This window comes from Magnolia sinica, chromosome 18 (genome assembly GCF_029962835.1).
Source record: "Magnolia sinica isolate HGM2019 chromosome 18, MsV1, whole genome shotgun sequence".
NCBI lineage: Eukaryota > Viridiplantae > Streptophyta > Magnoliopsida > Magnoliales > Magnoliaceae > Magnolia > Magnolia sinica.
The window spans coordinates 70,804,066-70,876,154 of NC_080590.1; the positions used below are offsets into that span (position 1 = coordinate 70,804,066).

At 41.7% G+C, this 72,089-nt stretch overlaps 1 protein-coding gene across 1 annotated transcript; it reads right to left on the reverse strand.

Annotated features, from left to right (window-relative positions):
* Window positions 1–6,184: 6,184 nt before the first annotated feature.
* On the reverse strand, window positions 6,185–34,936 carry LOC131234002 (protein MET1, chloroplastic). Its single transcript, XM_058230946.1, has 7 exons — window positions 34,388–34,936; window positions 14,031–14,137; window positions 13,353–13,447; window positions 12,199–12,275; window positions 7,627–7,747; window positions 7,149–7,208; window positions 6,185–6,598 (listed from the first exon to the last, which is right to left on the reverse strand). Exons 1-7 carry the CDS (start codon window positions 34,795–34,797, stop codon window positions 6,455–6,457), a joined length of 1,014 nt encoding a protein of 337 aa, XP_058086929.1. The 5' UTR covers window positions 34,798–34,936; the 3' UTR covers window positions 6,185–6,454.
* Between the last annotated feature and the right edge of the window lie 37,153 nt (window positions 34,937–72,089).

Sequence of the window (72,089 nt, forward strand, 5' to 3'; positions counted from 1 at the left end):
GTATTGCCTTATCATTACTGCTTGACTGAATTGATAACATGTTAACATTTGCTTTATTATTCCACTGAGTTGATCACTTACTCCCACGTTTCGGGACGGTGTTGTGCACACCAACCAGACTCTGTCTTATATGCAGATGGAGACCCGACTGATGAGGCGGAGGCGGATTTCATAGATGATGAGGATGCCTTCTCCTATATGCAGTATTCTGGCGGGTTTACATAGACCGTTCTGATCGGCGGGGCTTCAGGGTTATATTTGTAGTGGACTGTTACATTTTGACATTTTGTAATTTGAATCAATACATGTAATTATTGACCTGGCAATGCATACATACTTTGGGGACCTAAACTGGTTTATAAAGTTATGCATACTCGTTTCAGTCTTCCGCTTGCGTATTACAACTGTCCCTGGATTATGTATTGCTGATTTGGCTTAATCTTATTCATGTTTTATGCACTAATACAGACAACATTTAATCATCATTAAATATGTTGCATAAGTGATGCGTTGGAACTCGGGAGTTGGACTTCTACTCGGCCCCCAATTTTCAGGGCGTTACACTCATAATTCATGATATTTCCTATGTCATCGAACTAGCTTCGATGGCATCAAGTATCTCTTTGATGGGATCGAAGCATCATTCAATGGGATCGAGAATTACACCCATATGTTGAACAATTTTTAACTTGATTTTCTCTAATGGGATCGAGCCTCCTTCGATGGCATCAAACACTTACTTCAATGGCATTGAAGTTGTTTTCGATGTCATCGAACTGTCAAGTTTAGCAGCTTCATATTTTTACACTTTATAATCTCGAATTTCTTCCTTCTTCACTTAGTTTTCTTGGATCTTGGACTCTTGAAATCTTCAATCCTGACCTCCAAAGATTCATTCTCCATCTTGGTAATCTTTGAGCATCAAAACCATGCTTTTAGTATCATTTTCACCTTAAGCTCTCAAAATCACCTCGTAAGAGAGAATATGTATAAATAGATCAATTAAACGCTTTCATGTTCTTAAAACTAAGGAATAACAAGGGAGAAATATGTAATATTTCACACTCAACAACAAATGTAAACCATCTCCCAATAGCTCACTACGTTATTAGTGAGGAATAAACCGTTGACTCAAGAAGATAATGCTAATGAGTTGCGTGTGAGTGACATTAACCTGTTTTATTGTAAAGATCCATTTGTTGAGCCATGATGAGTAGGAAGGAGGGCTTATTATATGCAAAATAGGGAGTTGAAAGTTGATGTAAAAATCTGGTCTACCCTTTTTAGACTTTTGAGTACCTGCATAGGAAGAAAACAAAGGATACCCTGGCGAGAGTAGGGGACCCTCTGATGCCAAAGTCAGGCTAGGAATCTAGGTCTAGAAGAACGTAAGGTTTTTGGGTGAGAGATTCTGCATACCTTTCACTATTAGAGATGCTCCTATTTATAGTTGTGGAGAGGTGATGACATAGAAGAGATCTCCCTATTTAGTAGGGACGTACTGTAGAGGGAATCGAGTCCCGAATATATCGGGATGATCTCTTAAGATCCTCAGCGAAGATCTGGGGTGATCCGTATTCCGAGAGTGTCGGCATTGTCCTCGTGATCTTCGGCGGAGATCTTGGGCTAGTCTTTTGGATAAGACCTGATTAGTAAGAACTGGGGGCGGTGTGCAATAGGAGGCCGAGGCTGACCTAACCAGGGGGGTAGTATGCCAAGCTGGACTCTCTGGCAAGCCCTGACCCTTCTCTCTGTGCCGTGTAGATTGTTGACCTACCGACATACTCCATACTTCATGTTAGGGCAATGAGGTCGAGCTCCTTTCTTTAGTAAAATTTGGATGAAATATGTTGTAGGGGGTTGAGGTTAAGAGTCCGAGGTGGTCTTGACTAACCTAGATATTCGGATGAGCTTTGAGCCTCCCCTTATCATTGGGTAGATGGTCGACCTGCCGACCTGCCTTGGCCATTGAGGAGCTCATTGGTCATAACCGGCACTATCCAACCTCGTGTCCCGCGGAGATGTCCGAGCTGACCTCTTCTCTTTAGCCAGTACATTTCTACCTATAACAGAAGTGAATGTGGAAATTCCTTAATATCATGATAGTATGCATGGGGATGATGTTTTTAGGTTAGATTAATGTAGTGGAAATGATATTTGATTACGAAGATGCGTACGAAATAGAAAGGTGAAAATAATTGTCATGACATTAAAAGGTAGAGCTTCAACATGGTGCAAATGGGTTATGGTTACTTGAGAAACATACGTAAAGTCCAAGATAAAATCGTGGAAGAAGACGAAGTCTCTTATAAAGAAACCTATCTACCCATAAACTATGTACAATTTAATTTTTTAGCGATTACAACATGTTCGACAAGTGGACATGATTGTATTAAGAGTACACAAAAGATTTCCATCATCTGGTAGCTTAAAATAATTTATTCAATACCAAATAACAGTTGGTCACTCTTTTTATGAATGGGTTTTCGGCTTACTATTGCAGATCAGTTGAGGATTCAGCCTACGTTTACTATTGCAGAAGCATGCAAGCAAGCTCTTTTGGTTGAAAAGAGGAATAACGCTGGGCATCATTGCATGAAAGCTTCTAATCAATTTAGTGGTATTCAGAGTAGTAGTGGTAAGCCTACATGGGGATTCAGGCTAAGCCAAAAAAGTCACTCCAACACTCGAGTCCCCAGTTCAGAACAATGGGGTAGTTGGATGATAGGTCAGAAAAAATTTGGGGCTACAAGTTCAATAAAGTTAGGATATTTTCTTTGAATGTAGGAAGTAAGAAGTTAATTTGATTAGTAGTTGCAAAGTATTTATGAAAGAACAATTGGTTGACGATGAGGGTAAGACCCCATAGGGAACGCATGATGCGGATTATGATATTGATGATGAAGAATATATAGTAATGTTTTGGAGACGTTAGTGATCAGAAAGGCTCTTATTGTACCCAAGACACCTAAAGAAGATTGATTGCAAACTAATATCTTCTACACGACCTATATAGTGAATGGCAAGGTCTATGGAGTGATCTTTCAATGGGGACAGTTGTGAAAACATCATCTTAGAAGAGGTCATAAAAAGGCTCTAGTTAAAGACCACAAGGCATCTAGATCCATGCTAACTTTCTTGGTTTAAGAAAAATAATGAAGTAAAGGTTTTTTGTTGCTGTTTAATTGCATTCATCATTAGTGCGATGTAGTCCATGGGATGGATGTGCACCATATTGTTAGGCAAACCATGGTAGTACGATTAGTGGACCATTCACGGTGGTTGGGAAAATATATGCACTTTTTTGAAAAATAATCAAAAGTAGTTTTGAAACTCATGAGAAAGGATTTAGGTGAACCCACAACCATGGAAGACATCAACCTTCTGTTTTATATAAGGTTTATAGAGGAGATTAAGAGTCATGATGTGGTTTATACGTTGATATGAAAAAATGCTAGTGTTGCCACTCCTATGAGTAAACCAATGCAAATCCTAGTTAGTGAATACAAAATTCTATTCTCGTATGCGTTACCTTTGGGATTATTGCCAATGAAGAATATTCAACATTACATTGACTTCATGTTGGTGTTGAGTTTACCCAATCGGGCAACCTACAAGATGAGCCTAAAAGAGCATGATGAATTGAAATCACAGGTTAATGATTTAATAGAAAATGAATACATTAGGAAGAATATAAGCCCATGTTCAATCTCAACTCTACTAGCTCCTTAAAAGGATGGAACATGAAGGGTGTGCATCGATAGCAAGGCCATCAATAAGAATACCACAAAATATCGATTTTCAATACCTCAACTGGATGATACATTGGATATACCTTTGAAGGTGAAAATATTTTCTAAAACAAATAGAGTGGATATCATCATATTTGGATATGCCTGCATGATGAGTGGAAGACCATATTTGAGACATTGGAGTGGTTGGTGATGTGATTTAATCTCTCTAACACATTAAGCACATTCGTGAGGGTAATGAACCTAGTGTTACGGCCCCACATTGGAAAATTCGTAGTGGTATATTTTGATGACATCTTAATTTATAGTCTAGATATGTGCACCCATACGAATTGTCTAGTAGGGAAATAGGAGCAATTACATGCTAACACAAAAGAACAATGTAGTTCGAGGATGAATTGGGTTGTGTTCCTTGACTATGTGGTGAATGCAGATGGTATTAGTGAGGGTCAGGAGAAGATGTGCAGAGTTCTTTAGGATTGGCTACTTTAGTACATTTGTTGTTCCTTTGGTAGATTGCTTGAAGAAATTGAAGATGTGAATAATAAGTTGACAGAAGAACCTATTTTAGCTTTGCTAGACTTTAATAAGGCGCTCTAGGTGACCTTTCAAAAGTGGGCCCAAAGTCCTCGATGGCATAACTCACGTTGCTTGCATAGTCAACACCACGTGACTTCAGTAAACAGACTGAATCTCTCACATTGCACCTTGAATACAAGTCATCTTGGGCTTGTTGGAAAGGTAATTCGATTTGCTTTCTAATGAGCTATAGACCACCTCAATCAAGAATCGTTTACTGTCATTTTCTAACTCGAAGTGTACCTTGTGTAACATTAACCACCAAATGAAGATCTTCTAAGAGAAGCCCTTTCACAGGTGGAAGCATGAAAGATTGTTGAAAAAAGTATTCTTGAAGCATGAAAGATTGTCGGAGAATAGCAAGAAAACGTGAAAAATCGGTGGTGAGTAGTTGGAAAGTATGAAAGATTGTTGAAGAGCACAAAAGATAAATTAAAACTTTGAAAAGGGGGTGCATTGGTACTCCTAAACGTTTTCTATTTTTAATGGCAATTACATTTTCATCCCGAAAAATATAACACCCCCCCACGGGGCGCAGTGTATTTTAAGGGTCCTATGATACCTGTGGCCATGTATATGTAAAAATCTCATTAAGAAAAGAATTTTTGGGAACACCCACCCTTAATTTTTTACATGACCCATTGTGACGTGTATGTGAGATCCACCATGACCATTAGATGTGCAATCCCACTTTAGGCTTTGGGCCAACAAATCAGGTTGACCTATGATTTAGGTGGACCACAGCAAAGGAAACAGTTGGGAGAGAGATGCCCACCCTTGTTTTTTATAAGGTCCACCATAATGCTTATATGAAATCCACTCCAAGTATTACACGTCACACCAAAACTTAGGTCTTGGTCCAAATCTCGGGCCCATCCATGATTTTGGTGGGCCACAACAAAGGAAACAAGTAGAAGGGTGAGCATATTGCCTGTATTGTTTCCAATCACATGAATCATGGATGGGGCTGATTTTTGGGCTCTAGGCCTGACATGAAGTAACACAACTAATTGTCAGGGTGGATTTCAGATAAATACCACGGTGGAGTCTACCCAAGCTGTCAACCCATTTTCCAGAAATATCTCATCTCTTTGCATATTTATTACCATTAACTAATCACTATCTAAAATGGAGAGACGTCCAATCGGTTGGACCCCAACGAAAGAGAGGGGCTAGTGTAAGCTAACCCATCAAGGCTACGGTTGACTTTACAGTTCAGGACGTTGCTTGGAATTAGGACCAAATTAATTGAGATTAAGTTTAAAGCCATAAAGAAAGCAAATCGTTTTCAGATGGGCCACATCACACGAGTGTTTCCAATAGATCAATCATGCTTGAGCGGACAACCAAACCTTAAATTGGCAGGGCATGTCATTGAAGAAATCGGATTTGCAGAGTGATTTTTCATGTTCTTATTTTAAATACGAGTGACTGGTTCAAATTCAAGAAACCAAATGATTGTCCTTTGTCCAATTTGTTTGCAAGAGCTTTAATTAAGTTATGGTGGTTTTCTTTGTTGCAATGGCTAGTATCAAAATGGATATTTGTTTATGGGTTTTCATAAACTGATGGTAATAGCTCTTGAAGTCTTGATGAATATTCGAACTCATATTCGGACCATAATACTCTCTCTCTCTCTCTCTCTCTCTCTCTCTCTCTCTTGTTGAAAGTGATGGGACCTCTCTTAAAATGTGTGGCCCACCAACTGTCTGGCAGATGGGAGTTCCTCTTAAATAAGCACTTGCAGAGAATGATGGTTATGAAGGGTAGTGTGTTAATCCCCAACTTCTTTCTTGTTCTTTAAAACGAGGAAAAAGAATACAACTGAAGAACAGGCATGCATCCAATCCAAATTAAAAAAAGGCACAGAAATGACACCTTTCTGAGCTTCTCTTCTTCGAGACTCTCTCCTAAGATTAAGCTACATTTATGGGCTTTAGTTCCCGAAAGAATCATACAGGCAATAAGTACACAACAACCCAATTGAAATCTCTTTGATGACCTCCTTTGCTTCAGAGAACCACTGTTTGAAAAAGCTCGCATCTAAGCCCTCCAATGTGTCGCAACAATGACAGATGATCCCTGAGACAGGCCTTGCTAGTACGCAATGTGGGCCCATAATGCTATTTCTTGTTGAATATTCCGAATATAGATTTGATTGCATTGACTGCATTCTCATTGATGAAGGACTCGTCAAATCTTTTCAATAGAGGCTCAAATTCTTCAGATGTTCTTAGATTGGCAAGATCAGGATCTGTCCGAATGGTCTGTGTAGGAGTGGAAAATATTCAAATAATTCCACACATTAATGCAAATGCTAACATGAACAGAGGTTGCAATCAAGAAATCCATGTCCAGGGCACGTATTGCTTGTAGGGGTTTACTAATCAGACACATGTATAAGGCATGCCATCTACATACACCCATGTGTGTCAATCAGACACGCAAGTGCAAGATCCAAGCTGTCCACCAATTGAGTACCAGCTTGCAAATGTCCCATCCCAACATTCATGCTGCTCTATTCTTGTTGACCATAACGTTTGAAATAGGGAAATTTAGAAACTTTTATTTTCTGCCCATCCATTTCTTCGTATCAGTCGATGGGCCTGATTTTGAGGAAGGGCATCTACAAGGTGGGAAACAGTTGATGGAGGGCAGGATGTGGCACCCGTGCCCCTCATCAGCAGATGCAGAGCATGTTGGGCTGCCTTTTACAATCATATGGGATTAGCCAACCTCTTGTTTGAAGGAAAACATTCTGCTAACATCAATCTTACAATTAAAAAAATGTAGATTTTGAGAAATTGGGTTGATTACCTTGAAATCTTCATATCCTGCCTCCATTGCATCTTCAAGTGCAGAAAGACCAGCTTGCACCTGCAAAAAGGGAACCCAAATAGCATGACAAGGATTTCAATACTAAGGGTAGAATTACTCTAGTGATGAAGAGTGATGGCAAAAAATAGATAGATCAATGCAGGTTAATAACTGGTACTTCTGCTAACAGGGTTTTTCTAATCCCAAATGTGTGTACAGCCCAAGCTACTTCATGCCACCACATATGGCAACTAGACATGAGTTCAAGATCCATGGCATCCATCAGGTAGGCCCCACCAGATGAGTACCTTGCCAGACCTTTTTGTCCAGGGCATCAACATGGTGGGGTGCACCAGATGGAGATCTTGTACATTGTGACACATCTGCATGCATGGCAGAGTTTCTCGACTGGGATAAGAAGACCTCTGCAAATGATGTGTAGTAACAGAAACAGCTGTATCTATTCAGATGAGAATACCTGATTGAGCATGGAATAACAGCATGCAACATTGTAACTTGCTACCGAAGCTTCTGTCAGTTCCGGTTTTGATCCCAGTACAGATTCAAACCTCTCCAATGCTTCTTCATATTTTCCGCTCCTTGTTTTCACAAACCAATGAGAAGTCAGATCATGAACAAGACGAGCAAATTGAATCAAAGCTCATTTCAGCTATCAACAGTTCCTCGAAAGAAACATACATGCAACAGGAAAAACAAAATCCATAATGTAAGGCATGAAAAAGAATTGAAATAAGATGATGCACTCTCCCCCAATAGAGTGAAAAAGAAAAGAAAAGAACAAAAAAAAAAAAAAACCCACCCTCCCTCTCATGCTTTTACTATCCGCTATATGTAGTTTTTCTTTTCTTTTCTTTCTTTTGGAAAGGTGCTATATGTAGTTTCTCTTCTTGATCATTTCAACCATCTGTAACTTAGGCACGTCTGCTGGTGTGAGACAGAACTTATGGTGACCCTACAAAACCTGATATGTTTGCATGTCCAATCATTTTTAAAAAAAAAGAATGATGAAGAAAGGTATTTAAATTCAGGAAGAACAATAAAACACCACAAAACTAAAAGATGAAAAAAGGTTTTCTTCTCCTTCCGAATAGGACCGATGTTTGTCTAACAAAGTTTCCTACATAGCCATTCCCCACAAAAGGGAGGATCCTTGTTACGAGCAGTGTTCGAAATATCGGTATCGCACTATGTATCGCACCCTTGAGATACAGATACGTATCGGTTATCGCATGGGATATATCGCTTGTATCGCATAATTTATCGCACTTTTTGGGAAACACGGGGAAACATTGAGGAAATGGTTGAAATTTTTAATGAAACTTTGAGGATTGTTAAGAAAGCCCTTAATACACACTTTTAAATCATAACATCTTTAAAAAATATATGCAGATAATAAGTTTGCTTTGTATAGGGTCCTAAGCTATGCGATGTTTAACTGAACTAATGCAACTATATTTAAATTGGATGCATGATATTTATAAATATATCATAATCATGTATGAAAACACAACTATTTGGAGGTATCATTTTAGGCCATGAGAAAAAGAATGAGTCAGATCTAAAGCTCGAGTGGACCCCACCATAGAAAACAATGGAGAGAGTGACGCCCTTCATTAAAAATTTCTAAGGGCTACAAAAGTTTTCGATCAAGCTGAAATTTGTTTTTTTCCTTCTTGCATGTCTGTCTTAACTTATAAACGGGTTGGATCTCAGATAAACATCATAGTGGACCTTAGGAAGGTTTCAACGGTGGGCGCCCCTCTCCCCACTGTTTTCTGTGGTGGGGTCCACTCCAGATTTAGATCTGACTCATTTTTTGTCTCATGCCTTAAAATGATATAGCCAAATGTATGGACGATGTAGATACAACACATACATCATGGTGGGCCCCACAAAACTTGGTGCGTCACTTCAGTAGCCAGTCTGGCTACGCAACCTATCAGTATATTCCGCATTTGGACGCGGATTGCGTACTACCCCCGCCCGTCCCTAGCTTCGAACGGGCAGTTTTGTGGGCGGGCCCACTGTGATGTATCTGTACATCCAAGCCGTCAATCCCTTTTCTCAGATTATTTCGAGGCATGAGCACAAAAATGAGGCAGATCCAACGCTCAGGTGGACCACACCAAATAATAAGCTTGGTTGCATTAAAATGCACAAAGCATTAAATGTCAGTTGCTTTAATGCTAGTGGTCGGTGCTCTGTGGGCCCCACCATAATGTATTTGTTTCATCCATTCCGTTCATCCATTTTTACGGATCATTTTAGGGATTGATACAAAAAATTATAGGGATATAAATCGTAGGTGGACCACACCACAGGAAAACAATAATGATTGTATATCCACCATTAAATTCCTCCTAAGGCCCACTGTACTGTTTATTTGACATCCAATCTGTTGATTGGGTCCTAAGTACCCAGATGAAGGGAAGAAATAAATATCAGGTTGATCCAAAGCTTTTATGGCTCTCAAAACGTTTTTAATGGTCAACGCTCATTCAACACTGTTTCCTGTAATGTGGTACACTTGAGTTGTGGATATGGTTTAATTTTGGGCTCAACAACTTGAATGATCAGTAAAAACGTATGGATGGCGTGGATGGACCACATACATTAAAGGTGGGCCCAAGTGAGTTTACTGAGTACCGTAAGAGCGTACTGAGTAACGCACCACGTACCGATTGCATTCTCGCGGAAGCGGATCGTGTACTGAGTAACTCAGCGTACTGAGTAAACTCTGTGGGGCCCACCGTCATTCATGCACTGTATCAACTCCGTAAATCAGCTTTATCATATAATTTTAGGGCTTTAAACCAAAATTTAATCATATCCAAAGTTTAAGTGGACCACACCACCTGAAATAGTGTGAATTGAAGTCTACCGTTGAAAAGTTCTCGGGGCCCACAGAAGTTTTATATCAAGATGATATTTGTGTTTTCCATTCATCCATGTCTGCATGATCTTATGAACAGTTTGGATGACAAATAAATATCACCGGGGGCCTTAGAAATGTTTCAACGGTGGAAATCAATACTTCCACTATTTCCTTTGGCATGGTCTACTTGAGCTTTTGATATACTTCAGTTTAGGGCTCAACCCCTAAAATGATCTGGAAAAACGTATGGACGGTGTGGATAAACCACGTGAATTCACAGTGGGCCCAACAGAGTTTACTCAGTACGATGAGTGTACTGAGCAACTCAGTACGCGTCCGGATTTCTTTTTTAACCCATCCACACGACCCATTTTCACCCATCCGCGCCCCTCTCCTTCACATTCCCTCTCCTTCACGAACGCATGCGTTCCGGAGCAACATTCGCGGCGAGGTTTCCTCAATCTGGCCTGATTTCTCGCCGAAATCTCGGAAAAATTCCCACAGATACTCTCCAATCAGCGAAGAAAGAGGGAAATGGAAGAAATTTGCAAGAAAAGGAGGGAAAGCGTGCTTACCTGTCGAATGGCCCACCTCCGATCACCATTCTTCGCTGCAACCTACAGGTACTCTCCGATTTCTTTTTTCTTTTTCTTTTTTTACTGATTCAATTTTTTTTCGCGCGATATCGCCAATATGTCGTGTGATATCGACGATATATCGGTCGATATCTGGATTTTGGGTTTTTTGGTATCTTCCGGGGGTTATCGCGAGGGTTTCGTCTCGCAGGGGTGCGATAACAATAATATTGGGCCGATAGTATCGATATTTCGAACACTGGTTATGAGTAGCTCTAAGCCATGGGTTTCCCAACAAGTTACTTCTATCAGCCTTGAAAATAAGGGATGGCGCACTGCAGTGCTGTCGGACATAGGACCTGCAATGGAGGATGTTAAATGGCCATGAAATTGGGACTGACCCTCAATTATACCAGCAGTGACGCTGCATGTCCACGAGCTTTCATGAATAATTGCATGCAATAGAGATTTGTGAACAATCTTGCCCACACTGTCCCCACATATGCTGGTGCAACATGTCATGTGTAGGATGGATGGGCCCCAACTCAATCACTCCAAATCTTTAGATAGGTGGGCAGGTTCTGCATGAGGAAACAAGTTCTCACTACTCAGATGATCCTGAGGGCCTGTCTGATAAAAGGCAAAAGAAGGAAAAGAAAAGAAAATGTAATAACTATCCAATGATAGGTCCCAACCAATGGCTCAGTAGCAGGTACTATGCGTTTCTTCAACACTAAGGTCATGTATTCGAGTGCCCATGTGGTGTGTGTAAGTTTGCGGGTGTGTTAAAACAAAAAATTTATCCAATGATGAATTCCATGGGCATTGTCGGAACATTGATTCCCATGGATTCCATTTTGGGGGGTTTTGTTTGAATAGCAGGTAGAAATCTCATATCTGCAGGACAATGGTCACTCGTATCTTGTGCATAAGAATGTTACTATGGAAAAGGATAATGATTGTTACGTGGAGTCTATTATTTTCTTTGCTAACCAAACTAGTGAAATGTCCCATCATTGGAAAGGTGCCTCATTTTCTTTTCTTTTCCCTCTTATCAAAGATGCAATAATATTCCAATCACGAGCTTAAAGATGGATGATCAGAGATACAGGAAGTGGTTCACATTCAGTGGCAAGCATATCTATGGTTAGGGTCCTCCTGTCAGAGCTAATTTTGAGCCATGGCAATAAAGTGTGGTGAACCTATCTAACAGGCAAAACTGATTAAGATATGAATGGATCCAAATATTCAGAAAAGGCATGCCACACTATGATATCATGTTGAGACCAAAATAGATCATCATCATCATCATCAGCTTTAGGAATCATGTTTTAAAAATCATTCTGAAGGCCCAATCTTTGGTAAGTGAATAAGCCTTTATATCCCTTCTCACCACCTCCATCCAGGTTCTTTTATGTCTTAATCTCATCCTCATTCTCCCTCCCTCCCTCTTGGTGCAAATTTTTTGAAGGGAAGTGAATGGAATGCAAAACTTTTTGAAGGGAAGTGAATGAAAAAACACATGGAAGACTAGAACAAGAACAACTGCATTTGATCGACTCCAACATTTATGACTTACTTGTAAAGCTGTAGTCCCTCACGGAGGTCTTTTTCTCTGCGTTGCTTCTGCTCCATCTTTCTCATGTAATTTTGCATCTGTAAGGAAAATGCCGAGTTTCAAACGATGAATATTAGCACTAACATAATTCTTTAAATTTTACAGGTTTTGAAGCTATCTCCACAAGAGTAGATTTAACGTTTCGAGAAAAGGCATCCATTGGGTGCATATGATTTGCTCAGAAGGATGGATGGAAAAATTACATGCAAAGAAATTGCGGGAATGAATTTCATAATAAGATTTTCTATCCAAGAGAAATGTAACACATATGATTGTCCAGTCCTGCTTAAATAACAGCTTTCAGCAGTACCACAATATCAACTGGACAGTACATCAGAATATTGAAAACTGGCGTATGATTTGGTAGCTAGATTGTGATATTCTCTGCAATGAGGACACTGTTGGCACGTGTGACCGCACACATACATAGCGGCCGATGGGCCTGTTTTTACTGATTCAGCACAAATCCCTTATTTCCCTCTCACACTTTATCTTCAGCCTGTTGAGGGATGTATCACCAATAGATTAGGGGCTGCTTCTGATTTGTAGCAACCCGAGCATGAAAGGTAATTAATACGGCCATTTGAGCCGATTGGTATGAGGTGAAATAACCTGAAAAATCCTACTGACCTATGCTCATGGAAAACCTGACAGATTTGGCAATCACCAGCTTCATGGCAACTAACCCTGATGAATGGTGATTGCTTCTCTCTGGGATTTTTCAGACGCAACAATCTTTCAATAAAAATTGTGACATTTTGATAGCTTCCCATGTACATGTGTCTGACATTCAACACATGCCTCATATGAAAGTCTATTTTTATGTTCGATTATTTTGATATGTATGTTTGGGGGACTCTTTTATATATAAATTATTGATTATTCAGATCATTACATATAAATAACTGCATTACAATATGAAAATACAATATTTTATTATTTAAATATTTAGTACAGACATGTGGGCAAATCTTACTTTCTAAAACCATATGTCCAGCACACTCCATATCTGTTTCTGATATTAACACACATATCTGTTTAACCAAGCGATCAACAAAATCAAACTTAATTCAAAGAGCGGAAAGAAGAAACTTGCCACATGATCTGCTACTCACTTGAATTTCCCTCACTCGGTTGCTAATAACACCGGAGTTCCTCTCAGCTCTGATTATCTCCTTTTCTGAAAGCTCACCAGCATCTTCTAACTTCCCTGTGGACATGTAAATGAACACATTCTCATGGTAATTGCAATATAAGAGATTTACTCAAACCACACATGCTTTTTCTCAACTCTTCTGGCTACATGTAGATAGGACTGGCATTTGCCTGGTCATGCACTAATATTAAGGGTCTGAAATGAAGGCATGGCTAATCCATATCAGTCATAAACAGCATGGATCAGATTAATGCCAACCTTCAAAAGGAACTTTCTTCAAATGATCGCCTGGCCCATCACGTTTATTAACTGGGCCTGACACATGGGACAAAGTTGAAGGCACAGCCCGCCATGTGGAAGGTTCATTCCTGAAGTCAGACGAGCCGACCAGGCCCATTGCCAGCACGAGTTGTAGATTGTTGAAAAGATAAAATCTGTGCAGTAACGGTTCTTCAACCATGAGGAGAATGGGAGCTCATGACTAAAAGCTTAGGAATTGCTTTTATTTCTTTCATACAAAGAGATTTCTGGAAGATTTGAATGGAGATGCACATGACCATTTATAGTACAGGCTAGAATTTACAACGTTTTTGGGTCCAAAAGAAAACTAAAAGGCTAATGTGGGTAGCAAACGAACCATCTCTCTTTTGCATTTTCATGAGCAATGGGCCAATCCTCTGACGGATGGTGTACATCGTCCGTCCATATTCAGCTGCGGGCCATATCTCTGTTCCAAAGACAGCACTGCATCCAATTTTAACTTCCAGGCACATATCAGACTGACGTAAACAATGGATGAAAAGGAAAAAGAGAAACTTGCACATTTTAAAACCATGATTTATAAGCAAAAAAACGAAACATAGCATTCAACGAACATATCATAGGATTCATAACAGTTCAGAATTTCATGCTCACACTTGTTCGAAGTCTCTGAAGATGGAGAGGTTGGGCCGATTACACATGGCCATCTATTTTTCCGTGAATCAAATACTGAATATGTGTTGTACTATATTGTTGCAAGTATAACACAGAAAATACTTGAAAAACCTTTTCCGTCGAGTCATGTTCCTATTGTTTATTTTGGCGGTCCTGTATTTTGTAAGATTGAAGAGATTATTTGAAGGTTTGATTACTAAAATCAGAAAAAGATTAGAGGGCTGGAAAAGTAAGTTGCTTTCAGTGGTTGGTGGACTGATCCTCATTATCCATGTTCTTAGTACTATTTCATTTCACTCAATGTTTGCTCTTTAAATTCTAAGTTCAAATGTGTCTACATTGGAACGTATGTTTGGTAACTTTTTCTGGGGTGTCTTTTAATTCAGAAAAAGGCACCATAGGCAATCTTTGCGTAGGATTTTTAGCCCGATCAATGAAGCGGGATTATACAGGGGCAATTTGTGGCATACATCCATCCTTGAACACATGTTCAAGATCAGGGCCACTCATCAGCCGGGTGCCGCCGTGCGCATACTTTGGTGCAAAAATCACCTTGTTCCCTTATACTATGGGTCACAAATGCATATTCAATATGGAATGCTGGTCATATTTTATCTAATAATCATTTTTTTCCCATGCAAGTCAAAATAACTTGCACAATGTGAGACAAAGTCCTCTATCACATTCAATGTGAGAAGAGAGATGATCCTTCTTGTATTCATAAATTTGTAAGGTGTTACAACTAATCAAGATAGAATTTCTCTATTTGTAGTATTCTATGCAGATACACAAGATTTGTTACTATGACAGAGTATGAGAGCGCATCTTGGGGGATTGCACTGATATTATCACACCAAACGACCGGTGTGGATGAGATGTAAACATGTGAATCCTTGAGAAACATAAGGATCCAGGAGTGCTCAGCGGCTGAGTGGACTAGGGACCAATACTTAGATTCTGTACTGGAACTTGCCACAGTGGGTTTTTCTTTGCACTCCACCAAACGAGATTGAGGCCCATGTATACACAATATCCACTTGTGTAGTGGCGGTCATCGGGGCTCCCAGCCCAATCTGCATCCAAATACACTTGCAACTATAGATTACAAGTGCAATGGAAAGTCCATCTGTCATGGTGCCTTTGAGAAATTGTAGAATTACGTTTGACAGCCACAAAAGGTGTGACAGTAGGGGACTGCATGAATTAGCAAACTTGGTTGACCATGATGGATATAACTGGGAGGGTCCATGTTAGGTATTGTAGGGCCCCAACTGTGCTATGATATGCAGTTGCATCTTGAAGAGGTTCCCCATCACCATGGATGAGCTTACCATTGGATATGGCAGGAGAACAATATGGCTTGGCACCTTCCATTGAGGCCCGTCGGAGTAAATCCAGGATGTTTTTAGTTTGAGAGTGAAAGAAACCATGTTCATCACAAGTCACCTCTAGGCCTATTAGAGGGCCCAAATCCTTCATGGTGAATCAAGAGCTCAATTGAGTTATAAGCATTTGTAGGTACGAGGAATTATTGCCCATAATGATGACGTCTTCAACATAGAGAAAGAGAATCATCAGATGACGACCTTGTTGATATAAAGAGAGAAGGTTCGGCATGGGCCCCAATGAAATCAAGTTCTAGTAAATAGTTTGTGAAGCATTGGATCCAGGACCAGGGTGCCCATTTAAGCCTGTAAATAAATTTGTGAAGGTGACAAATGCAGTGAGGGAATTGTGGGTCCACAAAGCTAGGGGCTATTGCATGAAGACCTCCCCCCTCAATATTCCATGCAGAAAGACATTTTGCACATCAACAGATCAAATGTCTCACCGAAAATCGACAACTAGAGATAGGACTACCCAAATCATAGTGGGTTTTGCAACTGGGCTAAAACTAAAAGTCTCAATATAGTCAATACTAGGTTGTTAATGACAGACCTTTGCCACAAGATAGTCCTTGCATCGCTAAATGGACCCATTTGCATGAGTCTAAATTTTACACACTAATGCAGGGGCATTTCACACCGGGCTCAAGTGGGATAGCCCGTGGGATGTGGGGACACACTCGGGGTGGGCGGCCCATGTGATTTGGGGCCCACGAGCCCACAAGGGGGTTCAGCCGAGGTCCTAACCCATGAGATGTGGGGCCTGAGCTATGAGATAAAGGTATTAATTCGCCATACTCTAACAGTTCGAGCTTTTAGAGCAAGTGGTTAATTGTCCTGCATCAAATTGGTATCAGAGCAGGAGGTCTCGTATTCGAGACTCCTCACCAGGGGTGATTAATGCAAGGCCATTTCACACCGGGCTCGAGTGAGGTAGCCTGTGGGATGCGGGGACACATTCGGGGTGGGTGACCAATGTCATTTGGGGCCCACGGGGGAGAGGGGCATTTCACACCGGGCTCGAGTGGGGTAACTCGTGGGATGCGGGGACACACTTGGGGTGGGCGGCCCATGTGATTTGGGGCCCACGAGAGGGGTTCGGCCGAGATCCTAACCCATAAGATATGGGGCTTGGGCTATGAGATAAAGGGATTAATTCGCCATACTCTAACAGTTCGAGCTTTTAAAGCAAGTGGTTAATTGTCCTACGTCACACACCCAGCAACATACCACGATGTGCTAGATTGAGGGGTTGGCACTAAGGACCAAGTACCATTCATTTGAAGAGCCATAAACTCAGTGACCATAGCTTCACATCATTATGGAATCTTGGAGGCTTGAGTAAAGCTTGTGGGCTTGGCAAGACCCCTTGTTAATAGCAAGAGCTACAGGCAAAGGGTGTCAACCTCCTCCCTCAATATTCCATGCGAAAAGGCATTTTTCACATCATGTTATCAAATGTCCCATAAAAAATTGACGACTAGAGCTAGGACTACCCCAATCGTAGTGCGTTTTGCAATTGGGCTAAAGGTCACAATAGAATTAATATTGGGTTGTTGATGATAGCCCTTTGGCCACAAGATAGTCCTTGTATCACTAAATGGACCCATTTGCATGAGTCTTAGTTTTACAGGTCCAACAACATCCAACAACGTGCTAGATTGAAGGGTTGGCACAAATGTTTTAAATATCGATGATATTAGCCGATATATCCCACGATATATCTTGTATCCCACCTGAACGATGCAAAATAACAGGTAGTGTCGATATATCCCACATGTTCAATGGTGAGCACTTTCAATTTCCAATCCCTTTTTTATGTTGAAATTATGTTAAATCAGTGTCAGATGGTAATAAATCCATTGGTTATTCATGTTTTACACGAAAAATCATGGAGTTGGAGCTTTGATTTCGATATCCTTTGGTTCTTCATGTTCGAAATTTTCCTACAACCAGTTGTCAATTGAGACTAATTTCAAAGTATTTAGGAGTATTTGATGAAATCATCATCACGTATATTCTAATTTCAAATTTCGAGTGTAGGTGGTCCAATTTGGTGAAAATTGGGGGAAATTCAAATTTTCCCCAATTTCTCCCAAATTGCTCGCAACGTAGCACTCCAAACATGAAATCAAGCATGCATGAGGGCTGATCTACTGATTTATTAAATCCTTGTCAACTTTCAAAAAATAAAAATTATTTTTGATAAAAAATTATTAAATTTTTTTTTTTTTTTTAAAATTTCCCTTCAACCAGTTGTCAATTGAGACTATTTTTGAAGTATTTGGGAGTGTCTGATGAAATAATCATCACATACACTCTAGATGTTATGCATTCTATTTGAATATAGTTGCATTAGTTCAGTTAGACAGCACATAGCTTAGGACCCCATACAAAGGAAACCTTTTATGTGCACTTCTTTTTCGAGATGTTATGATTTAAAAGTGTGTATTAAGGTCTTTTTTAGCAATCACTAAAGTTTCATTGAAAAATTCAACCATTTTCTCAATGTTTCCCCATGTTTCCCAAAAAGTGCGATAAATTACCCAAAACAAATGATATATCCCATGCAATAACCGATATGTACCTATACGGCTATACCCCAAGGATGCAACACATAACGCGATATTCATATTTCAAACACTGGTTGGCACTAAGGACCAAGTACCATTCTTTTAAAGGGCCATAAACTCAACGACCATAACTTCACACCATTCTAGAATCTTGGAAGCTTGAGTAAAGCCTGTGGGCTATGCAAGACCCCTTGTTAACGACAAGAGCTACATGCAAAGGGTGTCGGGTGCTGCAAAAAAAAAAAGTCACTTTTTATTGATTCCATCTTTGGACTGAGTTACCATTTGGTGAACATTTCGTTTCCAAGTGTATCCAAACGTGGAGACTGAAATCATTGAAATGGGTGCAATACTTGTGTTGGGGTGAGTGGTGGTGGGGTGGGTGTTGAGAGTGAATAATGCATATTCATTCCTTGGTTTTATGAACATGATGTTGCATAATCGATCTATTTCTACATGTTTCTCTTACGAAGTAATTTTGAGAGCTTAAGGTGAAGAGGATGTTAAAAGCATGGATTTGATGCTCAAGAATTACCAAGATAAGAGGTCAAGATTGAAGATTTCAATAGTCCAAGATCCAAGAAAAGCAAGTGAAGAAGGAAAAAAATTGATATTACAAAGTGCAAAAATCTGTGACTACTAAACTTGGCAGTTCGATGACATCAAACACAGCTTCGATGACATCAAAGTAAGTGTTCAATGCCATCGAATGAGGCTCGAGCCCATTGGAAAATCAGAGAAAATCAAATTCAGTTGCTAGACTATTGGGTGCAATTCTTGATCCCATCGAAGACCCTTTCGATCCCATTGAAGACACGTTCGATGACATCGAAATTATCATGAAATATGGGTTAACTCGCTAGACTGTTTCAGACGTTTTTTTATTCCATCGAGCACATGTTCGATGACATCAAAGCCAGTTCGATGACATCGAAGGTCGGGCAATCTCATCGAAGGACTTGCGCAGAATTCAAAAGTCGGTTGATGTCAATTTCCAAATTCAAATCAAACTCTTCGATTGAACTTCAATCCCATCGAAGTCCCATCGAAGCTCCCATCGAAGTTGCGTAAAGCTACGTAAATTGAAGTCAGTTTTGAAGTCGATCCGATCAAAGCCTATATAAAGTGGTTTTCTGAGTTCTTCTAAGCACGAATTAGGGTAGGAAGAGTAGAGCAAAGGGTGGTGCTGCTTCCAAGGAGTTCTTCCTTTTCTAGTTAGTTTTTATGTTTTTCTTTAAGAGTTTTAGTTTAATCATGTCTTTGGTTAACTAATCTCTTACCTAGAGCTAAAAGGTGAAGCTTGTAGTATATTTTAATGTCTTTCTTACTTTGATTCAAGTTTATGATCTTCATGTTGGATATTTTATATTTTATAGTTTGAATAAAGAAGTATTTTTTTAACTTACTTTGATCTATCGTTGACTCCAGGCACGGCGGATGCTTAGGAACTTCCTAAATGCTCTTTACCTTGATTTATGGTTGTTTGATATGTAAAATTCTTTGATCTACCATTGACTAAAGACATGGTAGATGCTTTGAATTCTCTACAATCAATTCAGCAAGACTGTTATATGAAGAACTATACTATGAATGTTCAGAATTTGTTTTAAACTATTTATGATGTTTTAACCGCTCTATTATCCAACTGGATAAATTAGGACTTCGATTCTAGTTGGAGTATTGATTGAGTCAAGTGAGATGGCATTAGGGTAACTGCAAGTGGATCCTCGGCGCTTTAGTTTCCATTATAATGATTCACAACAATATCCTTCAATTTTCAAATCTAGTTTACTCTCTAATTCTAATTCTTAAATACTTCACAAAATCACACACATTCAGTCCCCGTGAGTTTGACCTTGGTCTCAGCAAGATTATTATTATTTCACAACCTTGCACTTGGGGTACAAGTGAACAATGGGCCATTTAAGACAAATGGATTGGGGTGTGATGAGGTTGCGATAGAGGTAGTTGTTGTGTATAAGAGGAGATAAGCCTCTCATAAGGACAACACATGGGTAGGTAAGATTGATGAGGTGACTGAGATGGTCTAAGGATTGAAGCCATGAGTATATAGGGTCAGTAGGTGGGTCAAGTAAGACGATTGATGCACCGGATTCAGAAGAGACGAGATAGGTGGGTGGCCAATGGAGATGATAGTGGATGGGAACCGTATCGTAAGAGGGCCCAAGGCATGAGACTCAACCCATCTGGTTGAGGTAGAGTGAGAAGATGCATCCATGGTATCTGCAAAAGAAAAGTGATCCTCATAAAAAACGACATGGTGCGAGAGAGAAACGCATCCCATTGAAGTGTACAAACAATGATACCCTTTATGATGGACATCGTAACCCAAAAAATACATACTGCATAGATCAAAACTTCAATTTATGCTTGTTATAGGGTCGTAACCAAGGATAACAAGAGCAACAAAAGGTTTAATACGAGGGAAGCACCAAAGCTGGATTTGTTGTTGGTAACTCGACTAGGTGATGGGGACATCACGCGCGCATACGCACCCACACCGCCCCCAAAAGCACGTACGCAAGGAAAAGGAGGGCCCCACCGTCGATCTGGCTCGATGACGAAGTCCAGGGAGGGCCTCCCAGTTAGAAGACGGAGTTTTAGTTCAAGAGAGTGGGCCCGATAGTCAAGTAAAGCCCATCATGGGATCTCATGATCGTGGCCCACTAGGCGGATTAAGTTCATACTTTAGGTTTTACTTATTTATATTTTTAGAACATCATGAAAGCTTTAGATATCTTTGATTGGTTTTTATTTTAGTTTACTTCATCGCCAAGTAATAGGTTGCGCATATAGCACGAGTTTTGGGGTATAGGGTTTTCTTATAAATAGGCACCCCTTGTAGTTCTTTTGATTCAATGAAGATTAATAAAAATTGTTGCGTTTTCCTGCTCCTTTCCGAGTTATGAAAACCAAATTGGGTGCGAAGCCCTCCCTTCTTCGAAGGGCTAACTACCGTGGTGCAAAGCCACATCTATCCCGATTCACCCCCACCTTCTTCCATCCATATTTCTCCTCTTATAAGCATTTCATCTGCAAATCCATCAATAGTTGCAGCCATTTTTCCCTCTACAGCAGATTTCCAAAATCTGCCCTACAGGAGGGCGGAAACTTCGGTGGAGCACCACGCACAAACCGTGCATCGGATCAAGCTGAGATTTGGGGGTTTTGGAGTCCATCCCTGGCCGACCAGGGCTAAGGTGGCTTTTTTCTGAATAGTGAGCCTCACACATATGCAGCCGTGATCACACGCACGTGCGTTTGAGCCATTGTCACTGTCCGCATGTGGGAACTGTCTTCCGATCAGGTTTTCTTCTTCTTTTACCCTCTCATACCTGTTTTTCATAAACCCTAACCCTAGATTGAATTATCCTTAATTTATTTGCCCATTTTTCTCACCCAAGGGCTCCTTGAATTGAAATTGGTGAATCCCTTGGATTAAGGACTGATTACTATGCATGTGTAGCTGATTTCTATTTCCCTTTTGAGCATCGTTTGGTCCATAATTTTATTGATCCAGTCCTAGCCTGTGTAGGCCTGGACCCGTGCAGATTCCCCTTTATTTGAATGTTTGAGCTTTTCGTGTGGGATGTGGAATTATTATATGATTGTTCTGAATTAGTATAATCTAAGCCTGAAATCTTGCATATCATATTTAAATTTCATGTCCTGCATAACTAGGCATTAGGTTCATTCAATTCAATACGAGGAAAGCACCAAAGCTTGAGATAGAAGAGTCCAACTTGTTTCAAGTAAATGGCGATACTTTCATTCTTGTTAAAGTGGAAGCTTCATACTTTGGGTGGTCCTATGGACTATTGTATGTTTTCTCTTATAGTTTATTAATATAAATTGGAGAGAGGAGTAAGATGAAGACCTAATTTGAATTAGTCTTAATCATGTTTACATGGTATTAGAGCTAGGTTTTGCAAAACCCTAACCCCCCCCCCCCCTAAATTTTTTCTCCCTTTGGTCCCATTATCGTTGTTGTCGCCACTAATTCGACCACCGTCCCATATATTGCTTCCCATTGTCGGAAGATCCGACTACCACTCGCCATTGAAGAGATTTTCGACCACTGCTTACCACAGCAGACCCTCTCTCCTCTCCTCCATCCTCGTCACCCGCAACCCACCGCATGCTTGCAATATCCTCTCCTCCATCCTTCATCCTTGTCCAGAAACCCGTCACCATTGCCGTCTCCGTTCATCCGTGCACCTAGGTCTAGATACACATATCCCAGCCGTTTGTTGCAAATTTCCACCAGAACCACTAATTGTCAACGCGAGCTTCTGTTGCTTCTGACTGATTTCCTTTTTCAGATTGGTTCACTCAACTCAATTCAACAAGATTTGAAGTGGAGTCAACTCTGTGAACACTTGCTGATTTATTTTTTAAAAATCCACAATTCATTCATGACACAAAAGGATGTTATGGCTAGCACGAGCGTGTTTTTTTTTTTTTTAAGTGATTTGAAGAATGAAATTCAACAAATAACCTCTCGCTTAAATTGAAAGGGGTATCAAATTTTCTACTGTAGGTGTGATCAATCACACTCTTCTTAAAATCCAAAAGGATGCTTAAACACTTGAAAGAGGATAATCCTGACGATTCCTCGTCCTATCTTCAATGGAGTGAGGATGATGCACAAGTCATGAATTGGTTGTATGGGAGTATAGATGAGGTGGTGTATACCACTGTAATGTGCTATGAGACTGCTAAAGAAGTTTGGGAGAATCTACAATAACTATACTCAACTAGGAAGAACATTCATCGCCTTTAGGACATTTTTCAAGAGATTTGTATGATGAGACAGGGTGATAATTTCCATGAGCATTGTGCCCAGTTCAAAAGGTTATTCGATGAGTAAATTATGTGACATCCATACACCAGTGATATTGCCTAACAAAGACAATGACGATGCTCAACCACTCGTGGTCGCTGTATGACACAACACCAATTTCCATAGAGCACTACCCAATGATGGTGAATCGCAGGCCACCACTTTGATTGTGAAGAAGCCTTTGTACACGCCAAAGGTGGAGATAGATTTACAACGGTACAACATCTTTCAAACAAGGTGCACTGTAAACCAAAAAGTTTGTAATGTGATCATCATTGTCAAGAGCAGTGAGAATCTCGTGTCAAAAACAATTGTGGAAAAGCTACAACTGAGAACAAAAAGGCACCCATCTCCGTACACGATTGAATGGATCAAAGAGGTCAACAAAACAGAGGTAACCGAACAATGCACTGTCTTATTTTCAATTGGTTAAAATTATAAGGATCAAGTACTTTGTGACTTAGTCGACATGGAAGCTTGTCATATGTTACTTGGTCGACCATGGTAAAATAATATTGATGCTACGCATAGAGGTTGGGATAACATATTTATATTTATTAAAGACGGTAAAAAGATTATCCTCATCCTTATGGGAATGGAGAACCAACCCAAGACTTCTAAAGTTGAAGAACAATATCTCATACCCAAACATGATTTCGTTAAACAATCTTAGGAAACAGAAGATGTCGATGCATTAGTTGAAAAAATATATATATATGAAGCCTGTGACCATCCTAAAGGATTTGAAACCAGTATTGCAGGAGTTCAAGGCGAGTGTGCTCAATAAACTTCCTACTAAATTACCTCCCATACAAGATATACAAAACCACATTGATCTTGTCTCAGGGCAAGTCTGCCTAATTGCCCACATTATCAGGAAGAATGTGAGATCTTACAAGCACAAGTGAAGGAATTGATCCATACTAGTCAAGGAGAGCATGAGTCAAGTCAAGGAGAATGTGGGTACATGTATTCTCTCAGCTCAAGAGCCTAATGCAAACTATAAGGAAGAGGCTGATAAACATCGGCGCCAAAAATTATTTGAGTACCATGAGCGAAGTCCCTTAAGTAACTCGAGGATGGGTTTTTTCTAAGTGGAGGGGTCTAATATAGGACGTGGTACCGATACATTCCTAGCATAGTTGGACCAAAATAAGGTGAACCGTAAATTGGCCATAACTTTTAATTCAGGTATCGTTACAGGGCGCATAACCTATCGGCGACAAAAGGTGTTCGAGGTAGGCGACCAAGTTATGGTCCATCTACGTAAGGAGAGATTTTCGACCAAGACTTACAACAAATGGAAGAACAAGAAGATTGGACCAGTAACGATCCTTCAAAAGATCAATGACAACGCTTACATTGTTGATCTTCCAAATGACATGGAGATCTCGCATACTTTCAACGTCGCGGACCTGACTGAGTATCATGAACCGAAGCAGGACGAGAACCCGAGGACAAGTTCTTTTGAAGTGGAGGAGATTGATGTAGAGCAGATCGCGAACACTTTCATGTCCAAGATGAACCAGAGAAGGCCGGATCGGAGGCGGAGGTGATTCAGACCGTTAGAACCTTACAACAAGCGTATCTCGCAAACCGAAATGAGTTACTCAACGTACAATATGTGATTTTGGGGTAGAAGAAGCTACTTTAGCCAACCAAGCCGGCTATGCCGAGTTGCCCATGTTGAATTTACGAAATTCCATCAAATCGACGGTCAAAAATCCATTTTATTTTCGTTTTTACTATTTATAGTAAGTTTTAGTTTGATTATAACTCTTCGTCATTTGAGCTTTAGGAGTTGTGTCCAACATAAAATGTTCATAGAAAAATTAGGAGAATAACGTGGTTAAGCAAAATAGGACACTTACCATAAATAGTAAACTATTTATAGTAAGTTACGAATTTTAGAGAGTTTGAGTTGGAGTTTGATTCTGAAACTTCGTCCAAGGTTTAGTATCACTATTTAAAGGATTGTAAATTCATTTTTATTATCTACTAATGAAAATTTGAATTTTCTAGAGTTTATTTCTATTTTCTTATTTTCCCTCGTGGATTCGAGGTATCTCTATGAGGAGTCCAGAGAAGCTTCATGGATTTGGAGTAGTTATCCCCTTGAGGAAGACGATGATTGACCTTATCACGTCCATCCCTGCATCATTTTCCCGGTTAGATACTTCACTATTACGTTCTTTTGTTACCCTTGCTAACGGATCCTTATTTAAGGTCCAAGGTGAGGGTGTTGCCCCTAGTTCTACTTTCTCCTTATCTTTAGTTTTCTTTATATACCTGACTTGCCTCTTAATATGTTGTCTGCGAGCCAACTAACAAAAAATCTAAATTGTTCAGTGACATTTTATCATTCTCAACATTTGTTTCTGGACCTACAGAAAGGGGGGGAAATCTTGTGGACTTTATTACTTCGATCCCGGTATTTCTGGAGTAGCACTTCTTGCTAGCGCATCGCCTCTAAAATGGCACAGTCGGTTAGGTCACTCTGCTTTAGCGTCTTTAAAACTTTTTCTCCCTTGTTTGTCTTCAGTTAGTTCAATCAATTGTGAGGCATGTCAATTACTCAAACACCATCGTTCCAGGCCTACTTGGCTTCATTTGGGATTTTATACTAGATTTCGTGTGCCTACAGACCCCAACAAAATGACGTGGCTGAAAGGAAAAAATCGGCACTAATTAAAGGTGGCCAAATCTTTGCTCACCCATATACATATTCCCAAACGATTTTAGGGGTATGTTGTTTTCACTGCATGTCACCTCATTAATAGATTACCATCTATAGTGTTGTAAGGAAAAACTCATTTTTCTACCATGCTTCCTAACTTAGAGCCTTTTCCATTACCTGCTCGTGTATTTGGGTGCACTTCTTTTGTTCATCATAAGTTTGGACCTAGTAGTAATAAATATGATACTCGAGAAGTCAGGTGTATGTTTCTTGGATATTCTCGCATACAAAAAGGGTATAGGAGTTACGACCCCATTGCTCGTCATCTCTATGTAAGTGACGATGCCATGTTCTTTGAGGACTCTCCCTACTTCACCCCTGTTGATGGTAGGTGGGAGTTACCCTCTATGGATGTTCCTTCTGTTGTTCCTTGCCCAATGGCTGATCTTTCAAAACCTACCAACTCTACAACACCACAGTCAGAATCTACTGGTGAAGCGATTGGTTCTCCTTATTCCACCCTTTCATCTTCACATTTACTTGTGGGTCCATCCTCCACTCTTGTTAAACCGGAATTACCAATTGCATTCCATAAAGGTATTCAATCTTGCACCTAACATCCTATATCTGACATTGTTTCTTATCATCGATTAAGTTTGTCTTTTCATACCTCTGCTATGTCCCTGTCACATGCATCTATACCCACAAATTGCCATGATGCACTGGCACATCCTAGTTAGTATAAGGCCATGGAGGAAGAGATGGTTGCTATGAACCAAACTCATGCATGGGAGTTAATTGATTTGCTTGCTGGAAAAAGGGATATTGGGTGTAGATGGGTTTTCACCGTCAAGCATCACTCGATGGATCCATTGAGCGACTGAAAGCCTGTTCGGTTTTTAAACGGTACACACAAACCCAGGGACTTAACTATGAGGAAACATTTTCTCCTGTGGCTAACTAAACTTTGTTTTAGTATTGGTTTCTTTTAGTGCACTAATTTTTGCACCCAGTTTGTCAATCACGTGAGTCACTGTGTCATGTATTCAATTGAGCCTTTAGAAAGTGAAGACCGAAGACAAGCAAAGCTGAAGCATCAAGGAAGCAAGAACAAGTAAAACAGATGCCTTGGTGACCCTAACCCTTGACCCAAAACAACCCATAGACCTCTAGATGATCTTGACCGAATAAAAATACATAATTGATCATCCCTTAGCCTTAGGAGACCAAGAAAAACATGATAAACAAGGTTAGAAGAGGTGCGAATCTGCTGTGTAAAAGATTGCCCAAAACAGCATATTCTAAGCGATGTTCGATGGCATCGAGTTGCCATCGAACAGTCTTTGATGACATTGAAGACCTGGCCGATGACATCGATCGAGAGTCAGGGATGTCCAGCAACCAAACTGGATTTTACTCTGAAATTTTCGATGGCATCGAGGTCCCTTCGATGACATTGAAACTTATGTTTCGATGACATCGATTGAGAGTTAGAATTGTCCAACCAAGTTTTGAATTTTTCCTTTTGACTTTCTCGATGGCATCGAAGCCCCTTCGATGACATCGATAATGGTCTAGAACTGTCCAACAAGAAAATACCATATATTGTCTAGATTGTTCGATGGCATCGTGGAACCCTTTGATGACATCAAAGGTATCTTCGATGACATCGAATGACCTTCGATGACATCGACAGAGCCGTTTTCTGCCCATTTTTTAACCATTGGAGTTCGAACTTTTTACAAATGACATTCAGTTCTTGGGCATTTTGATGGGTTTTTAGATCAACCATAGGTAGGGTGATTCCATATGCATATCCTCATCCCATGCCTTTATTCCATTGAGTTTCAAGCAATCTCCCTTGAAATTTCAACTCTAACAAGGATTCCAACCTCACCATTGGAGATGTGCTTTAACTCCACCATTTTCTAGAGATTTGACTTGAGCAATCTTGGAATATCATTGTCAAAATCTTTTAGGAAGCCCATCTAGGTGAATCCCTTAGGAAAACAACTTCCCATTAGTTGAAGGAGATTCAACCAACATCTCATCACCTCGGTCACCTCAGAGGAGCATCATATGCAAAGTGATTGATCGTGGAGCTGAAGCCTTGGCAAAGCAGCGGCAACATGATTGGGGGAGCATCTGGAAGCTAATTGAAGCACATGAGAGCGGAGATCAAGCAACTCAAGACGGAGCTACAAAAGGGACTCATTCGGACAAGTGTCATGTGTAAGAGTCTAAGTTTGTGCTCCTTCCTTGTGTAGGTTAGAGTAAGAGTTTGTAATTCCCAAACTCGAACTACGTTCTTTCGTAGGACCTTGGCTTTTGTGTAGAGCCTAAATCCATGATTCTTGTGTAGGACCAAGGTTGTTGATTTAGCTTAAGGAGAAACCAACCAAAGTCTTTTGTGAGAGCCCTCGGCGGGAGAATACGTGTTGGGTTCTTGTATAGGACCTTGGCTCTTACGTAGGGCCTTGGCTCTTACGTATAGGACCTTGGCTCTTACGTAGGGCCTAAAACCTTAGGTTCTTGTGTAGGACCTTGACTCTAGTATGGAGTCTAAATTCTAGGTTCTTGTATAGGACCTTGGCTCTTGTGTAGGGCCTAAACCTTGAGTTCTTGTATAGGACCCTTGCTCTTGTGTAGAGCATAAATCTTAGAGTCCTTAAGTAGGGCTGTAACGGTTAGAAGTGAACCCGATTTAAAACCTCCGATAGTGAAATCCAGTACACTCATAGGTTGAGTGTGTTCGCCAGGAATGGAGTGGGCAAGTAACCGAACCACTATATATTATTGTGTTTGGGATTGTCATTTGCGCACTTATTTAATTATGCATGTGTTTGAATGTTTAATTATACATGCATGATTAGATGAATGCTTAGTGATTGAATAGGTAGCACATCCCACACACACATATACACTATCTTTATATACTAGTTGCTTATTTGCATATCATTTGTAATCTATGTGATTGGACCCTCTATTGGCTTGGAAGCCTTAGAGTTATATTGCCTTAGTTTAATTGTTAATTAGTTTAAGCTATGCAATTTAGATTTTAAATAGGCATAATTTTAAATAGGTCCTAATCAGCCCCCCTCTAGGACATAGCATTCGTTCCTTAACTCCGCCAAGCTTCCGCACTTAACGCATTGCGGCGAAAATTGCAATTTCAATTTCTATTGTAGCTACTAGGGACTGGCCTCTTTATTAGCTAGCTATCAATAATGCATTTCTTCATGGAGACTTAGCTGAGGAAGTCTACATGGAGCAACCTCCTAGGTTTGTTGCTCAAGGGGAGACTGGGAGAGTATGTAAACTTCGAAAAACATTACGGCTAAAGGTAATCTCTAAGAGCTTGGTTGAAAAGTTCAATAAGGTGTTACTGACTTATGGCTTTTATCAAAGGTAAGGTTGATCATTCGGTCTTCATTAAGCACGGTGATAAGGGTATGACAGCATTAGTTGTATATGTTGATGATATCACCATTATAGGGAATGACATATTTGACATCTTTAGAGGTCAAGAAACATCTTTAAAAGCATTTTCAGACTAAGGATTTGGGGTTACTCCACTACTTCCTGGGCTTTGAGATCGTCATATTTGGGTTTGAGATTAATCTTTCTTAGAGGAAGTGTGCTCTTGATTTATTAAACGAGATTGATATGTTTGGATGTAGACTAATTGATATGCCTATGGAGACTAGTGAAAAGTTATTGGATGGTCAAGGAGAGTTGTTCGAAGACCCATGTCAATACAAAAGGATGGTTGGTACACTAATATATCTTATAGTCACTTGACTAGATATTGCGTTTACCGTAAACATTGTACGTACATATATGCACTAGCCGAGAATTCCGCAATGGGAGGTAGTTCTCAGGATTTGTAAATACCTAAAGCAAGCACTTGGCCAGGTGATATAAATGTCATCTTCAGGTGGAGGCCTTCGCTGATGCTAATTGGGTAGGTTCCCTAACTGATAGGCGATCTACTTCAATTGTACTTTTGTTTGGGGCAATTTGGTCGCCTGGAAGAGTAAGAAGCAAAATGTGATGGCCCTTTCCAGTGCAAAGGCTGAGTACAGAGCGATGAGACACGTTATTTGTGAGCTGTTATGGCTCAAGTCCTTATTACAGGAGCTCCAGTTGTTTTTAGATGGTCCTATGACACTTTGTTGCGACAATCAAGCAGTAGCCCACATTGCAAATAATCCAGTCTTCCATGAAAGGACTAAGCACAAAGAAGTTTACTATCATTTCATCTGAGTGAAGATTGCTTCCAAGGAAATTACCACAACCTATTTTCAATCCAAATCACATATTGCAGATATCCTAACCAAGGCCTTGCCATATGCCAACTTTTCTTTATTATGTTCCAAACTGGGCATGACAAATATCTATGCTCCAGCTCGAGGGGGAGTGTTAAAGTGGAAGCTTTGTACTTTGGGTGGGTCCTACTATATGTTTTCTCTTATAGTTTATAAATATAAATTAGAGAGAGACTTGAGATGGAGCCCTAATCTCAACTAACCTTAATCATGTTGATACTTCTGCTATTCCATTTTGTTCGAGTGTACAAGGATAAGATAACTGATGAGAAATACCATTTAAGGCTAGGAGAAGTCTACGAATAGAGTTGTACACGAGCCAAGCTGAGCCGAACCAAGTTTGACCCAAGTTTGGTTTGGCTTGTTTATGTGACGCCCTCTATTTGAGCTTTACACGAGTCAAGCTTCGAGCCTATTCCTATTGTTTGAGCTTCGTTTGGTCCAAATTATATGAGCTTGAGCTTGAGCTTGGGTTGGTTTGGTCCAAATATCCGAGCCCAGCCAAACTGAGCCAAGTTTGGGTCAGCTTGGTTTTTTTTTTTTTTTTTTGGTTAAATAAACAATATACATGACATGAACTTTTTTATATACAAAGATAACATTACAAAATAACAATAAAAAGGACTAGTACAAAAGTGACAACACTAAAATGAGCTGGAAAAATGTATGCGCGGCGTGGATATGCATCACATACATTGAGGTGGGCCCCACCACAGGAAAACAGTATTGATCTGAAACTTTTCTCCCCCAACAATTTTGGATCCTGTGTTGTTAGGGGTGAACATCGAGTCGAACCGAGTCGAGCTGGCCTCAGCTCAACTCGGCTTGGCCACTAGCTGACCTCAACTCGAACTAGGCTCGGCTCGGTCCTCGAGCCTGACTGGCCAACTCGGGCCGAGTTCAAGCCAAGATCGAGCTGAGTTCGCCATGGAGGCATTTCCACAAACACCTAGACTGCACCTTCAAAATCCCTCTGTATGTGAAACAAAAGCAATGGTTTTATAGGTATTTTATCAAACACCTTCTAAGCAACATAAAAACCAAGAAAAACCAAGAAAAAAAGGGTATTTGTTTCATGTACATACCTTCCTTGCCACCAACCACACTTCGTTGAGTCATTTTATCAAACACTTGGTAAGCAACATCAATGGCAAAGTAACTGAGTCACCGAACTAGTTCGATCCGAGTTCGATTCGAGCTGGATTCGATCCGAGTCGAGTCGAGCTGGGGCCTGCTCGAACTCAGCTCGAACTCATTTTCAAGCTAAAAAAATCAGCTCGACTCGGCTCGAACTTAGCTTTGAACCAAGTCGAATTGAGCTTTTTCGAGTTGAGTCGAGCGAGTTAACCGAGCTAGCTCGGTCCATCCGTTTTTACATATCATTTTAAGACATGATCCAAAAGATCACGTAGAAGAAGAAGAAGAAGAAGAAGAAGAAGACCACTTGGAAGTAGAAAATATAAGAGAGAGATAAGAAGAAGAAGAAGAAGAAGAAGAAGAAGAAGAAGAGAAGAAGACCACTTGGAAGTAGGAAATATAAGAGAGAGATAAGAAGAAGAAGAAGAAGAAGAAGAAGAGAAGAAGAAGACCACTTGGAAGTAGGAAATATAAGAGAGAGATAAGAAGAAGAAGAAGAAGAAGAAGACCACTTGGAAGTAGGAAATATAAGAGAGAGATAAGACCAAGACCACTTGGAAGTAGGAAATATAAGAGAGAGATTAAGACCACTTGGAAGTAGGAAATATAAGAGAGAGAGATTAAGACCACTTGAAATTAAGAAATGTAAGAAAATAATAGAGTAAAAGAGTTTTAAAGTGAGAATATTGCAAATGGGGGAGGTTTGGAAGCCTTCTTATAGACAAAAAGTTTTTTTTTTTAACAAAAAAAGTAGTAATAATAATAATATAATGTGCCAACCGTTGGCCAAAATGCAATCGCATATTCTGTATGCAATCGCATACATTGCATATGCGATCGCATATTTTCGCATATGCAACATATGCGATTGCATATGTGCCAGATCGCATATGCCATGATCGCATATGGATATGCGCATATGGATATGCGCGCGATCCCATATGCGCATATGCGGTCGCACATGACAACAATGCTCACAGGTGGTGTTTGGGGGAGGAAATTCACCTGTAAGCCACTTACAGGAAAAACTGCCAGGAAACTTCCAGAGGTTGGGGGTGAGAAGTCACCTCCCTGTGACTTACAGGCCAATGGTCTAATTTTTAAAAGGAGGGGAAGAGGGGGGAAACGCACCTCCATTACAGTAATCTCTCTCTCTCTCTCTCTCTCTCTCTCTCTCTCTCTCTCTCTCTCCATATATACATATATATATATATATATGCAACTGGCTCCCTCTTCCTCTTCCTTTCCCTTTCCCTCTCCCTCTCTGTAATTAAGGTTGTTGTGTGCCTATCTCTCTACCATTCCATCCCTCTCTGCAGTTAGGGTTACGAGCTTTTTTTCTTTTATTTGAAGTGGGCCCCATTAGGTGAGGCTATGACAACAGGGCCCACCTGAATGTATTTTTGGTATATCCACGCCATCCATCAGTGATGCCAGTTCATTTTAGGGCTTGGTCCAAATGTTTATTGTTGTCCAACTTGTTGATAAGGTCACACGTACTTGGATGCAAGGTTAACTCAAATATAAGCTTGATCCAAAACTTTTGTAGCCTAGAAGAAGTTTTATTGGTGGGCATTCAATCACTACTAATTCTTGTGGTGTGGCCCACCTGAGACTTGGATCTGCTTCACTTTTGGGCCCAAGCTCTAAAATGAGCTAGAAAAACTGATGGACAACGTGGATCTAGAACTTGGCCTTCTTTCTTGTAGCCATTGGTTTTCCAATCTATGGATGATATGTTCAGGAGAGTATAATCAAAGGGTTGTTTACAACCATAAGCAATCAACTATGGTCCCTCCAAATGGATGTTTGGAATTTTTTTATTGTACCTATTATTTCCATAAACAATCTTTGTTGTCCATTTTTTGGCAATTGATTGGATGGTTACAATTATTTGACTGGTGTAATTTTTGCTTGGTGGTTTATTAATTGTGGGCTGAACTTGATGGAAAGGTTCGGATCAATTGATTGGACTGCATATGTGTCCCTATGCAACCTTTTGTTGTTGAAGCAATTGATCTTGTCTCCTTTTACATGGTCCTAACTAAGTGGGGCCTGCCAGATCAATAGTCTGGATTAGGGAGCCATGAATTCTAGTTATAGCATCTGATTATGTAATCCAACGCTATTGTACAATGCTTCTCCCGTTCTTGTGAGTTGCGGATACGTTGCATTAGGCCATTGCCTTGTAATTTTTTTTGTTTTGGCACATTTTAGTATTATCAGGATTTCTATATTGTAGCCATTTTGAATTTGTAGGCTCATTTTATGACCCACTTGATGATTGGTTTAGCTTAATAATCGGTTTAAATATTCATCTAGATGGGCTTAACAAAATGTCATAATTCGTGCCAAGATTTTTCTATGAGTATAATATTTTGGAATAATGTTCTACTCCAAGATCTGCGTGATGTGAATATACAGCTTTTTTCCTGCAACTAACATACGAGTAACCCAAACACAAAAACCAATTTACCTGTAACTGACTTACAGCTTACATCCAAACAAGATAACTTATAAGTAAGTCACTTACAACTTAAAAAGAACTTACAGGCATCCAAACAGGCCCTAGAAGAAGTCATCCACAGAGAATATATAATACTGCAAACCACTTATTAAATTAACAGGAGAAAGTCCCCAAATATCTGGATGAACAACTTCTAAGGTTCTACATGAAATAGTTTGTGACAAAGAGAAAGGTAATTGTCGACTTTTACCCAATTCGCATAATCCACAAAAGGGTAATTTCGAACAAACCCTTTAACGGGTAAACTAGAAAGTAAATGTTGCATCATAGGAGACGCTGAATGTCCTAAGGATGATGCTGAAGAGAGAAAAACTCAGCATGCGACTGAAATTGCAAAACCCACCAAAATTCAATACAAAAAGAAGAAAGAAAATTGCATGTATCCACAGGGATTAGTCTCACTTCAAAAAAGAGGTGGCGACACCCTGTGTCTTCAAAAAAAAAAAAAGAAGAAGAAGAAAGAAAATATCCAAAAAATTACTCGCAGAATTCACAAATGAAAAGTGCAAACTTAATGGAAGTGCTCCCAAACATATCTTAAAAGATACAAGATACGAAAAGACCTGCCTGGTGGCAATTACTTTATCTCCGACGGTGAACATTCCAGACTTGTCAGCCACTCCGCCTGGCAAGATGGCATCGATGTACGTCCCGCCATCACGGCCCTTTACAAATTTCAACCCATACGGCTTATCCAATTCTACCTCATACTGCTCCCATTCCCCTTGATCGTTGTCCGATTTCGACGGTTCGGATTCGGAAGCAGCCGCGGACGATGCTCTAATGATAGAAATTGACGGTTTTGCCAATTGGGTGGTGGAAAATCGTAGTGAAGAGTAGGGAAATGAGAAGGTCTTGGAGAAAGGGTGCTTGGAAAGGAAAGGGAGACATGGATTTTGCTTGGTGAGTGGAAGTGGTCTTTGAAGGGGAGGAGAAGAACAGAGAGGAGATGGATTGCTGATTGGAGATATAGACATGGTTGTTTCTACCAGTTTTTCTTTTTTGGGTGTTCTTGTTTTAGAGGTTAGGGATGAGGTTTTAGAAGGTAGAAAGTGAGAGGAAGAGAAGAAAACATCGCGAGAGAGGTTTGGATTACAGGGAAATAAGAACTAGTGGTTCTACTTCGCCGTGGTCAACAATTTCAAATTATATGCAGTCCACATGCCATGGAAACGTATTGGCTACTCCCCCTGCCGCTCGCCCGGTGGCTAGTGGTCGGTGTTCTGTGGGCCCCACCATGATGTATGTCTTTTATCCGTGCCGTTCGTCCATTTTTACAGATCATTTTAGGGCTTGACCCCAAAAACGAGAGGTATAAAAATCTCGGGTGGACCACACCAGAGGAAAACAACAGTGATTGGATGTCTACCATTAAAATCCTCCTAAGGCCCACTGTACTGTTTAACTCATACAGACCTGGATGAAGGGAAAGAAACAAAAATCAACTTGATCCAAAACTTTTATAGCCTCCACGTTCAATAAACATTGTTTCCTGTAATGTGGTCCACTTGAGATTGGGATACAAGTCATTTGTTGGATAATAGCGTAAAATTATCTAGAAAAATAGGTGGCCGTTGTTATGGGAGAATTTGAGCCGACCCCCATTGAAGTCGGCTCAGCTTGGCTACATCTTTGTTAAAGATGTGCTCAGCCAAACGAGTGGCGGCGTCGTATACTTCATCAAGCAAGATAGCGAAGCTACAAAGGTCCGACTAGTGACCAAGGTGTTCCTGTCTATAACTAATCTAACGTGATTCGAGCCTAGTCAGGGATAGTTGTGCTTGGCTCATCTACTCTGCCTAAGTCCAGACGATCAGTTGAAATAGTGCCTGTCTGCCAAGTTCTGTTGTAGAGCTTTCACATCAGCTTGGAACCCAGAAGAAGCTATTACACATGTTCGCCCTACCGTCAACCCCAACCAGATCCTCGTCAGCGAGCAAGTGGGCTCAGCCCACTTGTGGGCTTGGTCTGTTTTAAGTTGGACTCAGACTATAGGATCAGCCTGGACGAGAGATAATCTACAACCACGCGCAGAAACTGATTCCAGTAACATACGATAGCATTAACCGTCGTACCACGATCATAAAGTAACCAACGACATCAGCGCACACACAATTAGTGCTTAATGGCAGAGATCATGACGAGAATGACGGACGCGTTCATTTCAATCAAATGGTATAAATAAGGGACTCATTCATAGGAACAGGTACACAAAATCTCTCACCCAAAACCCTATCCACACAACTTAGACCTAGATTTCAGGCTTGACTTTGGCATCGGAGGGTCCCCTGCTCTAGCCAGCATCTCCATTGTCATTCATCTGTGCAGGTGCTCGGAGCTTGATGAGAGTGAACCGGATTTTTGCATCAACATTTTGGCGTCATCTTTGGGAAACTTACATAAAAACCACTCCCACTCTACCAAAGAAAATGGCAAGAGGGAAGAAGAAAGCACATACATTGATAATTGCGATTAATCCTGAGCCGACCAGACAACAAAACTCGACCTCTGGGCTGCAAGTGGAATTGCGCCTACGGAACCAACTCAACGATCTAGGAACCGAGGAGTCAGATACCAAGCGCTACAGAGCCAAGTGGAAATGATGGTCAATGAGATCGGCCAAATGAAACAACAGATGGCTAGACAGCACCCCACCCTTGATCAGAGGTGAATGCTCCGATGATTGCAGAACATCCCACCCCCGCGGCTTCTCGAGGAGGCATGTCACAAGGCACATCCGCTCAGGTCTAGGCATGAGCTTGGGAGACGTCGACCCGAGCCCCGACGCTTGTTTCTGAGACTTCAGCGTTAGCTCCAACCAACCTCCGCTACAAATTGGAAAGAAGGAGGCGTGGGAAGACTCCCAAACCCAATCATGCACAGGAAGCTGTGGCAAAGAATGGAAATCCTTGGGAGGCTCAGCTTGAGGAGCTATGAGGGCAGATCAGCACGATGCGTTGGGCATATCAAGCGAAGGCCCTAACCACTATCGACGCAATGATGGAGGAAACAGTGCTTCCATTCACTAGCAAGATAATAAGTGCAGCAATGCCTCCGAGGTTCCGGATGCCCCCCATCACGCCGTATTCGGGTTCTGAAGATCCAACCGAGCACATAGAATCCTATCGGTCATGGATGCAGCTTCAGTCAACTTTCGGACAGATCATGTGTCACGCTTTCTCCCTGACTCTCACGGGAATCGCGCAAAGTTGGTATAGACAGTTGAAGCCAAACTCGATCAGTTCGTTTGTTGAGCTCAATAAAGCATTCTTGACTCAGTTCATCGTCGGGAGAGTGCCAAAAGCCATTTACCCACCTACTGACTATTAAGTAAAAGTAGGGAGAAGCGCTGAAAGAGTGCATCTCCTGATTAAACAAAGAGGCAATGCAAGTCTATGACTACTTCGACAAGATGGCACTAGCTGTAATGATTGCCGGGCTTAGGGAGGGAAAGTTCCTCTTTTCCATAAGAAAGAACCCTTCGACCACGTTAGGGGAACTTATGAACCGGGCTCAAAAGTTTTTGAATGCCAAAGAGTTCTTCAGTTCTTGAAAAAATTCTCAGAGCTCGGGAAACCCCCCACGAGATAAGAAGCGCAAAGATGAAGTTCCATAGCAGTTGAACAAGAGGAGTTCGGATGAAGATACCTCACGTGGTCAGAGGCCGAGCAGAAGAGGCTGAGCAGAAGGTTGGAGAGCAAGTTCAGCTCATATACTCCCCTCAACACATTTCCAGAGCAAATTCTCTTGGAGATCAGAGACAAAAAGCTGTTGATGTGGCCAAGCTGTATGAAAATGAATGCAGGCCAGCGAGATAAGCGCAAATACTGTCGCTTCCACTGCGACCACAGGAAAACACCAGCGATTGTGTCAACCTAAAAGAAGAGATCGAGACTCTTATTTACAAGGGGCACTCGTGCGAGTATGTAAAAGAGGAAAAAAAAGGTCGGAAGGACGAGCCACCAAGCAGAGCAATGGATGAAGGCATCGAGATCCGGACAACATGCAGAGGGTCGTCGAGGGCCGGAGACTCAAACCAAGCTCGAAAGGCTCATGCTCGGAGTACTGATCCCGAGCACTACATCTACTTAGCTAACAAGCCGAGCAAGGAACTACGAATGAGTCCGTGCAGCTTGACGTTCATAGAGGATGACACATACAGAATTCAGCACCCTCATAACGATGCTCTGGTAATAATCATGACGATAGCCAATCAGAAGGTATACCGCATTCTGGTCGGTATAGGGAGCTCGGTCGACATCTTGTACTTTGAGGCATTCGACAAGATGTGTAAGGCCCATATCCTAGACCGTACTGTTTCATAGGCTTCGGCGGTGCCCTAGGTCGAATTTCAGTGACATGTGATCTGTTACCGGCATTGCGCGCGATCATGAGTCATGTCCCGTATATCGGAGTCAGCGTGACTCGAGACTTGTACCATTATGACCCCACCATTGCCGCAGTTTCAACGCCACGTCTCACGCGCTGAGGCGATACCCGAGCCAGAAGATGTAGGCCCGCGTTCAGTTCTAGTAAAACGCCGCGCGTTGCAATCCCAAGAGAAATATCTCATCAATCACCTCTCATGTCAAGTACAAAACTCCATCCCAAAGCAACCCCAAAGTCAAAGCAACCCATCCCTCACATGTCAAAGTACACATCACCCATCACTCACCTTTTCACCCATCACCCTTTTACATCACTCACACCCCCCTCTCTCTCATAGCTCTCTCTCATTTCCTCCCAAGCAACCTACATCCAAGCAAGCTCCATGAGAGAGCTTTGTGTGGCCCACTTCCTATCTCCCATCCCCACCCTCCAAAACCAATCTCAACCGTTGAAGATCGTCCCTTGGAGCTCAAGGATGCATTGATGGAAGAAGAAGTCTAAGAAGATCAAAGGTGGGTGATTTACCGTCGATTTTATGATTTGAGGGCCCACATATGGTGGGACCCATCTTGATGTATGCATTGTATTGAGGGGCCCATAGTGGCGAGGCCCCACCATCCGTTCTCTCTCTCTCTTTCTCTCTCTCTCTCTCTTGATGTGTGACCCACCAGATATTGAATGAGTTTATCCATGCCGTCAACTACATGGGATGGTGGGCCTTGATGTGGTGGTCGTTCATGTGGGACGTGGCCCACCTTGATGTGAGATCCACACTGTCCAGCAAATCTGGATGGTGAGACCCACCTGAGATGTGGATTTCATCCACGCCGTGCAGCTACTCTGTTGCAGTCGCAACAGTTGCTGCTGACATCAGCAACATGTGGGACCCACCTCTTTGGTGTGAGATCCACACGGTCCACTGCCGAGAGGACCACCGTGATATATGGTTTGATCCACACCGTCCCTAGTTGGGACGGTGGATCTCCACCATGATGTATGCATGTATTCACACCTCCCGTCCATTTCTTTGGGATGTGGGGCCACCTCACATGTGTCTCTCGTGTGAGGGTGGAGCCCACCCATATGTATGTACTTTTATCCAACACTGTCCACCTGGACGGTGCATGTGAAGACCCCACCGTGGTGTACATGCCTTACACTCAATCGTCCATTCACAGCGCGCCTTAATGTGTTGACGTCACCTAGTTATGTGAGCCACACCATGTTGTATTTGTTCCATCCACACCGTCCATATGATTTGGACGGTGCTGGAGTAATTGGGCGGTGCATAGCTGCCACCGTGATGTATGTGGATAATCCACACTGTCCGTCAGCAAGTGTCCATGCGCTGGACGTTGCTGCTTTAAAGAATTATGTATATATATAAAACATATAAATACATATATATGGTATGTATATATATTATAATATTATACTAATATATATGGTATGTATATATATATTATAATATTAATATATTTGTACGTGTGGGTCCCATGTGGGACCCACCTTGGTATATATATTCTATACCCACCGTCCATCCATCTGTTTTAGACGATGGACCTTTCTTTTGATGCATGTGTTATATATACACTCCATCCATCATTTCTGGACGCGTGGGGCATCCCACACGTGTGGGGTGGGACCCACCTTGATGTAAGTGTTTTATATCCACTGTCCGTACTTGGATGGTGGTAGGTGGAGCCTACCCACTGATGCATGCATTTTATTCCACGCCGTCTGTCTATGATACAGACCCCACGGTGATGTATCTGTTTTATCCATTCCATCCACGTGGGATGTGGGGCCACCATTATGTATGTGTGTGTACACCCGCACCGTCCATCTGCCTACGTGGTGGACCTACCATAGGTGTATGAGTTTCATCTGCACCGTCCATCTGGATGGTGCCATGCATGGCCCCACCATGGTGCGTGTTGCACCCACACCGTCCATCTGTACGGACGGTGGGGCCACCTTGATGGTGCATTGCATCCACTGTCCAGCTCATGGACGGTGGATCTCAATCATGATGCATGTGTAACATCTATGCCGTCCACCCATTTTGATGGTGGGACCCATCTGCTAACTGACATCAGCAAGTTCTGTGGGTCCCACGCAATGTATATGTGCATCCCAGCAGTCTGATGGTGGGACCCGCTGCTGGGCAATGTTTGGATGGTGATGGTTTACATGGACAATATTTGGGTGGTGCTGATTTACATGGAAAATGTTTGGTTGGTGCCGATTTACCTGGGCAATGTTTGGACCATGTTAATCATCATTAGTGGCCCATGTGCCCCATGGACTGATTATGTACAGTGATACACATGTTACACCTATAACTGGTAAAATGATTTTTGGTGTGGTCCAAGCCCATTTGAGGCCATTGGTGGGCCCATCCATGAGGCCCATCATGATGTATTTTGGCCCATGGGCGGAGCTCACCTGTTTGTATTGTTAGGCCCAAATACTGGGCCCATTTGATGTGTATGAGGCCCAGGCAGTGCGACCCACTTATTGTATATGAGGCCCACGTATGAGGCCCATGGTGATGCATTTATGGCCCATCTGATGAGGCCTATTGCGATAGGTTGGAAGCCCATAGGATGAGGTCCATTGTGATATATCCGAGACCTATACGCACGGCCCATTGAGATATATTCAGGGCCCATGGGCGAGACCCAATACGATGTATTCAAGGCCCATATGATGGGGCCCATTGTGATGTATTTGACGTCTATGAGAAGGGCCCACCTGTTGTGTATATGTGGCCCTTGAGTAAGGCCCATTGTGTTGTATATTAGGCCTTTGTGTGAGGTCGTGGGCCCATTATATGTTTGGATCTATGTGGGTCACTGCTTAGGAGCGATGTTGGTTAAATGTCCACATTGATGGGCAATGATGGTTAAATGTCCTCATTGTGACATTCCCTTAGGCCCTTTGTTAGGTCGATTTGTCGAGGTCGAGTATCGAGGCTGATTTTGATTTGTTGAGGCCGATTGTATAGGCCGATTCTGATTGTTAAGGCCGATTATCGGGGCCGATTTCGATTATCGAGGCCGATTCCGATTTCGATTGTCGAGGCCAATTATCAAGGCCAATTTCGATTGTCGAGGCCAATTATCAAGGCCGATTCCGATTGTCGAGGCCAATTATCGAGGCTGATTCCGATTTCGATTGTCGAGGCCGATTGTATAAGCTGAATCCGATTGTCAAGGCCGATTATCGGGGTCGATTCTGATTGTTGATTTCGATTCCGATTATCGAGGCCGATGTTGAGGCCAATTCCGATTTCGATTGTTGAGGCTGATTATCAAGGCCGATTCCGATTGTCAAGGCTGATTCCGATTCTGATATCGAGGCTGATTATCGAAGCCGATTCCGATTGTCGAGGCTGATTGTCGAGGCCGATTTCGATTCTGATTGTCGAGGCCAATTCCAATTTCGATTGTCGAGGCCGATTCTGATTGTCGAGGCCAATTGTCAAGGTTGATTCCAATTCCGATTGTCAAGGCCAATTATCAAGGTCGATTCCGATTGTCGAGGCCGATTCCGATTCTGATTGTCGAGGCCGATTGTTGAGGCCGATTCCGATTTTGATAATCGAAACCGTTTGTCGAGGCTGATTCTGATTGTCGATACCGATTCCGATTGTCGAAGCCGATTATCGAGGTCGATTCAGATTGTCGAGGCCAAGTATCGAGGCCAATTCCGATTATCGAGGCCGATTGTATAGGCCGATTCGGATTGTCGAAGCCATGTCGAGGCCGATTCTGAGTGTCGATTCTGATTATTGAGGCCGATTTCGTTTGTTGAGGCCGATTTCGATTGCTGAGGCCGATTGTCGAGACCTATGTGATGTATGTGCAACCCATAGTTGAGGCCCATTGTGATGTGTATTCGGCCTGTGTGATGTATATGCGGCCCGTATTTGAGGCCCATTGTGTTGTGTATCCAGCCCGTGTTTAAGGCTCAATGTGATGTATATGAGGCTTATGTGATGAGGCCCATTGTGATACATTTGAGGGCCAGTGTATGTTAGGCCCATGTGAAAGGCCCATCGTGATCTATATTAAGCTCTTGAGTGAGGCCCATGGTGTTGTATATCAGGTCCTTTGTGAGGCCATGGGTCCACTATATGATTGACCCTATGTGGGCCACCCCTTGGGGGCAATGTTGGTTAAATGTTCACATTGTCAAGGCCGAATGTTGATGCCGATTATTGAGGCCGGTTATTAATACCGATTATGAGTATGTGACAGCATAGCATCATAATACAAGCCCATATGCATCATTTGCATGTTTGTTATGAGATGCGATTAACCATTGCATATGTCATAGGGCAGGTTATTCTTGGGGCTCCCTGATAAGCGGAGTTGCCCTACATGAGCGCACAACATGCGTATGATTGATGCATAATTGGACTATGTGACTCATGTATCTCGCATTTGTATGACATAACCACCGTACGCCCTAGCGACATCAGGGTCATAGCCTCCACATGTATATCGTGGATGGCCAGATGGGACACCAGAAATATGTTCTACATGGGGTGCTATAGATATCCCTGGATGAAAGTCTCTAAAGCCTCTTGGTTCCAAAGGTTGCTCTAACGTCTAGACCGAGTGGATGTATGAGCGCATGAGGGCCATATATCATTAGGTTGCGTCTCCCACTGTGTCGTGGTCGGTCGGAAGGGGGTACAACCTTACCTGCCCGAGAGGAGGGGCAATGCTAGGCTAAGTCTGACCAGCTCGAGGAATGGGTCGTCTATCGACGAGCCGGGCCCGATATTGGCAGGCGGATAGTGAGGTCTCTTCCACTCACCTTGTTGCGTGCGATGGGGTGGCAATTTGGTTTGGAGTGTAATAGACCCCGGTGATTTTCCAGAGATAAACTGTACTGATATGTGAACTTATTGAGTAGGAGTTACATACTCATGCATTCATTTCATTCACTATCCACTCGGGCTGGTAGTGCACAACTAATTGTTGTGTACCTTCACATGGCCAGGATTTCGGTTGGGCGCGCGACTAACCTGAGATCAGGAGTTTACCACATTGAGTCTGACTATCCAAATTTAGGTATGGGACTGGTTTGGATAGAAGTCCCTTGTAGTAGACCCCGTAGCCTGCGATACTATGTACTATCATCCCGACTTCACATTCCAGCTTGGTCATTTCATTCGCATTGCATATTGCATTGCATCCTCAGCACATAATATTTAGCTTACTATCTCCGCATTGATCTACATTGCTTTATCAGTATATGATATTGGTTTATTATATTTTGCATCGCATAGTCTAGATAAGGTTGATAGTATTTATGGACTTATCAGCATATTTTTCTTATTATTCTGATATTGTATGACTTATGGGCTTGTCAGTATTTCCGCTTACTCTAATTCCTCTGATATTGCTTACTTGGCACTTACCTTGTGCACACACTCTCACCACCCACTAAGCTTTCTACAAGCTTATGCACGATAAATGCGTGCAGGTGGTGTTAGGTTGCAGCAGCGTTGGGCTTGGAGCATGCGGCGGACCTCTGGAGCTTTGATTTTTCGATATATGTATTTCCCTTTCAGCATTATATTTAAATGATTATTTTAGTGGATATGTGATGATGATGTTGCCTTTGTGATTTGGGTAAACTTGTGGTTATGCTTCTTACGAGATAAATGTACGTTGGGAAATCCTCATTGTAAGATCCCAGGATCGGAATCTGGCATATGGGTGCTGGGAGCAAAAAATGGGGTATTATGGAGGCTGTCGGCATCAGATTCGGTGATCGGGATTCCTGTGAGTCCGATCTCCAGGTTTGGGGTGTGACAAGATGGGCATCGACAGGTCGCGCCTTCGACCCATTCGGACCCCACTGCACAGCTTCGCAAGTGATAAAGTCATCTTGGAAAGGGCGATCCTCCTCCCAGTCATAGCTGGAGAAGGACAACCAAGTTACCCTACTGGTGGACTTTTTGGTGGTAAACACGCCACCGAAATACAACGTCATCCTCGAGCGACCATCATTGAACACCATGAGGGCGGTGGTATCCACATACCACCTGATGATGAAGTTTCCTGCTGTTGAAGGAGTCGGCTATCTCTGAGGAGATTAGCAGGAGGCTCGGCGTTGCTACTAGATAGCCGTGAGAAAGGGCACAACAATGCAAGCTCTAACGATCAATGTGCTCGACCCTAGGGAGGATACCTCGGAGGGAAGCTCCCCTATGGAAGATCTCTTGACTATCTCGCTCGATGACACCGACCTGAGCAGAACGGTTCAGCTTGGATCATTATTGACCATCGACTAGCGAGCACATATGTTAGAGTTCTTACAATAGCACAAAGACATTTCGCATGGTCCCATCGGGACATGTTAGGCATCGCCCTTAAGGATATGGTCCATAGGCTGAATGTGGACCCAGAGCACAAGCCAGTCAAGTAGAAGAGAAGGGCTTTTGAGCCCAAGAGATACGCAACGATCGCCAAGGAGGTTGATAAGCTGCTCGATGTGGGTTTCATTGAAGAAATCCATTATCCAGACTGGATCGCAAATGTCGTGCTTGTCAAAAAGGCTAATGGGAAATGGTGGGTCTGCGTGAATTACTCCGACCTGAATAAAGCATGTCCCAAGGACAGTTTCCCCCTCCCCAGGATCGACCAACTGGTCGACAGTACAGCCAGGCACGAACTTCTCACGTTCATGGATACATACTCCGATTACAATCAGATGGCAATTCACTCCTCGGACAAGCAGAAGACGATGTTCATCATGGATAAAGGGCTCTACAACTACCAAGTCATGCCCTTCGGCCTGAAGAACGCAGGAGCAACCTATCAGCGACTAGTGAACAAGATGTTTGCTCGTCAGATCGGCTAGACTATGGAGGTCTACATCGACAACATGCTAGTGAAGAGTGTTAAGTAGCCGACCACGTATCAGACCTCGCCGAGACCTTCTCCATCCTGCGAAAATATCAGATGAGGTTGAACCCGACCAAGTGTGCATTTGGTGTGGACTCGAGTAAATTCCTTGGCTTTCAGGTTAGCCAAAGGGAGAACGAGGAGAATCCAGACAAGATCAAAGCCCTCCTCGATATGAGCTCTCCTGAGACCTTGAAAGAAATTCGGTGCCTCATTGGGAGAGTGGCTGCCCTCAGCCTATTCGTCTCTAAGGCAACTGACAAGTGCCTCCCCTTCTTTCAGCAACTGAAGGGTAATAAGAAGGTAGTCAGCAATTGAAGGGAAATAAGAAGGTAGAGTGGACCTTGGATTGTGAACAGGTGTTCCAACAGTTAAAGCAATATCTAGGGTCGCCTCCATTATTGTTTAAACCAGAGAAAGGGGAGCCGTTGTTCCTCTACTTGGCGGTCTCAGCTTCGGCCGTGAGGTCGGCCCTTATCAAAGAATCTGAGGGGAAACATCATCCAGTGTACTAGGTTAGTAAAGTGATGGTCCCAGTAGAAATAAGATATCCGAGCCTGGAGAAGCTCGCCCTAGCATTAGTTGTATCTGCTCGACGACTTTGCCCATATTTCCAAGCGCACTGTATAGTCGTCCTCACCAACCAACCCCTTCGCCAGGTGATCCAGAAACCCGAAGTGTCCAGGCACCTGACTAAGTGGGCAGTCGAGCTCGGAGAATTCGACATCGAATATCGGCCAAGAACCACCATTAAGGGCCAGGCCGTGGCCGATTTTATAGTGGAGTTCACCACTCAGAATAACGAAGCAGGGACATCTGACCTGGACTCACCTACCAATCTGACAGAGAACCTCATGATCCTCTAGGCCAGTCCCCCTGCCGAGGACATCAAAGCGGAGACAGTAACTGCAGACAAGTGGACCCTGTTCGTGGACAGGTCCTCGAACTCGAAACGAGGGGGAAGCAGGGATTATCCTTGTAGCACCTGACTCAACGATTGTCTAATACGCTATAAGGCTTGGTTTTCAAGCCATGAACAATAAAGCAGAATATGAGGCTCTATTGGCTTGACTCAGGCTGATGATTGCCTTGGGAGTCCGAGCTCTCAACATCTAGCACGATTCCTAACTCATCGTGAATCAAATATCAGCAGAATATGAGGCCAAGGAAGTTAGGACGATAGCCTATCTCGGCCAGGCTCGAAAACTCATGAATAAATTCCAGATGTGCGACATCAGCCAGATACCAAGGATCGAGAACTCTTGGGCCAATGCTCTAGCGAAATTAGCCTCAGCCACTGAAGGGAGTATTCCAAATATTGTCCTGACGGAATTCCTCACGGAGCCGAGCATTAATCGTCTCGACCATGGGGTTGTTCACCTAGTGAAGACGATGATGAGCTGGATGGATTCAATAGTTGAGTACCTTAGGGATGGCAAGGTTCCAGAGGATAAACTGGAGGCTCGATGCCTGAGGATCAGGGCGGTGTGGTATATGATCATAGGGGACACTCTGTACAAAAAGGCTTCTCCCTACCGTACTTAAGGTGTTTGCGACCAGAAGAGGCAGAGTACATGATCCGAGAAACTCATGAAGGAATCTGTGGAAATCATTCTGGCGGCCGAGCCCTGGCTCAGAAGATCGTCCGCCAAGGATACTTTTGGCCAACAATCTAAGAAGACTTCAGGGACTTTGCTCAGAAATGCGACAAATGCCAAAGATTTGCTATCGTCCCTAGGCAACCGACAGAGGAGTTGACCCCCATGAGTGGACCTTAGCTATTTGCTCAGTGGGGGATCAACATCATTGGCCCCCTGCCCCAGGGAAAAGGATAGATTAAGTATGTGATTGTAGCAGTTGACTACTTCACCAAGTGGGCTGAAGCCAAGCCTATTGCCATGATCACCGAGCAGAAAGTAACAGACTTCATCTGGAGGAATATCATTTACTGGTTCGGCATTCCGTACACTATTGTGTCAGACAATGGGAAGCAGTTCGACAATGATAGATTCAGGGGTATATGTCAGAAGCTCGGCATCAAGAATGCCTATTCATCGCCTCGACATCCTCAATCCAATGGCCAAGTGGAAGCGGTGAACAAAATAATAAAGAACCATCTCAAGACTAAGCTGGAAAAAGCAAAGGGCACCTGGGCCGAGGAGTTCCCATTCGTACTTTGGACCTACTGAATTACAGCTCGGTCAGCGATGGGAGAAACCCCGTTCTCCCTCTCTTACGGCGTCGAGGCCGTTGTCCCCGTCGATATAGGACTCCCCACTGCTCGAGTGTGATCCTATCAGGATAGCGAAAACATCGAGCAGATGACAACGAGCCTCGACTTACTCAAGGAATTGAGGAACATAGCTGAACTACGAATTGCGGCTCGGTAGCAATAGGTTGCTCATTTCTACAACTCCAGGGTAAAAATGAGGCGGTTTTGATGGGGAGACCTCGTCCTTCGCCGTGTGTTCCAGAACACAGTGGAGCCTAGAGTAGGGTCCCTGAGAATAAATTAGGAGGGACCCTATCCAGTAGTCAACTCGACCTAACCCGGCTGCTACCGTCTCAAGGACCTAGAAGGGCATCCACTACCGCACCCATGGAACACCTGAAGATCTATTATTCCTAAGGAAATTTATGTAAAGGTTGGAACTACTTGTGATGAGTCCACACTTTGAATAAAAGATGCATTTTTTTTACACGGAATCATCCCATTCTATTCTACACATTCTACGTGAGACCTCCAGCGCAGGAAAAGAGGTCCTATGGATGAGCCGACCACTTAAAGAACTGGTCGACTTGCCATCCCAGCATGTTACGAAGGACCATCTCTCAAGTGTAGAGATGGAACCCTTCGACGATCTGACCCTTAAAGAAGAGGTCGGCTCGTCATTCGACAAAAATCACAAACATATTCTACATAATCAACATAAGTGTAGCGCAATCCATAACAAGTAAATTGACCAAAAATATAAGTATACTGATCAAAATGGCGCCGAAGCACTGCAATATCCAATTACCCAAAAAAATATGATAAAAAGATGGGGCACAGATCAGTCAGCATGACGAGGAGGAGGAAATTAACATTAGAGGGTTGGTCGGCAGGAGGAGCACCTTTTGCCTGTTTCTCTTCAGCATCCTCAGTAGCTAGAGCTTCGAGGTTGAGGTCTGGATAGAGGTCTTTGACTTCATCCACACAGGCATTGTAGCCACAGTAGTAGACCCTCTCAGCCTCGGTAGTCCTCTCCGCCGAAGACTTGAACTCCTCAATAGCGGTAGCAGTTATCGAAGCGGCCGAGGCTTCGAACTTGGCGCGTTGAGCAGCCAGGGCCTTCTCGACTACTACCTCCATTTTGGTAATAACATCGGTTGGCCTGCCCTAGCTCAGCCACCAGTCAGGCATTGTCATCCACCACCGTGTAACATCCTGAATTTTCACGACCAGAGTTTATACTCATGCCCAAGAAAACCAGGTGTTAAAAATGTATAAATTGGATACCTTAAAAATCACACTTTTTTTTCCATTTACATCACATCCAGATACATTCATGAAGGTAAATTCACGAGAATAAAATAGACTGTATTGATTATTTAATCAGAGTAAAAGAATAATCAAATGCCCTCTCAATGGAAGCTTATTACATTTATTGAATTCGAAGCAGAAGTATAAAACTAATTCATAAAACTATCTTCTCATTCCTTCAGTATAATCTTTCATAGGGAGATAGTCCTCTAGGTCTTCAATCTGTACGTCACTTGCATCATCTGTACGGTTGGAGAGGGTCAATGACCTACTCATAGTGATGGTTATTCTTTAAGATTAACAATAATTCAAGAGATTCATAAAAGTAGCGTAAGGGTTCTGATACTTCTCATATTCCACTACTACAAGGGAATCGGCATGCGCAAACAACCTACATAAGATGTATACCTAAAAAAGTGTGTGTGGCTCATCATACATAGTGATATCACAATGTGGAATACGATTCATAGAAAACCCAACTCAACCCGCATATCACAACTACAGATATTCGTCGACATGGCTAATGCTAACGTGGATTTATACGAACATCTCAAGGTGACACAACAACGTGGTTGGAGAATTTACGTAACATGATATGTTCATGGAGCGACTATTTGCGACATCTAATCCCGAAAAAGTGATGTAACATGTATTACAATTTACATACATCGATTGTACACCATGCCAACAAACCCACGAAATTACGTGCCGACCAAGAGAGCCGCTACCTGTAACGCATTACATCCTTGATAAATATTGAGTCACTAGTTGTGATACCTTTAACACATCACTTGCATTGATAGAAAACGTGATCTAAATCATGAAGGTTTTGGAATATCAAGACACATGCCCAAGCCTTAAAGATGATAGTACAAGACTAATATAATAAAGAGAAGAGTGACAATAGTCAGCTCAATAACGAGAAAAGTGGCAATGACCAACTTAATAAAGAGGAGAGTAGCAATAACTAACTCATCAAATAGGAGAGTGGCAATGACCAACTCAATAAATAGAAGAGTGGCAATGACCAACTCAATAAAGAGACAAGTAGTAAGGGCTAACTCAATAAAGAGAAGAGTAACAATGGCTAACTCAATAAATTGATAAAGGCAAGGGCAAGGCTTGTACCCATCTCCCACATAAATTCATAAAGATCACTTGTAATTAACATCATATCATAATTTCGAAAAGGGTAGACAATTGTTGATTATAAATTAAATAATTGTAAGAAGGGAAATCATGAAAGCATGCAAAAGGCAAGATAATTCATATCAACTTAAATTAATGAAAGCTTAAAGGATAAAACCCTCACTTCAAATGTTGTTTTTTCCTCGAATGTAAGTATATGTCAAGGAATTGAATCCTAGATTTAAGCTGTGGGAAAATGAGAAAGAATGTGAGAGGGAGGAATACTTGACATGCTCTTTCTCTCTCTTTCTTTCTTCCTTCCTTTCTTTCTTCTTTTCTTTCTTTCTTTCCTTCTTTCTCTCTTTCTTCCTTTCCTTTCTTTCTTTCTCATTTTCCTTTCTTTTTCTCTTCTTTCCTTTTCTTTCTTTCTTCCTTTTTCTCCTTCTCCAGTGTCAACTTCTTCTCTCTCTTATTTCTTTCTCGTTCTTCCTTTCTCTTTCCACCTTTCCTAGTAGTCTTTCTCTTACTATTGTTGTCGGGGCTTTTTATAGTTGCAAGGGTTTTCTAGATTCACCTACGAAGGCTCCTTACATGATCTCATTGCGTAACGTGAAGAATAGACGCTGTCCGGTTCTTCCTGCGTAATTGAAACGCAAAATAGCTTGATTGTTGTTTCCTTTTGATGGTATCTTCCCATCTCCTCGTAGATCTGATCGGCCTAGGGTTATCTTCGGATGGGCCCACGAATGGGGGTACTGATTGCGCCCTTGGTTGTGAGATGGGTTAGCTAGTAGTGGACCTTTTTACGTAGTCGTCTGCATGAAATCAGGAAGGTGGCTCCTATCGCATTCAACCCCTCCTTCTCAACGTGATTGTGGTCGGAATTGCAATTGTTTAGTGTTGGATAGCTCTGATTGGATTCAGATGGATTTCCTTAAGTTTCTTATGCGGTAGAGTTGGAAACTGCTTTGGTTTCTTGGTGCAGTTCGCGGGAAGTTTTAGGACGGAATCTGTTTGATCATTCGAGTGGATTGGTGTGAAAAGAGTTGGGTTATGGTTTGGATTTGTCCTCCGGATAAAATGGATAGATCAGATCACTTTGAATACTCATGATGGTGGGCCACATTGATTCTCAAACGGACGCGGTCCGTTAGTATCGTAGCGCAGAGGCCCTCTTTCGGCCGGAGATTGCAAGTACAACCGTGTACAGTCTCACATGAGACCACTTGGGTTGGGACGGTTTCATCCGGGCTACCTAATGGATGGTTTGGATTAGTCATCCAATCCTTAATGGTGGGCCCCAACACGTTCCAGTGGACATGTCTGTTACTTGCATGCGGCGGGAGGACTCTCCCTTTCTTGTTTTCGAATAACATTGAGTCAAATAGAGTTTGACCTGACTTCTTACTTAATGCACTGCTGGTGCACATGCGTTGTGCACATGCATTGTAAGTGGGCTCCACTTGTGATGTTTGCGAGCGAATCCGCTCTGTTCATATAAAGGGAAATGTCCACTACGATTATCTACGCGGTTTCTTCACGTGATGGACACCAAAATCGATGGTTACAGGCTAATTTGTCAATTGGACCATTTTACAATGATCTAAGGGTTGAAATTCGACATGCATGGCTAATTCATGATACATAGTCATGGTGCAAAATTTCTCATTAAGTAGATCATGGAAACCACGTGATCTAGAATTCAAGGGTCTAAGTTAATAACATTTTCATAATTATTACTAATATAAGAGTTTTGTGAAATCTAATGGCTCTACATGGTTGTAGACACATTTCTAAGTAATTCTTATAAAAGAACTTATGTCTAAATCATTATGGATGAAGGGTTATTTATTGATTTTAGTTAAAGGAATGTACATGTATTGAACCACGTGATCAACGGTCAGATGACTTGATTTATGGATGGAGACTGTTCTCAAGGGTTAGATTTGTGTCAGGGAATAGATGTACGATTAGGATAGTTAAATTGGTGTTGTACACATGTACATATTATGTTAAATTTCATGGTAACACTCGAGAACTTTCAATACTCGGGTATTGAAAAGTTCAGGGTGTTACACACCGTGTTGAGGTAAACTTTTAGTTTCATCAGCTTGGAGTTGGGTAAATCTAAGTGGGACTGGAGCTCGTTGACCTCCCCATGGAACACCAACTCCTTCACATGGCCCTCAACCAGCAGACCCTACAACTCCTCCTTGGCCAACATTGTGAGAGCGCCTTCATCTCAGCCCTGTCCCTCTGGAAGTTTTTATTCTCCACCTCTTTCCTGCCCAACTCCTGCAGCCTCTCTCGAGTCAATAAGAACACAGGCACCGCCTGAAAAATGAATATAATGAGAAATAACTCAAGATCAAGAACAAGATAGGTCAGATGGGGAAAAGGGCTTACCTTATAACATACTGAGGTTATGTTAGTCATGAAAGCTTCGGAGTGGCGAGAGATGAGGTCGGCGATCTCCGCCTCTAGAGCATGCTTGGCCGCCCACTCAGTTAAGTAAGGCATGTGATAGTCAGGCAGATACTCCTCAGACTCTGGGGGGGAGCAGATCTGGCGGCCTCGCCAATGCTGTTGGTGGCCGAGGCATGAGCCTCAATCATTGGCACATCCCTGCCCCTGGGCGGAGATTTAGTTCTGCCAACCAGATAGTTGACTTCAACGAGTGTGAGCTTGATGTGCTCAACACCCGCCATGGACTCCCTTCCGAGCTTAGAATGAGAGGGAGCTGCGGCAGGCATTTCCCCGACCACTTCCCTTTCCATCCTGGGTGGATAAGAAGGGGCATTTGGGGGAATTTCAGAGGCGGAGACGGGAGTCATAAAGGGCCCAGTGTCGGCCCGAGGAGTCCCCTTCTTCCGCGCTGTGATCTTCCACCGGGGCTTGGCGCGGATCATCTCGCTGAGAGGAGGAGGCCGCCGCCTCTTCTTGGCACCCAAAGCCTCGGCCATCCCTGCAAAACACAGCTTGGCTCAGAGTAAACTCAATCGACAGAAGCCTAAGCCGTAAACGAGGTGCTTACCAAGGGCAAAAGGAAGGGGGGTGTATCTAAAGAAGCCTAACTCATAGAGGTTCGTCGGGGTGATGAGCTTGTGCCAGGCGCACTGCTCCTCTTTCAGCACTCGAGCTCTGTCAACTTGGGCTCGGAGGGTAGAGGAGAGCTCTGATGAGCCCTTTACATAGACTACGGAGGATAAAAAACAACTCATTACACTACAAAACTTACTTGAAAGCAAAAATACAAATTCCATTGCAATATCCAACCTGGCCTAGAAAATTTCGTTGGCACTCTGTCCCGAAGACTGTTGAGCTCGGAGGCATGCGCCTCCCATTCCCTGGATGCCCAAAACCACTTGTTCTTCCAATCCTTGTTAGAGGTTGGAAGCCTAGTGATGAGGCCTTTGCCACGATTTTGCCTTGTTGACAAGTAGTACCAGCACATCTCTTGCGAGTTGTGCTTGGCTTGGTAAAGGTATATAAACTCATATGGCGTCAGATCTTTGTTCTTGAGTTGATGCCAGATGATGAAGGCAGTGACCAACGACCTCCAAGAGTTTGGGGCAAGCTGACCAGGAGCCAGCTTCAAGTACGCCATCATTGCCCGCATGAACGGATGGACCGAGAACTGCAACCCACACTGGAGAGCGCATATGAAGATAACTATTTCACCCTCGGCTAGTTTCCTAGGGACGTCGAATGGAGCTGGGGCTCAGATATTCATAAAGTCTGAGATTTGGTACTCTGCTCGGATAGTTTCCATTTGGTACTCGACCAGGACCGACCCCCCCCCCCCCTCCCCCGGGACAACCTCAGCTTCCCGTCCACCCTTGGCCCCAGCGTCCGTCCTTGAAGTGGGTGCTTAGTGAATTCTCTTCTTGCTTGTATCTCGAGCAGTAGCCTTCTTAGTCTTAGCCTTTTTAACCTGAGGAGTTAGGGGTATAACAGTTAGAAATTTTGCTGACCCCCCGAGCTTGGAGTCTGTACTCTTTAGCTCGCTGTCGCCCTCGAAGGTATAGCCCTCGTGGACATCGTCTAGACCGTTTGACATTGAGATTAATGGAGAGGCAAAAAGAAAATATTGGGAAAGTAGGAAGCAAAGAACAGAGAGACTCATAGGAATTCGCTCACTCCAAAAGTCACAGCGACAGAATGATAGCTAGCAAATGATGAACCAAATGAGTGGAGCGATGGTTCTTATACTATTCTCAACTGTAAAGCAATCATGATAAGCAGTTATTGCTGAAGACAGACAGCCGTTACCGAGCACTAATCTATACGTGGTAGCGCCTCATTAGTCAGAGTAGCACGCCTTCCATGGCCAAGCCCCACCTTTTTCTCGATTGTGATGCTCACGACGGATTCCTAGGCGATTCAATCATCTCATTTCCTCAACCCATGACGAGTTTCCTTCAACCACTCTCCAGGAAGCGAACCGCCCGCTATAGGGAGCCTGACGCCTCAATAATAAGACTAGACATTATGATTATGGAACAGTTCCCGACATAATTGGATAACAAGACCTGCACCGTCCGCTCGTCTTCCAAAGTGTATTCACTCCGGAGCTTGCGTTGTAAACTCAGGGAGTGGGGGGCTTCTGTTATGGGAGAATCTAAGTTGACCCTAATTGAAGTCGGCTCAGCTTGGCTACATCTTTGGATGGGTCCACCGAGCTTCGTTCAAGATTTGCTCTTCCAAACGAGCGGCCGCGTTGTATACTTCATGAGGTAAGATAGCGAAGCTACAAAGGTCCGACTAGTGACTAGGGCATTCCCGTCTACAACTGACCTAATGTTCATAACACCAAGTGTAGGGTCACGATGTAGTAATAATCTTGGTGAGAGCGAGGTTAAATCCACAGGGACTAATCTTGTACATTTCTAAAAGTAACTAGAAGTAGAACTAGAAGAAGATGTGAATCTAAATAAATTAATTGAGAGGGTAATTGTGATGAAAGTGATTAAAACTAACAAATTCAAAGGTGGTAACTAGGGTTTTTAAGGATCCACTTGTAGAGATCAGGGAGCCCTCTTACTTGATTCAAGTCACACGATTGGAATTGGAGTCCTATCCTATCCAATTGGAAGATATACAATTAAGATCAGTCTGAACTTTCCTTGACCTAATTCTCAATGGATGAGAATTGTGATAATTGGAAGCGATTCCATCACCAAACCATGCCCATGGGACGATGGCTAGCAACAGGATTTACCAATTCTACAATCTCAAAATCAGGAAAAGAAGATACTCAAAGCTATTGCAGATCTACTATAATTTGAGTCACAATAAACCATTAAGAATTGAAAGTATTCCTTTAAAATCAAACTAGAATCAAAGAAGGTTCAACATAAACATGAATCAAAGTAAAAGAAACATCCCATTACACTACAAGCTTCACCTCTTAGCCCTAGCTAAGAGGTTTAGCCAACCATAGACATGGTTGAACTAAAATCTCTTAAGAAAATCATAAAAACAACTAAGGAAAAGGAAGAAAAACTCTTGGCGATGGCTTCTCCACCCTTTTTCTTCACTCCTTAAACCCTAGAAGATGCTTAGAAACATCCTAAGGACTCCTATTTATAGTTTTGGAACTCTAACTTTCGCACCGAGTTGAAAAAATTCGGAAACCGCTTCAAATTTACGCAATCCATGCAGAATTTGAGTATCCTTAGACTGGTCGAGGACTAACTTCAACTGGTCAAGGGTCTCCTTCGACTGGTTGAAGATGATGAGAATATAGAGGATTTTATTGCTGGAGTTAGAGTCGAGGATTCTTCGACTAGTCGAGCAAGAGCCTTAGATTGGTCGAAGGAGGGCTTAGACTAGTTGAAGCAGGCAAATTTTTAGGGTTCATTTTCTTCACTTCAAGTCTTCAATTCTCTTTATTCCTCACTTAGTTTTCTTGGATCTTTAGCATGTGAATTCTTCATTGTTTCTCTCACATGATCCATCCTTGGCTTTGGTGATTCTTAAGCGTTAAATCCATGCTTTTAACATCCTTTTCAATCCAAGCTCTTAAATTCACCTTGTAACACAAACATGATTAAAATAAAACATTACGCATTATCATCTTCATAAAATTAAGTAATAAATGAGAGATAATATGCAATATTTGACCCTCAACACAATCCCCAACCAGCATTTTGCTAGTTTCGAGCAAAGTATGCAAAAAATGAACTTCAATGTGCAATGTTCAGACCTTTTTCAGAAAATAATCTTTTGTGTAATCAAATATGAATGAGTAGACTCAAGATGAGAAAGTGAGATTTTGAAAACCTAGAGCTGAATCACATAAGCAATCAATTAAATAAGTTCTTTATCCATTAAGTTGGAGCATAGTTCGCATATCAAGTTTTTCAACGTGCTCAGTGAAAATCAACTTACTTCTCATAAAAATACTATCTTTTCATAATGTTAGCCATGCTCATCACTTCAAGATTGGTTGAAAACTCAATTACCGATTCTGAATTTATCCCATTTTCCTTCTTTTTCCAGTTTTTGATTTTATATCAATGGTCGTTTGTATTTATTTAGTCTTTTCTCTTTACTTTGAGATTTTTCATTCTTTTTCAAACTTTTTCAGTCTTTTCACCATACATGACCTTTTTGTCGATCTCTTGTTTTTTAACTAGTCATTTTCTTCTTTTAAGGTGGATAAAATTCTCCAGACTCGATTCTCAATATCTTTCAATGATCATCATACTAACAATTAAAAGATCTAGTACTATTCATAGAAAGTAAATTAAATGTGTCTTGTAATTTAGATTAACATGCTATTCAAACTTCCTCTTAATCAATTGAGCGCAAGAACTGTAATTGATATATTACTTAGATGATCAAACTCCAACAATTCTTCAATCTCTATCTTATCAGTATACTCAAAACATTCTTAAATACACAATTCATCGCTTCTAAATAGATAAACATTGAAATTTTTTCAAAAATTTTGTAAATTTTATTCAAAACTGAGAAAACACTGATTAGTTTACCTAATCTCCCATCTCTAACATAAAATCTACATTATCCTCAATGTAAAAGAAATAAGCATGATTTGTAAAAGAGATAGTGTAATTGAAGGAGAAGTGATGGAAAGATAGTACCTGATGAAGGAATTTTGAGGCTTTTTCTAAAGGATCTCAGCGTGAAGGTGGGTTAGTACAAGAATTAAACAACCGAAAAGCAAACTATCTTAAATAAATGGAAAGCAAACTATCTTAAAATAGTAAAAGCAAACTATCCTAGTCCTAAATTTTATGAAAGCAATAAACCTAACGATACCTCCGTCGGACTAGGAGGTCAATCCTGGTAAACAGGATCAATCAGAGGTATGGGTATGTCATCTGAATCAAATTTCTCAACGAATGGCTTCAACTGATGTCCATTTACTTTAAAAGTATTACTATTGTTTAGATTCTTTATCTTGACGACCCCATGAGGATATACATTAGTAACAGTGAAAGGACCGTTCCAACGAGATCGGAGTTTACCCAGAAAAAGATGTAACCAAGAATTGTATAAAATAACTTTTTGACCAACTAAGAATGATTTTCGAAGGATGTTCCTATTATGGAACACCTTCATCATGTCCTTGTAAATTCTCAAGTTCTCGTATGCATCATTCTGGATCTCCTTAATTTCATTCAATTATAGTTTGTGTAGCGACTAGCGTTGTCTAAATTGAAGTTCAGATTTTTAATCACTCAGTAAGCCCTAGGTTCCAACTCCATAGGTAAGTGGCAAGCCTTCCCCTAGACAAGTCTAAAGGGAGACATTCTAATAGGGGTTTTAAATGCGGTACGGTAAGTCCATAACGCATCGGTCAATCAGATTGACTAATCATTTTGATCAGGGTTAACCGTTTTCTCCAAAATATATTTGATCTCCCTATTAGAAATCTCAGCTTGTCCACTTGTTTGTGGGTGGTATGAAGTGCTCACCTTATGAGAGATGCCATATTTCTTCATTAAATTCACAAATGACCTATTACAAAAATATGAGCCCCCATCACTAATGATGGCTTGAGGCGTTCGGAACTGGGAAAGAATGTTTTCTTTTAAGAATTTAATGACCGTTTGATGGTCATTGTTCCAGCTTGGAATCGCTTCGACCCATTTAGTGACATAGTCTACTGCTAGCAGAATATATAAATTCCCAAAGGATTGGGGGAATGGTCCCATGAAATCGATGCCCCAATAATCAAATGCTTCTATGATAAGAATGGAGTTTAATGGCATCATATTTTGACAGGACAATGCTCCCTATTTCTGACAACGCTCACAAGCTTTACAAAATTCATGAGTATCCTTGAACATAGTGGGCCAGTAAAAGCCACACTGTAGAATCTTAATCGTAAACTTTTTAGCAGAAAAGTGACCACCACAGGCTTGAGAGTGATGGAAGGAGATGACACTTTGGTGTTCATTATGTGGCACATGTCTCCTTAAGATTTGGTCTGGGTAATATTTAAACAAATACGGATCATCCTAGAAAAACTTGCATACCTCGGCGAAGAATTTTTTCTTATCTTGCACAGTCTAATGTGTTGGTGTGAATCTTATGGCAAGATAATTACCAATATCAGCAAACCAAGGTGAGTGGGAGACTTTAAACAATTGTTCGTCAAGGAACATATCATTTATCTTTGTCTCAAGAGAATCAGGGAGATCAAGGCAGAAAAGATGGTCAGCCACTACATTTTCTACTCCCTTTTTATCTTTTATTTCCAAATCAAATTTCTGAAATAGAAGGATCCATCTTATCAAGTGGGGCTTAGCATCATTCTTAGAAAAAAGATACTTGAGCGCTGCATGATCAGTGTAGATGATGATCTTAGATCCGATTAAGTAGGGCCTAAATTTGTCCAAAGAGAATATTACGGCTAAGAGTTCTTTCACCGTAGTAGAGTAATTCACTTGGGCAGGATTTAAGGTTTTACTTGCGTAGTGTAAAACATAGGGTTTTTCATCTTTTCTCTGGCTTAACACCGCCCCAAGACCATAGTCGGACGTATCACACATAAGTTCAAAAGGAATGCTCCAATTGGGTGGCTGCATGATATGTGCGGTGGTTAGCATGCCCTTGAGCTTAGAAAAAACTTCTTAACATTACTCAGTCCACTCACATGGTACATCTTTATGAAGTAGATTACATAAAAGACGAGAGAGGTAAATGAAGTCCTTTGTGAATCTTCTATAAAATTCAGCATGTCCCAGGAAGGACCGCACATCTCTTATGCTTTTGAGCGGAGGTAGGGTAGAGATAAGATCAATTTTAGCTTTATCTGCCTCAATTACCTTGGATGAGATGATACGACCAAGAACAATTCCCTTACGAACAATGAAATGACACTTCTCCCAATTTAGTACCAAATTCTTTTTCTCACATTACTTCAACATACATTTAAGATCCTCCAAACAATCGCTGAAGGATGGACCAAAAATAGAGAAATCGTCCATGAAGACCTCTAAATATTGCCCCACCATGTCAGAAAAAATACTTAACACGCATCATTGAAAAGTGGCGGGGGCATTACACAGTCCGAATGACATCATTTGATAAGCAAAGGTGCCAAAGAAATATGTGAATGTAGTCTTTTCCTGATCTTCAAGGGCTATCTTTATCTAGTTGTAGCTCGAAACCCGTCAAGGAAACAGTAATAGGAATGACTGGCTAGCCTTTCCAAGATTTGATCAATGAAGGGTAAAGGAAAGTGGTCATTCATTGTGACGATATTCAACTTGCTGTAGTCAATGCACATTCTCCAACCAGTAGTGACTCTAGTTGGTATGAGTTCATTATTGGCATTGGCTACGATGGTGATTCCAGACTTCTTAGGAACCACCTGAGTTGGACTCATCCATCGGCTATCCGATATAGGGTATGAACCTTGGCTGTAACTACTTCATTCATGTTTAGATTTAATCTACGTTGTGGTTGTTGGGAGGTCTTTGCATCATCCTCTAGATAAATGCGGTGAGTATAAATCGAAGGGTCAATTCCCTTGAGGTCTGCAATTGACCATCCAAGGGCTCCCTTATGCTTAATGAGAGTAGAGATGAGCAAACTCTCATGTTCCTACTCAAGGTGGGAAGAAATCACCACCGGGTATGTCTCATCTTGACTTAAATATACATATTTCAAATTAAAGGGAAAAAGTTTTAGGTCAAGCTTTGGTGCCTTGAGGTTAGATGGTAGAGGCATTACATCAGTTTGGGGCAATTCTTCAAATTGTTGCCTCCACCGTTTAACTTCAAGTATTGGCATGGTATTCAACATGGTTCTTATCTCCCTAATCATATCATCATCAAAATCATGGTAGTGGGCCAGGCATGTCTTTAGAGGGTTAGAGGATAAGGTCAAAAGTGTTCTATCTTTCACGAAAGAGTCAATCATGTTAATGTCGTGGGCATCGTCATCATCCTCTAACTGTTTTCCCTTATTGAAAAAGATATTCAACTCCAATGTCATATTTTCAAAAGATAAACTCATGACTCCATTCATGCAATTAATGATTGCATTTGATGTGGCAAGGAATGGGCGACCAAGAATGACGAGAATTTGAGTGCTCATGTCTACGATGGGTTAAGTATCCAAGACGATAAAATCTATCGGGTAGTAGAATTTGTCAACCTGGACCAACACGTCTTCAATTATCGCTCTTGGTACACGAACTAAGCGATCATCAAGTTGTAATGTGTTCCGAATGGGTTTTAATTTACCTAGACTCAGTTGTTCATTAATCGAGTAAGGGATCAGATTTATACTTGCTCCTAAGTTAAGAAGCACGTGCTCAATCCGGTAGTTCCCAATTACAGAAGGGATGGTTGGGCTACCTGGATCTTTTTATTTTTATGGCACATATTGCTTGAGAATGACACTCACTTTTTCTGTTAGAAAAATTTTCTTTTTGATACTTTGCCGCCTCTTGGTCGTGCATAGGTCTTTCAGAAATTTGGCAAATGAAGGAATTTATTTCACGACATCTAGGAGAGGGATGTTGACCTTCACTTGGTTAAGCACCTCTAGAATGTCCTGAGAATTAGAGAGAGATTTTGGTGCAATTAACTGTTAGGGGAATGGAGCAATCGGCTTGCTCAGAGGTTCCAGTTCTAATCCATGTAGAGCAATGTTAGGTCTATCCTCTGTTTCTTCTTCCGGGTCCTTGGACTCTTCAGTTCTTACTGGAATAGATTTGTCAATTGTTTTTCCACTCCTAAGAGTGGTGATAGACTTGGCTTGTTCCATTTACTTCGAAGAGCTTGGGTCACTAATTTCATATTGCAATTTTGAATTGGGAAGAGGTTGAGCCGGTAGGATCCCTTTCTCCCCAATTGAATTTTTTGTCTCACGCCCTTGTATAGCCTTTAAAAGGTTTTGAAGGGTTTGCAATATACTCTGATAAATAAGCTCTTGGTTTTGAATATGTTTCCAAACCGGATCCTCTTGAGGTTTCCCTTGATTCAAGAATTGGTTAGGGATTCCTTGAGGAGTAGCAGTTTGTCCATTCCTCCAACTAAAGTTCGGATGATTTCTCCAACTAGGATTGTATGTGTTAGAGATGGGACCATTGAACGGTCTTTGGTACTCGTTCACGACATTCGATTGCTCGTTCAGTACCTCTTGAAAAGCGGGTATCCTTGGGCAATTTTCAATTGTGTGAATGTTACAAGCACAAATACCGTAAACAACTTCTTTAACCTTATCCTTCTTAAGTTCCATGGCCTCGACCTTGCTTGTGAGACTAACCACTTTAGCATTTATATCATCATCCTCTTTCAGCAAGTATATCCCACCCCTTTCCCTTGCTTGAGTAGGCTTAGATGTAGTGTTAGGTTTTGGGGAGATGTCCCATGATTGTGTGGTTTTAACGAGTTTGTCAAAGTAATCCCACACCTCATTAACATTTTTATTCATGAACTCCCCATTGCACATCATCTCGACAAATTGGCGCATGGAAGATTGAAAAGGCCGAGCTAAATGTCCTAGAGGGGTGGTGAATAGGATAATGCCAAATTTAAAAATAAAGCACGAAAATAAATACTTAATAAACAATTGATAGCACAATAGAAAGCAACCTCCAAAAACAAGTATTGAGAGGTTAATACAAACTTGGTTCGAAGGACAACCTGGCACCAAAAACCTACGGTTTATGGTAGGACAACCTTAGTAGAATGTGGGTAAGTATTAAAAACTCAAACCCAAATGGAGGTGAAAGAAATAAGAACTAATCTATTACAACATTCACCACACAATGCTTGAAAAATAAAGATTACAACATTCACATCCACAAATACAACCCACGATCTTAAACCATAAAATGATAAAGAAATAAATTAAACACCCACCAAACACCTGAGAATTATAGTGGTTTGTGTGTGTACACCAACTATCTGAAAACAACCACACAACTACTCCACTCCTAATATCCACTCCCTCGGAATATTAGCGTTCACTAATCAAATAGGTTTTTAAAGGTTCACCTAAAACCTTCACAATTGTATTTTAAGTGGGCTCACACAATCACAACCCCACACTCTGAGATTTTCTGGTTGATCTCAAAAAAAACCAAATGAGATTTTCTAGTTTATCTCATAAACCAAATAAACTGGAATTACAGAAAAGGAAACACTTATCTGTATGAAGATTCTGAAGTAGCCCGATAGAACCAACTTGATGACGATGTAGATATTCAACGTTCAGTCCCACAAGTGTATAGGGTTCTAGGTCTAGATGATTTTTAATTTAAATCAACCTGGGCTAGCTTGATCTGATTTCGATCTTAAGAAAGGGTAAATCAAATGTCCATTTTTAAAATCAGATTGGAATAGAGATCTAAAATCAAATAACAAGAGCTACTTATAAAGAATCTAAAATAGGCACAAAATAGCTTAAAATGAACACAAAATTATCTCAGAGTAATTTCTTAAAAATAATTAGAATTGAATGAAAAACTTTAAAATTCAAGTGCTATTTATAGGTGAAAAATCTGTTTACTCGATTGGCCTTAGGTTTGCTTCGACTGACTTTAGGTCCAACAGATTTTTAAAAATTCTGGCGCGATAAGATTTGATAGGTGTTTGACTAGCCTTGTGGGTCCCATGACTGGTTGAGTGGCCTGCTCAACTGATCGTGGACTCCACACGATTGGTTGAGTGGTGCCAGAATGCTTGTTGTAATTTGAGTCGAGCCCTGCATGACCGGTCGAGCATTGTTTACTCGACTGGTCGAGAAGATTCCAGGATTGGTCGAGGACCAATAGAAAAATTCTAAAAAATTATAACAAATCCTGAATTGGTCGAGAAGATACTAGGACTGGTCGATCCAGTGTTAGGGCTAGTCAAAAAAATAAACTTTTAACTTATAAAATGATCGATACCAAGTACAAAATGAACGTAACTTGCCCTAAGGTTAATCTAGGTCATTCATATCTTACTTGTGAGATAGAACATGTAAACCATCAAACTATCGATCACATTGGCAGCTTTAATACTTGCGATATTCGTAGCTTGAACTCAACGTAATGGACTTAGTCTTTAATTAGAACTTGAGTTCTTGGATGTTTTCAGTTATAGAACTTGAACCACAATATTGCGATTAGGTTCTTGAAACTTGAGTCTTCAACCAATACTTGAAACTCATACACTTTCTTCAGCTTGAAGATATTGGCAAGTTCGTCGTAGATATCGGCAAGATTGATTCAGCATGATCGTCGAAGATTCAAAGCAATCAAAGCATAAGCTTGATACATAAAACACATAAGCATGACACAAACTCGAATTGGTTTGGCACACCAAAATTTGACTAAACTTAGGATTTTCAACATAGCAATTTCAATCTCCCACTTTGTCAAATTTGTGACAAAATAAAAATACGAGTCATGCAATAGATATTCAATAAGAACACATGCTCAATAAAGAATCATGCACCATTTAGTCAATAATTAAACAACAACATATGATTAATAAAGAATCATACACTGTGAGACCCGTATCTTAGCCCGTACCATTCCTTAGGCTTCCGCGGTCCTCCCGGTCGAATTTTGACGACCAACAGTCTGTAATTGGTGTTTGTGCGCAATCCTGAGTTGTATCCCATATTCTAGAGTCGGCTCGACTTGAGACTTATATCCTAGCGACTGCGCTGTCATCGCGGTTCTGACACCGCGTATTACGAGCCGAGGCGATACCCGGGCCAGGAGACGTGGGCCCGCATTCAGTTCGAGGAAAATGCCGCGTATTTGCAAAATCAAGAGAAACATATCAAATCAATCACATAACTAGTCAAAGTACAACACCCATCCCCAAGTACAACCACACTCCCCAAAATCAACTCTCTCTCTTACAACCAAGTACACCCATCACTCACCCATCACTCACCCATCTCTCTCTCTCTCTCATCTCTCTCTCCCTCATTCTCCAAGCAACCCACGTCCAAGCTTCCACGAGAGAAGCTAGTGTGGCCCACCTTCCTACCTCCCATCTCCACCATCTAAAGATCATTTCAACCGTTGAAATCGTTCCCTTGGAGCTCTAGAGGCTATAGGCGGAAGAAGGAAGAGGAGATTAAAGGTGGGTGTTTTCTAGAGTCGATTTGTGTGATTTTGATGGATTGAGGGCCCACACATGGTGGGACCCATCTTGATGTATGCATTGTATTGAGGGGCCCATAGTGGTAGGGTCCCACCCCTTCTCACGTCTCTCCATCTCTCTCTCTCTTTCTTTTTGTTATGTTGATAATGAGATTATGGACCCCACAGCGATGTATGTCTATCATCCTCACTGTCCATACCATAGACGGTGGGATGTAGTTGCTGATTGTGTCAGCAAGTTTTGTGGGTCCCACTGATGTATGTGTTAAATCCACACCGTCCAGCAGCAAGGCTGCCGCAGTGGGGCCCCCTGATGTATTTGTTATATTCACACCATTCGTCCGTTTGGACAGAGGGGCCCTGATGTATATGTTTCTCCATGCTATCCATCTGTTTAATCTAGCCATCCAGTTGGGACGGTGGAGCCCACCTGATTTATGTGTTTCATATAGCCATCCAACTGGGACGGTGGAGCCCATCTGATGCATGTGTTGAATCCAGACCGTCTAAGATCTAGACATGGCCCACCATGATCTAGACGGTGGGCCCTATCGTGATGCATGTGCCTTTCATCCACCCCGTCTAGTGTTCTGGACGGTAAGGACCATCGAGATGTAACTGTATATCCAGCCCTCCATCTCTTGCAGCGTGCTGCAGTCCAGCAGTTGCAGGACACTGGCATGATTTAGTAAATAAATAAAAATATATATAATAAAAAAATAATAATATTAATAATATAATATCATATTATATATATATATATATCATATGCATATATGGTGGGCCCCACGTGGGACCACCTTCTTGGAAATAGATTGGTTGATGTGTCTCACACAAGCCATATAGCTGGTGAATTGACGTCACCAAGTTCTGTCGTCCCCATGATGTATTATACCACACCATCCAGATTGTGCTAGATGGTGCTGGACAGTGTTTGGATGGTGTTGTCCAATGTTTGGACTGTGCAGATTTACTTGGACATTGTTTGGATGGTGCTGTCCAATGTTTGGATGGTGCAGATTTACTTGGACATTGTTTGGATGGTGCTGTCCAATGTTTGGACAGTGCTGATTTACATGGACCATGTTTGGGCAGTGCTGATCATCATTAGAGTGCCATGTGCCCCATGGAATGATAGTGTACAGTGATACACATGTTGCACCTACAACTATTGAAATGATTTTAGATGTAATCCAAGTTGCCACTTGAGGCCCACTTTAATATACTTGTGGCCCATCTGTGAGGCCCACCTTAATATATTTGTAGCCCATCTATGAGGCTCATTAGTGCAGCCCATTGATGTAACCCACTTGATGTGTATGAGGCCCATGTGCAGGGCCCACCTGTGATGTATATTAGGCCCATGTGTAGGGCCCACCTATTGTGTAGTTGAAGCCCATGGGTTGTGGCTCATTGTGATGTATTCGTGGCCCATGGGTAAGGCCTGATGTGATGTATTTCTGGCCCATATGATGAGGCCCATTGAGATGTATTTCCGGCTTATATGATGAGGCCCATACTGATGTGTATTAGGCCCATTGGTGCGGCCCATTATTGTGGCCCACTCGTTGTATATGAGGCCCATTGGTGCGGCCATTGATGCGGCCCACTTGATGTATATTGAGGCCCATGGGTTACGGCCCATTATGACGTATATTGAGGCCCATGGGTCGTAGCCCATTAAGATGTATTTCCGGCCCATATGTCGTGGCCCATTGTGACGTATTTTTGGCCTATGTGAGGTGGCCCATTATGATGTATTTGAGGGCCATGTGCAGGGCCCACTTGTTATGTATTTGTGGCCCAGTTGATAAGGCCCATTGTGATGTATTTGTGGCCTGTATGGCGAGGCCCGATGTGGTGTATATGTGGCCCTTGAGTGAGGCCCAATGCGATGAATGTGCGGACCGGTGTAATGTGTGATTTCACTATAATGTATATAATGATATTTATGTAGGCCACAGCTCGGGAGCAATGTTGGTTAAATGTCCATATTGATGGGCAATGATGGTTAGATGTCCACATTGTGACCTTCCCTTAGGCCCATTGTGAGGCCCATTCTTGTTATGAGTAGGCTATCTAGGCCCATCCTTGATATGAGGAGAGTACACCATCATCTTATAACACGCTTAGTATAACTTCACGATGCATGCCCATGCGCATCATATATATGCTTGATATGATGAGTGATTGATGATAGTACATGCCATTGGGTAGATTATCATGGGACTCCCTGATAGGCGGAGTTACCCCACAGAGCACGTGGTATGCGCAAGTCTGATGCATGACTGGTTGACATGACTCATACATCTCGCTTTGTGTGATTATAATTACCGTACGCCCTAGTGACATCAGGGTCGTAGCCTCCACAGGTATATCGTGGATGTGGATGGCCAGATGGAACACCAAAAATCTATTTTACATGGGGTGCTATAGATGTACCAGGGTGAAATTCCCTAAACCCTCTTAGTTCTAGAAGTTGCTCCAACATCTAAACCGAGTGAATGCACGAGCGCATGAGGGCTGTATACCGTTAGGCCGCGTCTCCCACTGTGTCATGGTCAGTTGGAATGGCGTGCGACCTTACCTGCCCGAGAGGAGGGGCCAAAGCTAGGCTGACTTTGACCAGCTTGAGGAATGGGTCCGCTATCGACGTGCTAGGCCCGATATTAGCAAGCGGATAGTGAGGTCTCTTCCACTCACCTTGTTGCACGTGATGGGGGCGGTAATCTGGTTTGGAGTGTACTAGACCCCGGTGATTTACCAGAGAGGAACTATAATGATATGTGGACTTATTGAGTAGGAGTTGCATACTCATTCATTCATTCATTCACTATCCACTTAGGCTGGTGGTGCGCAACTAATTATTATGTACCTTCGTAATGGCAAGGATTTTGGTCGGGCTGTGTGACTAACCTGAGATCAGGAGTCTACTACATTGAGTTTGGTTATCCAAATTTAGGTATGAGACTGGTTTGGATAGAAGTCCCTTATGATGGACCCCATAACCTACAATACTACGTACTATCATCCCGACTTCACTCCTGCTTGGTCATTTCAGTCGCACCGCATATTGCATTGCATCCGCAGCATTTAACATTTTAGGTTTCCATGTTTCTACATTGATATGGCGGCTGTTAGCATTCATGTCTTACATTGCATAGCCTTGGTACGGCTGATGGCACTCATGGACTTACCAGTATATTTCCGCTTACTCTGATATCGTATGATTCATGACCTTATCAGTATTTCCGCTTATTCCAATATTGTATGACTTATGGCATTATATTGCATACTTGACACTTACCTTGTGCACACACTTTCACCACCCTCTAAGCTTTCTATAAGCTTATGCACGATAGATGTGTGCAGGTGGCGTTAGGTCGCAGCAGCGTTGAGCTTGGAGTGTGCAGCCATCTCCGGGAGCTTTGATTTTTCAATACGCATGTATTTCCCTTTCAGTAATGCATTCAACTGTTTATATTAGTGGATATGTGATGATGATGCTGCCTCTGTGATTTGGGTAAACTTGTGGTTATGCTTCTTACATGATAAATGTATGTTGGAAAATCCTCCTTGTAGGATCCCAGGATCAGAATCTGGCGTATGCGCGCTGGGAGCCGAGAATGGGGTACTACGGAGGCTGTTGGCACTGGATTCGGTGATTGAGAATTTTATAAGCTCGATTTTCAAGTTTGGGGCGTGACATGCACCATCTATACACACCATGAAACTCTCCCCCTTAATCCATTACTCCCTTTAAATCAGGAGAAGCAAATTGTAAAAAAAAAAATAATTTGCAATTAGACTCTTCATCCTCATCCACCATATCATCATATCAAATCAAGCAATATTCTCCCCCTTTTTGTCATAACATGACAAAAGAAAGAAATAGATGATCAATGATAAATGTAGAAAATAAGAGAGTAAATAAGATAGAAAAGAACATGATAAAAAGATAAATATGAGATAACCATCAAGTATCATGTCACAAGAGGTAAGTAGTTCAAGTAGTTCTCATCCAAACTCACAGACGGTAAAGATAGTTAAAAGTAATTAATACAGAACCAAAGCAAATAGGACAACTAGTAAGATCCTGATGAAGGAGTAGGAACAGATGGATCAATCTGATGTAAACCCTTATTGATGCGCCTCATATATTTGCACATATATTTAAAATGCGATTGTTGGGTTACATGAATCTGAGCCACCTGTTCCTCAAGACCACGCAATCTCTCATCAAAATCCAAAGACTGATAATCAGAATCAGCCTCAAAATCTGAATCTAGCTTATTAAACAAATCATCCATGTTTACATCTTCTTGTGGCAAAGCATCATCTTCTTTAGCTTCTTCACCTCCTCCAATATCCCCAACAACTTAACCACGTACTAGGTCTAGGTTCATCTTGTTGATATTTGAATTGTTGAAGGGATGAAGATTAATGGAACTTTCTCCAACAGGCATAGCTACCAAAACATGGGTAGCGAGGGCAGTTATAAGATAAGTAAAAGGAATATCGCTATGATCGGGATGGAGACGAAACTGAATGATAAGATGACAAATAAGAGAAGGAAGACATATATGGATACCAGACACAACAGAATGCATAATATGGGCCATGAAAGAAGTCAACATAGTCTTGTTACCTGAGTGAGGATACACATTTGAAATGAAAATGCGATGGACCCTGTATCTGGGTAACATAAATTTGGAACTGAGACGCAATACCGCCGTTCCACTCTGCATCCATGTTGTAAAGAACTCTTGTAATTAAACGTTTTACATCCTCAAACATCCCTTGATTCTAAGATAAATTATTTAGAATGTAGGAATTAACAAAGTTCAAATATTCAAGTCAAATATCAAATCTGGCAGCACTTCGACTTGCGATTTGATCATCTCTTTAAGTGGAATATGCTACAGATCTCTTCTACTAATTTCTCCTCTTAAAGCTTGAACAGAAGAAATCTGGAAACTTGGCCATTTCAGCAGCATGTTGGCTCTTTTACTTCATAGACTGCAGGGTAGTCTGGTTGTGTGGACCCGCACAACCGATATGGTTTGCGCGGGTCCGCACAAACCACTAGAGCCTTCTCTCTCTCACCTTGAGTATTCCTCCTTGCTCTACTTCTTCTGTAAAATCTTTAATCGATGCAAATGAAGGAGGGGAGGGGGTATTTATAGGTCCTCGCACGTGTGGCACCTCGATTTTAGTGCCATGGGACCCACCTTTCATTAATCTAGACTGTGTATGGGAATCATGTCCGGATATCAGTTGTGCGAACCCGCACAACTGACATTTTCATTGTGCAGACCCGCGCAACTAATATCGATTGCGCTGACTCACGCAATCGACCTCAAAAACATTTGTTTTTCTTCATTTTTCATTTCCTTCCACTTCCTACCTTTCAATCTCCTTTTCTCCGATTCTTTCTTCTCATTTTTTATGCCTTAATAGATGTCCCCTTGATCCTTTCTTTGTTTCTCCAAAAATTAAAGGGAAGGATCAATTTTGCACCTTTTGTGCGAGTCTGCGCAACTGAAACCCGCGTACCACACTTGGCTGCACTTCCTATAAATACCACGATCCTTCAGTCACTTTCCACACATTTGTACTGTAGTGGACCTCTGCTCCTTTGCAGTTTTTCTGCGCAACGATCTTTGCTTGCGCGAACCCACGCAACAGATCCCTGTTCGCGTAAAGTCTTCTGGCCTTTGCGCTGACCCACGCAATCAAATTTGATTGCGCAAGTCCGCATAAACAGGACTTAGAAAAATCTTTCAACTTTTCAACTTCTTCTCTTCAAGTACTTTCAATACTTGAAACTCCTTTTCACCACGACCCATTCTCTAGCTTCCTCTTCTAAAAGAAAGAACCGTCCATCCTCTTCTAGGCTGAGGCAACCTCTTATTCATTCTTGGAGACATGTGGAAATAAATGAAGAAACTTTAGATCCCTATAACCCTTTCACCAGTAATCAAACCATTATCCCTATCAATTTACAGCGTCGCTGGTCGGTTTTGCATACCGAACCTTTGACCGACAAAATATCTTTGTCTCAGTGAACGACTGGATCACGAGAGAGCCAAGAATTCTGAAAGGATATTTGGGAGAAAGTGGGCTTTGTCAAAAAGCAGGTAGATTTCACAAGATGAGATTTTTGCGTCCGCACTATGATCCTTAGCAACCTTCCCCTTTCCACTACTTCGAAAAAGCATAGCAACTCTTCTTTATTGAGAAATTACCCAGGAGTACAGGGAGATTCATAGTCACAGGCCTGCTGTCTACCCATGATTTTTATAGTTCCCGGGCTCGCGTTGTCGTTCGGAGACATACTGTCATACTGGAGCAAATTACGCTTTTTGACGTAATTATAGCCACATCGGAACACTTTCGCGTGGATGCTACTATCCTCAATACTTTCTTGATCATTGGTCTCCAATCACCAACTCATTTCATCTTCCCTTAGGTGAAATGAGCATTATTTTATTGGATCTATTTTGTATAGCAGGCCTTCCCATTACGGGTGATATCTTTGACGCATATATACCTTCTAATGAAGAGCTTGCTCTTGCGTCTGTGGGAGGAGGTATATCCAAAATTTCTAGAACTTCTCTTGAACTTTTCAGTGCACTGGCCGCCTTCCCTCATCCTGATCGTATCACTTCTCTTGAATGGTTGGCTCATTTTTCTCAAAAATTACGTTATACTCCTTTCCTCTTATCTTCTATTTTCATAATCCCATTCTTAAATAATTTTACCGAAGTATTGCATCGTTAAGGTGAACCTGTGAAAACCTTGAAATAGTGAAAGCTAAAATTATGTGGGTAGTAGTTTTAGGAGTGGAGTAGGTGTGGGGTTAAGCACCGAACCACTATAACTCCTTGTGTATTTGTGGTAATTGATTATTTCTTTACTGCTTGCCTTATGTTGATAGTCTCTTGCTAAGTTTGATATTTTGATTCTCAAAGATGTTGTGAAATGAGGTTGTCCTGCCTAAATCTTTTAGGTGAAGGTTGTCTTACGAACTATTTGGAATCAAGATTTCAATACGCTTAAGCAATTGAGAGTATTTGTTTTATTATTCTGCATTATATCAAAATATTTTGTATTGTCCTATTTACTCCCCCTCTAAGACATCTATAGCTTTTCCTTTTAAGTGGCATTAGAGTGAGGTTGCTATTTTTGGGATTTACCTTATAGAGCTAGATCCAAGCTATTAGAATGTTAAATTTTGATAGTCTGTCCATTACCAGGCCACCTCCCTTCGATGGCTTAAATTATTCATTTTGGAAAGCCAGACTGAGGATTTTCCTCAAATCCATTGATGAAAGTGTGTGGCAAGCTACTTTAATTGAATGGACCCCTCCAATGATGGAAGTATTGGCTGAGTGGGACCACGTCCATGAAAGAAACCGCTTATAGTTTTTGGACGACCACCCGAAAAAGTGAAAGTAGTGCAAATGCAAAAGCCTTAAATGCAATAACATGTGCTCTATCATTAGATGAATTCAAAAGAATCATTTCTTATGATATAACAAAATAAGCAAGGGATATTCTCAAAATTACACATAAAGGAACTAACATTGTCAAAAAGTCTAAGATCCAAATCTTCATAACAAAATTTGAGGAAATTTGTATGGAAGGAAGTGAGTTATTCATGGACTTCTATACGAAACTAAATTACATTGTTAATTCTAT

Excerpts from the sequence above, each read along its gene's own strand:
- LOC131234002 (XM_058230946.1), bottom strand. The coding sequence starts at position 34,797 with ATGTCTATATCTCCAATCAGCAATCCATCTCCTCTCTGTTCTTCTCCT. Across the intron at positions 13,448-14,030 it reads GAAAATGCAAAAGAGAGATG|GGAAGTTAGAAGATGCTGGT; the intron begins GTTCGTTTGCTA and ends ACATGTCCACAG. Across the intron at positions 7,209-7,626 it reads GTTATTCCATGCTCAATCAG|GTGCAAGCTGGTCTTTCTGC; the intron begins GTATTCTCATCT and ends CCCTTTTTGCAG.